Raw genomic sequence first — 72,089 nt, 5'->3', positions numbered from 1 at the left:
CCAATCTTGCCTTGAACAGCTCCAGGGACGGCGACTCCACCACCTCCCCGGGCAGCCCATTCCAGTGTCCAATGACTCTCTCAGTGAAGAACTTTCTCCTCACCTCCAGCCTAAATCTCCCCTGGCGAAGCCTGAGGCTGTGTCCTCTTGTTCTGTCAAATGATGCAGTGGAACACTGGAACAATTTGCACAGAGACATGGTTGGGGATATTCAAAGTGAGGCTCGGCAGAACTCTGGGCAACCTGATCCAGTTGAGGATGTCCCTGCTGACTGCAGAGGAGGCTGCATCTTTGGAGGTCCCTTCCAACCCAGGCCATTCTATGATTCTATGAAAAGTGATGTGAGTTGGCAGCTGGAGAAAGACTTAAAACACACTATGTTACTGAAGGTTAAGAGCTTATAAAACAGACTTGTTTTCAACATCCCTGCGGACTGTCTGGAATGCTAGGGGTCACAGCTAAATCTAGATTATACCTATTCAGAAGACTGTCCTGGATCTTTGTTTCTTGTTCACATCACAGTCTAGCAAAATCTCAGAAGAGATGAGGCCTGTATCCTCTGCTCAGTATGCAGATGGTTTGGTTAGCAGCCATGTCACAGCAAGCCTAGCTTCCCATTGATGGCATATGTTGCATACAGATTCTTCAATGAGCATCTGAGCCAAGGAATGTGCCATCTCGTCTAGACAAGACAGATCATATTTATTAACTTTCTCAGAAGTGGAATATGAGATATCTTTTCCTCTTTTCCCCCTCATACTTCTTCTGTCTAACAGCAACCCTGGCTGTCAGCTTTGTGGAGAGTCTGAATGCTTGGTGCTTTCTGGATAGGCTTCACATCTGGCAATGCCTCTTCACCACAGATTGTGAGGGAACCTCCCAGGCACATGATCCATGAGCCAGCTTGAATCACAGAATCACAGAAACACTCAGGTTGGAAAAGACCTTCAGGATCACCAAGTCCAACCCACAACCCTACACAACAAGCTGCAGCCTGAACCATATCCCCAAGTACCACATCCAAACAACCCTTAAGCACATCCAGGGTTGGTGACTCAACTACCTCCCTGGGCAGCCAATTCTAATGCTTGGCCACTCTTGCCATGGAAAAATGTTTCCTAATGTTGAGTCTAAATCTACCCAGTCACAGCTTGAGGGCATTCCTTCTTGTTCTATCACTAATTACTGTCAGAGAAGACCACAGCCAACCTCTCCACAATGTCCTTTCAGGTAGCTGTAGACAGCAATGAGGTCTCCCCTCAGCCTTGTCTTTTTCAAACCAAACAGCCCCAGCTCCTTCAGCTGCTCTTCACAAGATACGTTCTCCAGGCCCTTCCCCAGCTTTGTTGCCCTCCTCTGCATTCACTCCAGCACCTCAACATCTCTCTGGTAATGAGGTGCCCAAAACTGACCACAATAATCAAGGTGTGGCCTCATCAGAGCTGAGTTCCAGGGGATAATGATCTCCCTACTCCTGCTGGACACAGCATTTCTAATCCTAGCCAGGATGCCATTGTCTTTCTTGGCCATCTGGGCACACTGCTTGCTTATACTGAGTTGCCTGTCAATTATGACCCCCAGGTCCCCCATGTCCACACTGGTTTAGTAATTAGCATGGAGTGGGCCATCCTCAACTGGATCCTCCACAAAGAATTGAGGCATCCTATGCAGAAACAGCTTGAAGATCTTACCACAAAGCACTCTGAAGCAATCCAGCAGTCTGAGTTTATGCTTATCTAGGTCTGAGAAATCAGAGGCAAAACAACAGAAGTAGATTTGCCAGGATTTCAGAGGCCTAGACAGCTTCCCAGAACGCATGGTGATTGCATTTAGATTTGTGGGTGCTTTAAAGATTAGGTGTAATTAATTGCATATTATTCCTGTGCACACACGTTATTTATATGCATATGATTTGTTTACATGGATTACTTATATGCAATAATAGGCCTATTTCTCTCTGGCATTCACTGTTATGAGACATTCACACTGTGGTTACTGCAGAGTCTGAAGGAAATCCAGAATACAACGCCCATATCATTTTTAACTGGGCACCTGAAAGAGGAGCCTTCAGTCTCTAATGAAGAAAACAGACATTGTTTCTCACTAGTAATTCCACAGTGAACTCCACTAATCTGACAAAACTTGCACATGTCTCATCTTTAGCTTTATCAACATGATTTTTAACAGGCTATCTCTACTCTTCCTTCAGACATTTCCTCCTTCCACTTCAACTAACGGTTAACTAGATAAGGCTTAAAAGACCTTTTCAAGAATTAAAGAAACCACAACTCTTTGCTCTGTATACCTTAGCAACAAGGTAACTGTTTTGATCCAGCTCGTAAAGGCCCCTTTATGGTATAACAGATGAAGATTTCTGATGTGATTTGTGCCAAGATGTGTCTGGTGGATCAGAGGAGAGGATGATTTTTATATGGCACAGTTTTTACTATGTTTTGTTTGCATTTAAACCAGTCCAACTATTTCATTTAAGGAAACAGCAGAAGATTTTAGGGACACCTTTAGACCCATAGAGCTAGCACTGATTCAGGGTGGGCAGCCCAGAATTGCAAGGCAGTAACACAGGAACTGCACATGTTTTGAGCTGGAGGTGAAGACACTAGTGTTGAAAATACGGTTTACAAAAGAAGACGAGTTCACCTGCCATAGATGTATGCTGCTACATGACAAGCCTTCAAAGCAAAGGATCTGAATTTGATGTGCAAGACACTGGGGAGATGGTAGGGATTCAAAATGAAGGGCAGAAAGGTGAGTTTAGTGGGGAAAAAAGGAAAAAAAAAAGGCTTAACATGAATGTCTGCAGAACATATCCCCTCAGCAGGATTAGGATAGCTAAATAAACCCCCAGTATAATTGCAGGACCTGGACCCTTTTCAGTGATGATTTTACAAGAACAGAAACAGGCTTCTGATGATGCATAAGCTAGCTTGGATGATGTAGTCTATTACTGCAAGTCACTTTCATTAATATTTGAATTATTCCTTTAAACCTGACTGTATCATCAGTTGATGAGGTGTTAGGGATTTGCCTTAAAATCCCAAGGGAGATGTGCATGTTCTTAGCTGGCTGTAGAGATTACAAATGGCTACATATATAGCATCCATTTTGTGCTGCATTGTGTCTCCCTCTCTGGAGATATTCAAAACCCACCTGGGTGCAGTATCCTGTGTGATCTCCTATAGGTGATGCTGCTTTGGCAGGGCTTGATAATCTTTCAAGGTCCCTTCCAACTCCTAACATTCTGTGATTCTGTGACAAGAGATGGCCTCTGCAGCTGTAGGTACTCTCTCACTTGGAAAGCCCATGCTTCTAAGCTCTTCAGATCTGCACAACACTGACACCAAGGCACAAGTGGTATGAAGTGGAGACTGGAGGCTCTAATTAGGTGCAGTACTGATGCAGAAAAATATTTGACCTGGTACGCTCCATTTTTCCCATTTCGAAAGCTGTTGTTTGTGTGGAAAATTGCAGCCTTCTATTTACATAGTGCAAATGGCTTTCCATAAAAGCAAAAGGCAAACAAGGATCTCTTGGGGATAGCTGTGTGTCTTCACAGCAGAACTCTGAGTAGTGACACAGGCAAAAAAGCAGGGAATGAAAAGACCCAGTCAGGTAGCAGAGCCTCTCGCAGGATCACAGGATATTAGGGGTTGGAGGGGACCCAAGGAGATCATCGAGTCCAACCCCTTCTCATTGATCAGAAAGAGTAGGATGAGAACAATGATGCTTTTCCAAACTCTAAAATGAGCTCATCAAAGCTGCTCCTGGAATTATTTCATTTGAGCAGACACTGCCATAAGAATTGCCTGTCTTCTTCCTCTCGGCATGTCTTTGCTCTTCACACATTGGGAATGCACCGGAGATACGAGGGCAAGTCAGAAGGAAACTTAAGAGTGTAAATGCACAAACTCCACATTTTAGAGGACTCAATAAATTTTATGCTGTAAAATGCTGTAAAATGCTGGACAGTGAAACCTGATTAATTCAATAACCCAGAACTGATCAAACCTGCTGCTACATCTGCAGAATAAGCAATGTGGCATTGGCATTGCAGAACTCCATTGTTTTAGCACGTCCAGTTCAGTGCACAATCCTCTTTCTGAAGGACTTTCTTTGTCAAACCCTAAATTCTTCCACCTAAGATAGTTATAATGACTTTAGTGTACAGGTAGAAGTAAAAAGCTTTTAAGCCTCACTTATGGTGAAATATCTTGTGGAGAAGAGTTGTCCTGGAGCTGATTCTGACAAGCCATATAAAGAGCTTCAGTTAGAGGTAGAGAATGCAGGGGTATTCAAGAGAGAGTTTTCATTTCCATTTTGGTAGAGAGAAAGCAAGTAGGAATGTGTTTGTTGAGAATGGAACATCTGAGATCAGCTGGGAATGTCTAGTGCTTGTGAAGATGGAAATAGAAACTAGAAGATAATTTAGCTAGTAAAGAACTATTTTGCTGCACAGAAGTTAGGATTTTTTCTTAAGAGAAGCAACAAATCATTTCTCAGAAATTGGTAGAAAAAGGACACAGGAGCAAGACACCCTGGAGCCTCAAAAATATCACTTCATGTGCCTCAGCCAAAAGCTTTTTGTTAAAATTAATTAGCAGGTTTGGAGTATAGGCAAAGATTTTGCAGAGGTTAGGCAACTACATGTCATTGAACATTTCTCTCTTTAAAACTCACTCAATAACCAGAAGTCTGGCTTGTCCTCCAGCATCATCCAGGAAAATCTGCTCATCAGAACACCCACAAAAGCATTCCAATAGGTCAGGAATACCTCTCTCCTTGTAATCTCATTCTCACAGAATCACAGAAACATTCAGGTTGGAAAAGACTCTCAAGATCACCAAGTCCAACCCACAACCCTACTCTACAAGGTTCACCCTAAACCATATGCCCAAGCACCATATCCAAATGACCTTCAAACACATCCAGGGTTGGTGACTCAACCACCTCCCTGGGCAGCCCATTCCAACACCTGACCACTCTTGCCCTGAAAAAAAAATTCCTAATATCTAGTCTAAACCTACCCACTCACAGCTTGAGGCCATTCCCTCTTGTTCTATCATTAATTACCTATGAGAAGAGACCAGCACCAACCTCTCCACCTCTATACAACAGCTTTCAGGTAGCTGTAGAGATCAATGAGGTCTCTCCTCAGTCTCCTCTTCAAATAAAACAGCCCCAGCCCCTCCTCTCATCTTCTTCCACCTGAGAGTTTGTGAAATGGTCTTGCAAGAAAAAAAAATCTTTTATTTCAGTTTCTATGACTGTATTTAATGTGGCAACCATAATTACATCCAAACATCTACTGTTCTGAAAAGATGTAGGAAGTGAGGATAAAAGAAGAATGAGTCAGACAGAAAAAAAGTGATGTTTCATACAGCTCAAGTTAAGACAATTATCTAATAGATCAGGACCTCTAGGCACTTAAATATTAATGAAGGATATAATGTTTCCAAGTTTCTGGAGTCAATAAGGCTTTGAGAAATACCATCACTTGCAGTGATTTCTGTTTACAAAGATTATTACCCAAGAATATTTGGTGGCCCCCCCCGACATGAGCTTAAAAGCATGTGCAGAGACCTTGCTCCAGAAAAAAACAGATGCTGAAAGAACTCTGCTGTGAAAGAACTCTGCTGAAAATGTTAATGATGGGCTCCACCAAATCAGTTAAAACCAGTTTAAAACTGTCATGAAGATTACATGAAAGTGATATATAAGCAGTATACTGTTACAGACTTTAAAAAGTTCTGTACTGTGATGTTTTTAAAGGGTTGAGAACCATCAGATGTTCAGAATAAATGTCACCCAAACTTCAGATGACAAGTCACAAGGAAGAAAGAGTTTTTCTGTACAGGTAGGCTGGGACCTGAGCACAGAATGGTTTTCAAGGCAGAGCCCTTCTGACAAAATGCAATTGCTAATGAGGAAGAATATACAGCAAGAGATGTATTTAACTTTATTTCATACTCTGAGAAGACTAGAATGAATGTTTAGCCTAATTCTTAGTACCTGAACCAGTACCATCTTTTGCAGTCATTTCTAGAAGTTAAAGTGCCAAGTTCATTGCCTCTAATACCTGTCATCCATCAACTCTTTTTGTAGTATCATCTTTCACATCTTTCGCATCCAAGTTACACTAAAAATTCTAACTCATAAAGCACAAACCTTTCTAGCATTATTTGTCTACACTTCCTCTTTGGTTTCTACATGAGGAGCAATATGTCATCTCTGCAAAGCACTAGGTGTGCTGCAGCCAGGGCATATGGCTGGGGTGTCCTGCAGGATTCCAAAGGCCCTGCTGCTGGCTGTAGGAGTCACACTCTTTAAGATGCTCTTTGGTGTTCAGTTTTCATGGCTTGCTCCTTCTGTGCTGTGTGATATGTTTCTGCACATACATCCTTTCACATATAAATGCACTGACACTGTAATGACTGTCCTTGCCTGCTCAAAGTGTAGGAATTAATACTAAGTCTTCTTTTGACACCCAACATTTCAGTGAGTAGAGCGGACATGATTTGATCATCTTCTGTACAGGAGGTTTGTTTTCTGATGTGGATCTAAAAGCTGATAAACTGGCACAGTGGACCTGTCACCAAAGCTGTAAGAGGTCTTCTCTGGTAAGCAAGCTTCATTGCCTGCTTTACCTCCCAGCTTCATTACCCAAACCTATGTCAGAGACAAATCCTGTTTCTTCCCAGGAAATATTACTGACTTCTCAAACCTATTGCTGAGCCTCTGTGCTAGGACCAGATGTATTGCCACAAGGTTGATAGACCTCAACACCCTGTAGGCTTTGGTTCTCCATGGAGAAGGAGAAGCATGAAGGACACTGATAGCCACAAAGTGATGGACTTGTATGTCTGACTCTTCACTCCTGAGGGACAGTCCTAGCCAGCATTTATGGCCACCTACTCCCCATCAAAAAATGGACTTTTTGGCCCCAGGTAGCACATATGGATGAACAACAGAGGATGAACAACAGAGGGATCAGAACCTGTGGATGTAAAGGGCCTGAACTGCTCGGCTGGGAAGTGTTCCTGCTGTCCTACAGCATCATTACAGTATCACAGTATCACAGTATCACAGTATTATTAGGATTGGAAGAGACCTCACAGATCATCAAGTCCAACCCTTTACCACAGAGCTCAAGGCTAGACCATGGCACCAAGTGCCACGTCCAATCCTGCCTTGAACAGCCCCAGGGACGGCGACTCCACCACCTCCCCGGGCAGCCCATTCCAGTGTCCAATGACTCTCTCAGTGAAGAACTTTCTCCTCACCTCCAGCCTAAATCTCCCCTGGCGCGGCCTGAGGCTGTGTCCTCTCGTTCTGGTGCTGGCCACCTGAGAGAAGAGAGCAACCTCCTCCTGGCCACAACCACCCCTCAGGTAGTTGTAGACAGCAATAAGGTCACCCCTGAGCCTCCTCTTCTCCAGGCTAAACAATCCCAGCTCCCTCAGCCTCTCCTCGTAGGGCTGTGCTCAAGGCCTCTCACCAGCCTCGTCGCCCTTCTCTGGACACGCTCAAGCATCTCAATGTCCCTCCTAAACTGGGGGGCCCAGAACTGAACACAGTACTCAAGGTGTGGTCTAACCAGTGCAGAGTACAGGGGCAGAATGACCTCCCTGCTCCTGCTGACCACACCATTCCTGATGCAGGCCAGGATGCCACTGGCTCTCCTGGCCACCTGGGCACACTGCTGGCTCATGTTCAGGTGGGTATCAATCAGCACCCCCATGGCCTGTGCCAGAGGAGAGGAGGCTAATCATACACCCTGGAGCCTCACCACCTTGATGCTACAAAAGACTTGCTGTGATGGAAAAGGCTTCAGAGGCCACCAGCTGTAGCAACCGTGGAAAGGAGGCCTGCATTTGGCAGCACTGCTGAGGCTGTACGGCTAGCTCTGCCTACTGTGGGGTGCTGATCCAGGGCAGGTATCTGTGGGCAAATCTGAATGACCTCCACTGGTAGCGCCTGTACTATGTGACAGCAAAGTGCATGTGTGATGTGCCCAAAGGCATGTCATGGGGCATGGAGCATGGGAATAGGCAGAGACTCCCAGGATCATTTTGAAGCCCTGTATTTGGTGACAGAAGCCAAACTGCTGTTATCTTGACTGTGCTGTCTATAGAGAACAATTCCCAAAAGACCTCTCAACTGGTTTGCTATGAAAGGACCCAGATACAACAACTTGTCCTCACACCTGAAGGTTGCTCTCTGGTGCTTAGACACCTTGTGGTATCACATCCTGATATGGATACAATCTTTTTGTCTAGCTAATAAATCTTAGGTCACTGCCATTACTCTCTCAGGATGTCTGAGCACATCCAACATTTCTTGTATGCTCTTCTAAATTACAGAATCACAGAAACATTCTGGTTTGAAATGACCCTCAGAATCACTAAGTCCAACCAACATCCCTACTTTACAAGGTTCACCCTAAACCGTATCCCCAAGCACCACATCCAAATGACTTTTAAGCACATCCAAAGGATGTGAAAGTTTGGGAAAACCAACTGAAATAAATACTGTGCTGTCTCCTAGCAGGTGAGAATGTTGCTTTGCTAGCCAAATGCCACTCATGTTTGTTTGTCTAATAAATGCTTATTTCACTGGGTGAAACGTCCTCTTGCACATCCTCAGTAACAAAGCACACCCACTGTCAAGCTCCTCTGACTCCTCTGCACATCAACAAGCATCATAAGGCTTAAGAGTAGTCCTTACACAAGTCGATTGCCAAATCAGCCCTTCTGGATGTAACTCAATTAGCTGCCAAAGTCTCTCCCTTACTTCTCTTCTGAGGATGCTGTAAAAGACACTAAGGTAATAACAGAAAATTGCAGATTTAATTAACAAGACAATTTCTTTCTTTTTGGCCATTTCCCCACTTAATAGGGGCTCTTATAAACAGAAGACACGAAATCAGATGTATCATCTCAATCAGTTTATATTTCTGTATCAGGGGCAATATATGCCATAAAATGGCCCAGGATCCTACACCTGCTCTGATCTTTATAGTATTGCCTCTTCAAAGGGTCAGTGGCCACTCTGTGTTGTCAGTGCATTCCAAGTGACTAAGAGCAGCTTGAAGATGATCAATGTTGTAGGATCAGATGTTCTTACTGTGCAGGAAAGATGTTAAATTATTACAGTTTGGAAGAAGATGGCACCAGCTGGGTCCCAGAGACCCATAGGAACTCTTTGCCCAAGGAACTGACCTTGCTCTGCTATCTCTTCTCTGCCACTCTATCTGATTAGTCAGTATGCAGCTCCTTAGGCATCTTTATCTTCATTAAGAGAGGAGAGCTCTGCTATGAATAGATGGGAGACTTGGGTGACTTTATGTGTACACTTGGATCAATTTGATGTGACCACCTCCGTCTCTGATGGCTGGGGAGGGGTCACTGAGAGATATAACAGATGCTATAGTTTAGATTCAGATATAGGCTGAATAGAGGAAAGGTACAGAGCAGAGGTCAGGCATGAGGGGCAGAAGACCCTTGAAAGGCAGAAGAATGGATGGGAGCTACTTGCAGAAGTAGAGAGAATAAAATGGACTGATGAAGAGGCAGGGAAGTGGAGAGGAGCTGGGGAGAATGAGGTGTCGTATGAAAGCCACGTGTGGGGTTGCTTTGAGCAAGATGCCCCTGGTCCATACAGCTGAAGTGGTGATGTGGTGGTGGGCAGCATGAGCCAAATGATGAGTGAGGCCCCTCTGTGTGCTGGAGCAAATGTGTCTGGCCACACTGAGGTGGTGGCAATGGTAAGGCTTTGCGAATTCAGATGTGCTGCTGCTTTCTGGAGTGGCAAGAGAGACCCCAGCTGCAGCAGTGTCCCACCCCCCACTTCTGGTGTGCAGACACCAGCTCCTCCTTCCTTCCTGCCTGGTGTGGTCCTCTTGCAGCCATCACGCTCTTCTCCATGGCCATGAGGACAATTCTGCATGCTGCTGAACATACATCTGATATGGCCTGGCATGATGGAGTAGTATAACTGGGGTTTTGTGCTCCAATGCACAGACTGTTGCTGTTTTACTCAACTCAAACGTTCCTGCATGCAAGATGTCCGTGCAAGATGTAGCTGAGAAGGCACAAGTATTGAGTGTTTGTCTTGTGGGAGGTCAGAACTGCTCTGTCTGGCTTCTAGATATTGATTTGGACATTGCCTACCTCCAGGAAAGCTCTTTTGTAGTATAAGCTGCAAGGTTTATTCTGAAACTCTAGACCACGGGGAAGTGGATAGAGCACTCTTAGCTAGCAGCACATGATGGAGCTGGGGACATGAGATGAGAGGCCAGCAGCCTAACTAGCATGGGGGAGCCAGGGAGCTTCCAACCTGAGCCAGGACCCTGCTCCTCAGGGCAGTGAGCGTGTCGAGCATTTAACATTGCTTCTGCAGAGTGCTGGCTGCAGCCCTGAACTCCCTAGCAAGGTCAACTGTCTGCTTTTAGATGGTATTTCTTGATGAGTCATCCTCCCAAATAGAAGGAAGCAAAGATGGCAAATCAAGGAGACAGGTTAAGGCAGACTTTCCAGGGCCCTGTCCTGCTCCTTCCTAAGCCTGGGACAAACACAGCTATTTGTCTCAGAGCTGCATGGGGGAACTGCTCCTGCTAGAAAATTGCTTCCTGGGTCTTGCTGTTGCCCCATTAAGCACTATGGTAGGCTAGGGAATTGTGGCTGTGTTTTCATTTGGGGACCAACTAATGCATAATGCCACTACTGTTCCTGTGCTGCTGTTGTTTCCCCTAATGGCATACTGATTGGATAACACTAATGGCCCTCTACTTAGAATAGGATTTGCTGGGATTAGTCAGTTTCTGCTCAGAATAAATAGCTTAATGTTTCGGCCACTATACAGAAATACATTGTGGCTGCCCTCAACAATGTTCTTAGAAGAAGTGTTCAGACTGCCTCTACAAATGAACTACATCCTATCAGAATAAGATAGAAAAGGGTACACAGTTAAAGCAGCATGTTTGGAAAGTTAGTGACTGAAAAATGGAAGACCACAGTTCCTTCAAAGCATTTTACACTGTCGGCTGTGCTTACGAAACATCCTTGCAGTGTAAATGAACCAAAAGAGATATTCCTATGCCTCAATTACAAGCCAGGAAGACAATCATTTATTTACCTGTTTTGTTAACTTGCTCCTTGTCTGGTAATATGAAGTTTCTTAACCAACTTGCAAAGCCCATTAATGATGTATTTTGATCACAAGATACAAGAAATTAGTTTTACATCGAGGTGTAATTGTGCAGTTATGTACAGAAAGCTACTAAATCCGAAACCTCAGTAGTGCTGAGATTCACCTAAGTAGAAATTACTCTGGAGGACTCTACTGCCAAGGCACAGCATAAAATTCAATACACAGAGTTTAAAAAAAAAATATTCAATTCTATGTGAGCTGAAATGTTTATTAATTACTCCCCTTCCTTCAATATGTACGTTTAGTAACATCACAATTTAATGCTCTGCTTTTCAGAGTAAGGCAAATGGTTTAATGTGACCACTTTTGCTGTTTGTTTTCTGGTTTTCCCCAGAGCTTTCACTTGACACTGTTGTGAAGCAGATATCTAGTAGCATTTTGGTTGCCAGTGACAACTGACAGGCTTCTAATCCTGTATTTTGCTGGCCTAACTTTTCCTTCTACAAAGCTACAATCAGCTATAGACTCTGTTTCCAGACAATGAAGTCTGCTGCACTTCAGTTTTGCTCTACTAGCCTGTCCCTCCTACAGGCTTGCCTGGCAGAAGGTCTCTGTAGAAGGCTCTAGCCAATTCTCCAGTGCAGATAACCTGACACTCAGCTGGGACACTTGAATGCTGTGTGCCAGAAATCAGAAGGCTGAAGGGTTGTTGAGGGTGAGGTGATCAGTGGGTGAGGTGAGCATTGTTTGGGTCCAAGAACTTTGTATTGGTGGTGGTCACTATTCTTACAGGTCCTTCCATGGTGAAGCTTAAGATGTGGACAGGAGAACTGATGTCGTTATATGTACAAAGGATAACTCACAGTGGAGCTAAAGCCTACATATACAGAAGTCAGTTTAGGAACCTTCCTGAAGCTACTGTGCTGGATGAGCCCATTCCTGTAACCAAAAGCATAGCAACCTTGCAAACTAAAACTGCTATCCCTGAGGCAACAAATTCATTTTGAGCTAGAGAAAGTCGCAATGACTGCAACCACAGCAGAAGTATTTTACAGTGGCTCTACTGGCAATGAAATAATTGCTGAACTTCAACACACTGTAAAGAAAATGTCAAGATTTCTCAGTCTTACATTTGTAAGCTTTCATTTCAAATGTAAGATGAATTTATTTTTCCAAGAGGAAAAAAAAAGAAAGAAGAAAAAATCAGCCTTATTTTGTGTGGACTTTCATGCAGCTGTGACCTGTTAAATGATACAAACAAGACAGCTTAGTACAGCCTTTGCAATGCAGCAGCCTTTTGCAGACAGTATTTCTATATTAAAAGTCATGATTATAACTCTTATAGTTGCAAACCCTGGAATTATTGGACCAGATTATCTACATCTTACTTAAGAAACGTAGCCATGGAAAGAGTGGATTTTTGAATGGGAAGTCTGATGGAGTGAAAAAGTGGAGAAATAAAATTTTTGTAAGTTGCTTTGTGTTTGTTTCATTTCCTTTGCCTTTTAACAACTAATAATTGTTTTGTTTTATTTTTTTTAGAGGGCATTAGTCCACAACAAATGCTATCAGAGTAGCTCAGTACAAAGATAGAGTCATCTTTGACTTCCCCTTGCCTACCTGGTTCTGGAAGCTATTTCAGGTTGCTCATCAGAAGACATTTAGTGCACATATAGGTGCTTTTTGTTCTAATTACCAGTGCTTTGAATCAAGCTACTTCTAAGTAGGATTCATACAGTGTGATACTGTGCCTGTTGTGTGGACTAGATACCTGATGTCACCAATGCACACTCCTGCCTGATGCTAAGGATCCCATCTGAGAGAGGCTGTTTGGTTTAGAGAAGCTTGGTGAGCACTGTCATGGGAATCATAGAATTGTTTTGATTGGAAAACACCTTTAAGACTGACTCCAACCATCATCTAACTCTACCAGGTCTTGTGCTAAACCATGCCCCTTAGCACCACATCTATGAGTCTCTTAAACACCTCCAGGGATGATGACTCAACCAAGTCCACGGGGAGCCTACTCCAGTGTTTGATAACCCTTTAGTGAAGGAATTTCTTCTAATATCCAATTTAAACCTCCCATGGTGCAACTTGAGGCCATTTCCTCTCATTCTCTCACTTGATATCAGGGAGAAGAAACCAACACCCATCTCTCTATCACCTTTTTTTCAGGCAGACACAGAGAGTAATAAAGTCTCCCTTCAGCCTCCTCTTCTCCAAACTAAACAATCAGAGTTCCCTCAGCTGCTTCTCATAAAACCTCTTCTCCAGACCCCTCACAAGCTCCATTGACCTTCTCTGGACCCACTCCTCAATGTCTTTCTTGTAGTAAGGGCTCCCAAACTGAACAGAATATATGAAATGTGGCCTCACCAGTCCTGAGTACAGGGGAACAACCATATATGTGGTCCTGCTTGCTGCAGGAACATTACCAGTAAGCAGTTCAAAAGCATTTGAATTCAAAAAGTGGGAAAGCAACACTAGTAGGAAATTACACACTTAAATGCCTTGATTGTAACTGAATGCCCACTTGCTACTTATATGTCTCAATCTGAGCAGTGTTTTACAAGCCTTTGGACATCAAGAAGTATCTGGCTGAAGTGTCCCAAGTTGCAAGCAATGGTATGCAAGGGAATGGCTCACTCTTAGTGTCAGGACAGATACTTTTCCCCTGTGCTTGCATTTAAAATAGGGGTTTAATTTTTTTTTTTTTTTTTTTTTTTTTTTTTTTAGTGCTGTGTGATCTTCCTGCACAGTTCAATAAAACTTAAAAGTTGGGTTGTTTTTTTTTTTTTCATTCCCCACAACAGCTTATGATCAGAGATATTACTGTTGTTGTTTTAATCTTTAGTTATAAAAACAATGGCACTCTTTATCTGCTGTAATAAGGAATGGGAAGGAAATATTTTTGGCATGAAGATGTAGGGAAGGAAGGAACAAAGGAAAGGGAGAGACTTTTTTAATGTGGAATTTTTTTTTTCAAATGGAGCACACTGTGGCAACCTGAAGCACACAAGTGTGATGCAGGGCAGATGAAGCATAGAATCATAGAATCAACCAGCTTGGAAGAGACCTCCAAGATCATCCAGACCAACCTAGCACCCAGCCCTAGCCAGTCAACTAGACCATGGCACCAAGTGCCTCCTGAACGCCTCCAGGAACTCCACCACCTCCCTGGGCAGCCCATTCCAATGCCAATCACTCTCTCTGACAACAACTTCCTCCTAACATCCAGCCTAGACCTCCTCTGGCACAACTTGAGACTGTGTCCCCTTGTTCTGTTGCTGGTTGCCTGGGAGAAGAGACCAACCCCACCTGGTTTCAACCTCCCTTCAGGTAGTTGTAGACAGCAGTGAGGTCACCCCTGAGCCTCCTCTTCTCCAGGCTAAACAACCCCAGGAGGCTCCCTCAGCCTCTCCTCATAGGGTTTGTGTTCCAGGCCCCTCACCAGCTTCATCACCCTTCTCTGGACACGTTCCAGCACCTCAACAACTCTCTTGAATTGAGGAGCCCAGAACTGGACACAGCACTCAAGGTGTGGCCTGACCAGTGCTGAGTACAGGGGAAGAAGAACCTCCCTTGTCCTGCTGGCCACACTGGTCCTGATGCAGGCCAGGATGCCATTGGCTCTATTTGCCACCTGGGCACACTGCTGCCTCATCTTCAGCCTACTATCTATCAGTACCCCCAGGTCCCTTTCCTTCTGGCTGCTCTCCAGCCACTCTGTCCCCAGCCTGTAGTGCTGCTTGGGGTTGTTGTGGCCAAAGTGCAGAACCCTGCACTTGGCCTTCTTAAATCTCATCCCATTGGCCTCTGCCCATCCATCCAGCCTGTCCAGGTCCCTCTGCAGGGCTCTCCTACCTTCCAACAGATCAACACCTGCTCCTAGCTTGGTGTCATCTGCAAACTTACTGATGCTGGACTCAATCCCCTGGTCCAGATCATCAATAAAGATATTGAACAGGACTGGGCCCAGCACTGATCCTTGGGGAGCACCACTAGTGACAGCTGCCAACTGGATGTGGCACCATTCACCACCACTCTCTGGGCTCTGCCATCCAGCCAGTTCTTGACCCAGCACAGAGTGAATCTGTCCAAGCCAGGAGCTGCCAGCTTGGCTAGGAGCTTGTTGTGGCAGACAGTGTCAAAGGCTTTGCTGAAGTCCAGGTAGACTACACCCACAGCCTGCCCCACATTCACCGGGCAGGGAACCTGATCATAAAAGGAGATCAGGTTGGTGAGGCAGGACCTGCCCTTCCTAAACCCATGCTGGCTGGGCCTGATCTCTTGGCCATCCTGTAGGTGCTCTGTGATGGCACTCAGGATGACCTGTTCCTTGAGTGCCATCAGAAAGCACTGTGCATATTCAGCATGGGACTGTAACACCTTAATTTGCCATCTATAAGAGACATTTTTAAAGCCTTTCTGAAGTCTGTAACAGGGCTCCATACAGATATGAAGTAGGTGTTACCTGCTGCAGGAAAATAACTGAAAGCTGGTGATGAGGACTGCAGAAACATTCAAGTCAGTTACAGCTGAGGTGTAGCAAAACACATTTCATGCTAATCTTTATTTAGCCTTGCGTGTTTGACAAGTAGAGCATCTGTGTTTAGATAATGCAGGCCTGTGATGGACTTACAGGCATCCTATTGAACATGGTTGAGATTCCTGTCCTGGGAAAGATGGTTACAGTGGTTAACCTCTCCTGAGTGAAGCCCTGATACACAGGCAAAAAGAGAAGGTCTGGTGATCTTTTAGTGTGTACCCTGTGGTGCCTGTGTCCCTGCTTCTGTGCCTCCACCTGGGTGCTTCTTTAGGAATTCCCTAGTTGGTGAGGTAATGAAAATAATTTTACTCTTTTCAGTTAATTTGGATTTGTGGTTGTTCCTGACTCCTACTTAGCTCACACACCTGTGAAACTAGATGATGATTTCTGGCTCTTAACACAGTCTGTAGTTTGATAAAAAAATGCCTAATTCAGTATTGATATATTTGGGGATAATAGTAAAAAATAGATTTGTGCAGGGTTCTGCATCTGGGGAGGAGTAACAACAGGCACCAGTACACGTTAGGGGATGCCATGGTGGAAAACAGCTCCGTGGAGAAAGACCTGGGAGCCAGTGAGGCAGAAAGCTTCCCACTGGACAGCACTGTGCCCTTGTGGGCAAGAGGGCCAATGGTATCCAGCAGATCTAGGGAGGTTCTTCTCCCCCTCTACTCTGCCCTAGTGAGGCCACACCTGGAATACTCTGTCAAATTTTGGGCTCCCCAGTTCAACAGATGGGGACCTGCTGGAGAGAGTCCAACAGAGAGCCATGAGGATGATTAGGGACCTTGAGTATCTCCCCTACCGAGAGAGACTGAAAACCCTGGGGCTGTTTAGCCTGGAGAAGAGAAGACTGAGAGGGGATCTGATCAATGCCTACAAATACCTGAGGGGTGGATGTCAAGTGGAGCAGGGCCAATCTCTTTTCAGTGGCACACAGTAACAAGACAATGAGCAACAGGCACAAAGTTGAACGTAGAAGGTTTCACCTCCACATGAGGAGAAACTTCTTCATAGTGGCAGTGATAGAGCATTGGAACAGGCTGCCCAGAGAGGTTGTAGAGTCTCCTTCTCTGGAGATTTTGAAGCACACCTGGATGCATTTCTGTGTGGACCACCATAGAGGGACCTGCTTTTGGCAGGGATGTTGGATTCAATGATCTCTGGAGGTCCCTTCCAACTTCTGATGTTCTGTGATTCTGTATCTCCACGGTCTGACATCTGCCAAAGTCGAGACAAACTTCTATGTTGGCTGGAACTGGATGCTTATAGTGCATGAATTTTAAGGTACTTGTATCCTGTCAGATCTCAGTTGTATTTCCTTACTTGGTAGCCTCTTGTAATATAAATACTATCACTTTTTGTTGCTTCTAATAAAACCTTAAACTTCCACTTTTTAATGGTTCTGATTATCTGTTTTAGTCTGGGCTGAGGAAAGCAAGATGCCTGGGAGTACACTGAGAAAGCTTTGGTTCTGATTATCTGTTTCAGTCTGGGCTGAGGAAAGCAAGATGCCTGGGAGTACACTGAGAAAGCTTTGGTTCTGATTATCTGTTTCAGTCTGGGCTGAGGAAAGCAAGATGCCTGGGAGTACACTGAGAAAGCTTTGGTTCTGATTACCTGTTTCAGTCTGGGCTGAGGAAAGCAAGATGCCTGGGAGTACACTGAGAAAGCTTTGGATTTTAGTAATTCCTCAGTCTTGGAACAGGAAAAAGGTAGCCCTGAAGTGGTTCATATCTACTACCAGAGCTGTACCATAGTGAGGAGGAGATGGGACCAAAGGACCAGTTCTTCCATTCCCAGGTGGCATGGAAGGCTAATGGCATCTTGGCTTGTATCAGAAGTAGTGTGGCCAGCAGCACTAGGGATGTTATTCTGCCCCTGTACTGGCACTGGTGAGGACTCACCTCGAGCACTGTGTGCAGCTCTGGGCCTCTCACTGCAAGAGAGATATTGAGGTGCTGGAGTGGGTCCAGAGGAGAGTAAAGAGACTGGAGAAAGGACTGGAGGGAAAGGCTGATGAGGCAAGCCTGAGGGAGCTGGGGTTGCTTGGCCTGGGGAAGAGAAGACTCAGGAGGGATCTCATCACGCTCTACAACTGCCTGAAGGGAAGATGTAGTAAGGTGGAGGCCAAAATTTGTTGGAAATGCTAAATAATTACATCCTGCTAGTTGAGAAGCACGTGCATATCGGCATACTCCTGCCTTTCTTCCTCATGGATCCCAGGAAGCACCCCTCAAAGGGATCATCGCTTCAGTCACACAACCACAGTACAAGTTCCGAGTCCTGACAAACCTAACAGCTAATTCATAAGGCTACTCATTTGTTTCCAGCTGAGATTCTTCTGCCCTAACTTAGGCACTCAGGTGGCCTCCTTATGCTGGTCCTCTGCATTTCTCTGCTGTGTGTCCTGGGACCAACAGCAATCTCTCCACATATTCACAGGACCTGTTCCAGCTCTGCACGCTTTTAATACAAGTCCCTTCGGTTTTGTCTGGCTCTAGGTAACCTGTAAAGCCTGCAAAGTGATGTTATACACAGCTGATGATAGTGTAGGCCAGGAAATCCTGCTTTTCATCCAGACTAAAGATATTGCCTCTGCAAAAAAACTGGGAGGCGATGAATTCTCAGAGGTGCCAGGCAGCCTAGATTGTGTCACAGAATCACAGAACTCTCAGGGTTGGAGGGGGCCTCAAGGATCATCTAGTTCCCAGCATTTTATGTGTCAAATAGATTTAAGTCCTTTTTTGTTTTAATATACCAATATTTTGCACTCCAGAATTAAAAATTTTGGAGCCATACCTTTGCAGCAAAACAGAGCAACCGAAATAGAGCAGTCCAAACTTTCTGTTTGCAAATGTCTATTTTGGGATTAATAGAGGCAAGAGTACTTAATGCTTGTTTACACTGCTTACAGACGAATGCTTACACAATTGCCTTTTTTTACTTAAGAAAGTTATTCTTGTAAATGTATTTTTGTACACTGATTTTGTACACTGTTTATTTTCCCCCCAAATCTGTCAATTTCCCATAGTTTTCCCAAAATAACTGATCAGAGCTGCAGTTAGTGTGGAAGAGGAGAGCAAAGTTACGTTGCCTATTACAGAAACTTGATTTCAAGTGGAAAGGTTTTATATTTTGATTGAATTTCTGGTGACTCATTTTCAGCCTGAAACTTTTTTAACCAAACTGATGTGAAGTCTGACTGGATGCCTTCAGTCTTTGTCTTTGTAAGATAAAACAGCATCTCAAACAAATGGGATATGAGTCATCTGAAGCCATTGTGTTGTGCCATCACAGAACACCCTCTGTTGCTTTTATTGCATTATTCCAAGCTAAAGCATTGCTATAAGGGCAAAGCTCAATTACAATTAATTCCCTACTTAGTAGAAAGGTAGGATTGGGGCGGGGGAGAATTAATTTTTACTAATATTTTTTCCATGGAGGAAATGTAACTCAAATTATTTCTATAAAATGAGCATTAAAAGAAGTTGTTGCCTGCAAGCTGGTGTACTGTGTACACAAAGACACAACACATATGGACCTGAAAGACCGAAGTGAAGAGCATATTCCTACTAATTTAGATTTTTCCTGCTAATGAAGGACTGGGAAATTCCCACACATGAATTTTTTCAACCTACATGCCTGATTATCCACTGTAATCCCAAGAATCTAACAAATCATGAAAACAGGGAGTGTTTATGTTCTGTTTCCAGTTATGGCCCAGTTAGGCCTTAACTTAGAGAATCACAGAATCATTGAGGCTAGAAAAGACCTCTGAGATCATCAAGTCCAGCCTATGACCTAACACCACGACATCAGCTAAAGCGTGCCACCAAGTGCCTCCCTCTCTCACAATGGTGACTGTAGCCTGCAATGTCTTTCTTGCCGCTGCCTGCACGTCCCACCCATTCTGAGGATCTGAGGTCTTGCCAGACCTCTTTGCTCAGCTCCTTATCCTCTTGGGTTCCTTGGACCAATCTGGAAGGGTCTAAGTTTCCACATGAAGAATGAGAGATCTCAAGCACCTCCCTGACCTGTGTCCAGTTCTGGGCCACTCAATTTAAGAAAGATGTTGAGATGCTTGAATGTGTCCAGAGAAGGGCAATAAGGGTGGTGAGGGGGCACAGACCTACAAGGAGCAGCTGATGGAGCTGGGGGTGTTTAGGCTGGAGAAGAGGAGGCTAAGAGGAGACCTTACTGCTCTCTACAACTACCTGAAAGGAGGTTGTAGCCAGTTAGGGGTTGGTCTCTTCTCTCAGGCAACTTGTGACAGAATGAGAGGACACAGTCTCAAGCTGTGCCAGGAAAGGTTTAGTCTGGGTGTCAGGAAGAAGCTCTTCACAGAAAGAGTGACTGGCATTGGAACGGGCTGCCCTGGGAGGTGGTGGAGTCTCCATCCTGAAAGTGTTTAAAAAGAGACTGGATGTGGCTCTTGGTGCCATGGTTTAGTTGATTAGATGGTGTTGGGTAATAGGTTGGACTTGATGATCTTGAAGATCTTTTCCAATCTGATTGATTCTGTGATTCTGTGACCTTGTCATTTGGCCTTCAGCAAGCTGCTGTCAACCTGCTGCTGGCAGTAGTTAGATTCAGAGGTCCTCATCAGAGATGGGGGGCACTTGGTGATACTGTAGCATTGCTTATTCCACACTGGCTGTGTTTGCATATAATGAATTTGCTATCTATTATTCTGAACACATTATTCCCTTACTAGTCATGAAGTTTATCCATAGTTCTGTCCAATTTAATATTTTCTAATATAAATGTCTGTGGATTTTAGAGTCATTTCAAAGCAGCACAGGGAAGGTACTGTTCCTGACCTGGCTGCATGTGCCCAGCACACACTGCCACCAGCACTCATGAAAACACACACAGTCAACATGCAATCGTTTGGGCTAAAGTCAAATCCAGGGCAAAACATATCCTTTGCTTTTTGTATTGAATGACCCTATCATCTTCTGGAAGCTGGCTTAGACTGAGTGACAAGTTGTGTTTCCAAGAGGATTTAAAACTAAGACTCTGAGAAACAAAAGGGGAAATTATCACATGAGCAAGTGGCTGATCAAAAATAAGAAGCAGAGTTGGAATAGGTGGTTAATTTTCACAGTAGGTTATTACTGCAGGTCCACTGGTGCCTTTATTTTCCTAGGTATTCACAGTGATCTGGGAAAAAGCGTAAATAGTGAGGTGTCAAGTGCCTCTGGAGGCATTATACAAGACAATCATTACACAGAGATGGGCTAAATGTGAGGAATTACAGAAGACCATTGTGACTTTGAATAACTGAGTGATAAAAAAGGCAGATGAAATTCAATATAGACACACAGAGGAAAAATAGCTGCGAACTTACATACATAGTGGTGGGCCACAAAATGGAACAAGATTTTGGCCTTAAAATGATCCCAGAAAAACATTACCTTAAGTATCAGAATCAGTCAAAAGGCTTTTGAGCCTTTTAAATGTTAAGGGTGATTAGAAAAGGAACAGAAGAAAACGTCTAATCCACTGTCAATTGATGTGCTTTTGTCTGAAGCTTTATGCTACGTTTTGGTTCTTTCATTTCAAAATGGATTAGTCAATTATGGGAAAGTTGTAGAAAATGGCCATAAAAATTGTCAAACTATAGAATATATTCTGTACAAAGTATGATCAAATTGACATGCTGGAGAGCTGTTTGAAGGCAAATCTCATGAAGTTAAATAAGGACAAGTGCAAGGTCCTGCATGTGGGCAGGTGTAACAACAGGCGCCAGTACAGGTTGGGGGTTGTCCTGCTGGAAAGCAGCTCCTTGGAGTCGTGGTGGACAGCAAGTTCTGCATGGGACAGCAATGTGCCTTTGTGGCCAAGAGAGCCAATGGCATCCTGAGGTGCATCAAGCAAAGTGTATCCAGCAGGTCTAGGGAGGTTGTTTTCTCCCCCTCTACTCTGCCCCAGTGAGACCATACCTGGAATGCTCTGTCAAATTTTGGGCTCCCCAGTTCGAGAGACAGGGACCTGCTGGAGAGAGTCTAACAGAGAGCCATGAGGATGACTGGGGGGACTTGAACATCTTTGCTATGAAGAGAGACCGAAAGCATGGGGCTGTTTAGTCTGGAGAATAGAAGACTGAGAAGGGATCTGAACAGTGTCCATAAATATCTGGAGGGGGATGTCAAGTGGACGAGAGCAATCTCTTTTTGGTGGTGCACAGTAATAAGACAGGGAATAATGGATACAAACCGGAACGTAGAAGGTTTCATCTCACCATGAGCAGAAACTTCTTCACAGTGAGGGTGACAGAGCATCAGAACAGGCTGTCCAGAGAGGTTGTGGAGTCTCCTCTGGAGACTTTTAAAACCTGCCTGGATGCATTCCTGTGCATACCCTAAGGGATCCTGCTTTGGCAGGGGGGTTGGATTTGATGATCTCTGAAGGGACCTTCCAACATCTAATGTCCTGTGACTCTCTGAAATATTACATCAGTTTCTGAAATCATGAGCATTGTGGAAACATTTCTTCAGTGTCTTTTTCAGTACAAAAAGGAAAGGCACTGCAAGAAACTAGTTGGTGGTAGGTTCAATATAAAAAGAGTCCTAGGTCTTGATTCATCCAACATAATGAAGCAGCAGATGCCTGGCCAACCTAGAACTTTATGGAGTTCAGATAGCAACTGGACAAAACTTATGGAAAAACCACTGGCAGCCACAAAGTATTTCCATCCTCTCTGAGTGAGCAAGTCCTTATTTCTCAAACTGCTGGAGGATGGGAAAGTGTTTGAATAGTAAAATTACCTGCTTCTGCTCTTCTTTGGGTGCTGGCAATCAGCAGCAATAGGGTTCAGCCTGCGATGATCCAATGCTCTGACCAGTGGAGCCATCCTGACATTAGCTTTTTGTAAATGGGTGCTTTGAGAGAAGCAGACAGAGAGGACCTCCTCCACTGAGGTGCAGGGCAGTCTGCCAAAACTGGTCAGCTAACTTAGAGAAATGACTTCTTCTGAGGAATCAGCAGAGGCTCTTTGGATATCCAGTGTAGGAGATATTTATTTTGAACTAAAATGGGGAGATAACAGCCATCTTTCAAAGAAATAATCACACATGTAAAAGTGAAAAAAAGTAAATCAGAGCAAGCTACCACTGATTTTCTCCTTTAACTAGAATGAGTTTTTGTTCTCTTTCTAAGCTATATTAAAAGTGTTTTCAGTCATGGCAGTAACCTTTTTTTTTTTGGTATGATAGATGTATCTACTTCTCTGCTTGTGCAGAGGACAAGGTATTTAGTGAATATTAGGTCATTTACCATTGCAAGTGGTAATGAAGAAGAACTAAAAATACCCCAACACTTAGAATTTTAAATGAAGAGCAGAATGTGTGGACAGATGAATGTTCAGAGTGCATCATGGATTCACAGAGCAACAAGTTATTTTACATAGTTTCTGTCTAAGATGCTTGCAAGCTTTGGTTAAATGCCTTTGAGGTCTGAGTCATGTCCAATGCAAATGACAATTAGTTACTACAGAAAACATTACAACAGAATATGCTTCTAGCCGAATGCTATACAGCCTTGTAAGTAATGAAAGGAACCTGAAAACAAGAGCAAAGGCCAGCAAATCTTCAAGAGCTGAGCCAATCTCTCTGTCACTAAACTACAGTCAGAAAAATCTGATATCAGAATTATAGTTGAAGCTTCCAGAAGTGGGTAGATTTAGATTGGATGTTAGGAAAAAGTTCTTCACCATGAGGGTGGTAAGACACTGGAACAAGTTGTCCAGGGAGGTGGTGGAGGACCCATCCTTGGAAGTTTTTAAGGCCAGGATGGATGGGGCTCTGAGCAACCTGATGTAGTGTGAGGTGTCCCTGCCCATGGCAATGGGGTTGGAACTGGATGATCTTTGAGGTTCCTTCCAACCATAACAATTCTGTGATTCTGTGAGATCATCTGGTCCAACCCACCTGGTCAAGTAGAGTCACCTAGTGCCTGGTCCTGGTTGCCCACAGCTGCGTCTAATCAGATGGTGAGCCTCTGGAATGATGATGGCTCCACAACATCTCTCATTAACCTCTTTGACCACACTCCCATTAAAAAGCATTTTTTCGTGTTCCAAGCACCACAAGATTGCAGCTTGTGGTGCTGTGTCACGGGTTTCTCTGTTTTGTGTGTGTTTTGCTGGAGTGCATTTGTTTTGTATCCAATTGTGCAGGTGTTTCAAACACAAACACTTATAACTGAGCTATATTTAGCTTTCACGTGAGTCCTGAAGTAAGTGGACAGGTAAATGCTCTGCTGGGAGACTGCACAGGGAGCAGGTGGTCTGAAGAAAAGTGTCACCAAGTTTTGATGCTGGGTAGAAAGCTTATCACCTAAATTCCAAACTTCTCTTGAGTCATTAGTTTGTCTGGGAACTGATTTATATATGTATAGCTTACTCACAGTGTGAAATGTCTTGCCCCTGGAGAAATGTCAAGTTTGTAAATCATGCCTGACTTTGCTTTCCTTCCCTGCTGAAAGCAACGCACAGAGAAGTGATGACTGTGTCAGAAGTGAGTAGTCACACAAACACCCTGCTCGTTTGGTTTCCCTGTGTTCGTAAGAGAAGGCCACATGTGTAATTGCACCCACAGCAAAGTAAAGGCAGTACTGCCTGGCACAATAATGAGCTCACACTATGTCATATGATTGCCCTGAGTGGAGAAATCTGTTGTAACTTATGATGTGCTGTGCACATTCACAGTGAGGGAAAAGTGCTGTCTTGTGAACTCGACATTTTTAACCACTCACAGACAGACAGACACATACTCACAGACACAGAGACATGCATAGGCATTGAGAAATTCAGCTGTGAGATGCTGGCTTTGCTTCTCACACTACCAGCTTAGTATAGGCACATATTTGGTCAGGTCAGTTTCCTTGGAATGCCAGGTCAAATTCAAGCAGGAAAGTGTCTCAGGAGTAAGATACAATTGTTTAACCCAGTGACTGTGTCTCAGAATTTTCTCAGCCACCTTTCTGAATTCCCACTTGAGCATCACCAGCCCTGGGACAACATCTTGCGTTTCTTTACACAGAATCATAGAATCACAGGGAAGGGACCCTGAAAGATCATCCAGTCCAACCACACTGCCAGAGCAGGATCACCTATACCACATCAGACAGGAATGCGTCCAGGCAAGTCTTGAATATCTCCAGAGAGGGAGACTCCACAACACTCCTGGGCAGCCTGTTCCAGTGTTCTGTCACGCTCACAGTGAAAAGGTTTCCCCTTGTGTATACCTGAAACTTCCTATGCCTCAACTTCCACCCATTGCCCCTTGTCCTGTCATCAGGCATCACCAAGCAGAGCCTGGCTCCAGTCTCTTGGCACTGGCTGAGGGAGCTGGGGTTGTTTAGCCTGGAGAAGAGGAGGCTCAGGGCTGACCTCATTGCTGTCTACAACTACCTGAAGGGAGGTTGTAGCCAGGTGGGGGTTGGTCTCCTCCCAGGCAGCCAGCAACAGAACAAGGGGATACAGTCTCAAGTTGTGCTGGGGGAGGTATAGGCTGGATGTTAGGAGGAAGTTGTTGGCAGAGAGAGTGATTGGCATTGGAATGGGCTGCCCAGGGAGGTGGTGGAGTCGCTGTCCCTGGAGGTGTTCAAGCAAAGCCTGGCTGAGGCACTTGGTGCCATGGTCTATTTGACTGGCTAGGGCTGGGTGCTAGGTTGGACTGGATGATCTTGGAGGTCTCTTCCAATCTGACTGATTCTATGATTCTATGAATAAACACTGATGAGGTCACCTCTCAGTCTCCTCCCCTCCAAGCTAAAGAGCCCCAGCTCCCTCAGTCTCTCCTCTTAAGGGGGATGTTACACTTCCCTCATCATTTTTGTGGCCTTGCACTGGACTCTCTCAAGCAGTTCCCTGGGGTCCTTCTTGAATTGAGGAACCCAGAACTGGACACAACATTTGAAATGCCAGTCATTATGCACTGGCAAAATTTAGAGCATTCAGCTATATTTTACTTTAGACACAAAAACTGTTCTTCCTTTCAGAAGTGTGATATCAAATTTACAATCTACCAAGAAAGTGTTGAGAGTATTGACTGCCTTTTGGTTTGAAGGTTATGGGGAAGCAAAGTGGATTTAGTACCTCATTTATTTGTCAAAAGCTGCACGTACCCTATTCTCAAACATTCCCATGCATACTTGCATTCTCATGGTGCATACTTGCTGAAGAGTATGAGAGATCTTTTCCTGATTGTGGTGTCATGAAGTGGAGAGCACATAAAATTCAAACAGGTGAAAGGAAACTGTTCTGCTATCTGGATAAAGAAGCAGAACCTTCTGGTTTAACAGGCACCAATAATGAACACAGTTTGAAGTGGATATTTTAACAAAATCCTGAATGAATGAGGACAGGAATGATTCTGTGATTTCTAAAATGTCTTAAAGAGTTTGGGAAACTTGCTTTTATCATCTTTGATCACACAGAAAAAGTTCAGTGTGAGCTCCCTGAAAGCAGATGAGGTGTGCAAGGCAGAAGAAAAGAATACACCCTAACTCACTGGGCTAGGTTGGGTTTGGAGGTACAGGTGATTGCTCTGCATGTAAAGCCTGGATTTCACCAAAGGAAGAGAGTAAGAATGTGAGAGTCACAAGCAAGAGTATAACCCTCAGCTCCTGATGTTTTGTGAGAGGCTGTTGATTGAGATCTCCAGCAGATTCTCTGTGCTCTGTGATTTAAACATGTCTTGTGCCTAAAATAAGAACTGAGTGGCTGGAGAGTAGCCAGGAGGAAAGGGACCTGGGGGTACTGATAGATAGTAAGCTGAAGATGAGCCAGCAGTGTGCCCAGGTGGCCAAGAGAGCCAATGACATCCTGACCTGCATCAGGAACAGTGTGGCCAGTAGGACAAGGGAGGTTATTCTTCCCCTGTACTCAGCACTGGTCAGGCCACACCTTGGGTGCTGTGCCCAGTTCTGGGCCCCTCAATTCAAGAGAGATGTTGAGGTGCTGGAACATGTCCAGAGAAGGGCAACAAAGCTGGTGAGGGGCCTGGAGCACAAATCCTATGAGGAGAGGCTGAGGGAGCTGGGGTTGTTTAGCCTGGAGAAGAGGAGGCTCAGGGGTGATCTTATTATTGTCTACAACTACCTGGAGGGGCATTGTAGCCAGGTGGGGGGTGGCCTCTTCTCCCAGGCAACCAGCAATAGAACAAGGGGACACAGTCTCAAGTTGTGCCAGGGTAGGTATAGGCTGGATGTTAGGAAGAAGTTCTTCACAGAGAGAGTGATTGGCATTGGAATGGGCTGCCCAGGGAGGTGGTGGAGGCACCGTCCCTGAGGGTCTTCAAGAAAAGACTGGCTGAGGCACTTAATGCCATGGTCTAGTTGACTGGATAGGGCTGGCTGCTAGGTTGGACTGGATGATCTTGGAGGTCTCTTCCAACCTGGTTGATTCTATGATTCTAAGAAGCTTAGAGATCGTTTTTTTCTAGCAATGGTGCTAGTCACAGCTGAAGCCTTGTTTTCCTTTGGGACAAGAATGAGAGCCAGACCTTGTGCATGCTCTCTCCAAATACATAAGTGATAGATTTAAGCTTCTGTTTACCATTTGTTTCCTAGGTGCCAGCAAACAGTTCAGGAAAATTGTTATTACTACCTGACAGCAGAAGAACAGGCAGAAGACAATAAAAAATGTTTCCATAAATACATTATCAACAAAAGGAGGGCTAAGGAGATTCTCCATTCTTTATTGGATGCAGGTGGAAGCATAGGGATGGAGGTTGAGGAAATGCTTTCTTTGCCTCAATGTTTAACAGTAAGACCAGTTTTAATTCGGATACCTAGACCTCTAAGCTGGAAGACAGAGATGAAGAGCAGAATGATGGCCTCATAATCCAAAGAGAAATGATCAGTGATCCGCCACACCACTAAGACATACCCATGTCTATGGAGCTGGATAGCATACACCCAAGAATACTGCTGAGAGAGCTGATGCAAGTGCTCACCAAGCCAATCTCTATCATTTTCCATCAGTCCAGGCTAACTGGGGAGATCTCAACTGACTGGAATTTAGCAAATGTGATGTCCATCTACAAAAAGTGCTGTAAGAAAGATCCAGGAAATTGTAGGCCAGTCAGTTTGGCCTCAGTGCCACGGAAGGTCACAGAGCAGATCATCTTGAGTGACACTCCATGGCACACACACAAAAACCAGGTGTTCTTGCTTGGTCAGCATGGGTTTAAGTGGGGCAGGTCCTGTCTGATCAAAATGATCTCATTCTATGACAAGGTTACTCTCACAGCATTCTCCTGGAGGAACTGGCTGCTTTGGCTTGGATGGGTGCATGCTTTGCTGGACTAAAAACCAGACAGTTGGCCAGGCCCAAAGACTAGTAGTAAATGGAGTTAATTCCAGTTGGTGGCTGGTCACAAGTGGTGTTCCACAGGGCTTAGCACTGGGCCCAGATCAATCTGATATCTCTATCAGTGATCTGGATGATGGGATCAAGGGTACCCTCAGTAAGTTTGCAGATGACATTGAGATGGGAGGGCATGTTGATCTGTTTGAGGGTAAGAATGCTCTATAGAGGTACCTGGACAGGCTGGAACTATGGGCTGAGGTCACTTGTATGAGATTTAACAAGGCCAAGTGTCAGGTCCTGCACTTGGATCACAACAGCCTCTTGCAACACTACAGGCTTGGGGCAAAGTGGCTGGAAAGTTGCCTGGCATAAAAGCAGCTGTGGGTGCTGGTTGACAGTCAGCTAAATATGAATCAGCATTATGCTCAGCATTATGCTGAGGTGGCCAAAAAGGCCAATGACATCTTAGCTTGTATCAGAAGCAGTGTGACCAGGAGGGCTAGGGAAGTGATTGTCCCCCTTTACTCTACAACATCAGTGAGGCTGCATTCAGTTTTGGGGCTCTCATAATAAGAAAGACATTGAGGTCCTGAAGTGGGGTCCAGAGAAAGGCAATGAAGGTGGTGAAGGATCTAGAGCATGAGTTTTAATGAAGAGCAATTGAGGGCACTGATGTTCTTTAGCTTGGAGAAAAGGAGATTCTGGGGAGACCTTATTGATTTTTACAACTACCCAAAAGGAGGCTGCAGAAAAGTAAGTGTTGGTCTGTTCAAAGTACTAAGTGATATGACAAGAGGAAATGGCCTCAACTTGCACCAGGGGAGATTTAGACTGAATATTGGGAAAACTTATTCACTGAGAGGGTTGTGAGGCACTAGAATAAGCTGTTCCAGTAAGTAGTTATCATCCCTGGAGATATAAAGGGTGTGCTTAGGGACATGGTTGAGTGATGGAATTGGCAGTGCTAAGTAAATGGTTTCAAAAAATTATCTTAAAGATCATTTAGACAATTCAAGAGGGGAATGGTTGGTTTAGCCAGAAATGCTGAGCCACAGGAATATGAGGAGGGAGATTTAATTTTTCCAGTAGGTACTATCACAGTATCACCAAGGTTGGAAGAGACCTCATAGATCATCAAGTCCAACCCTCTACCACAGAGCTCAAGGCTAGACCATGGCACCAAGTGCCACGTCCAATCCTGCCTTGAACAGCTCCAGGGACGGCGACTCCACCACCTCCCTGGGCAGCCCATTCCAGTGTCCAATGACTCTCTCAGTGAAGAACTTTCTCCTCACCTCCAGCCTAAATCTCCCCTGACGTAGCCTGAGGCTGTGTCCTCTTGTTCTGGTGCTGGCCACCTGAGAGAAGAGAGCAACCTCCTCCTGGCCACAACCACCCCTCAGGTAGTTGTAGACAGCAATAAGGTCACCCCTGAGCCTCCTCTTCTCCAGGCTAAACAATCCCAGCTCCCTCAGCCTCTCCTCATAGGGCTGTGCTCAAGGCCTCTCACCAGCCTCGTTGCCCTTCTCTGGACACGCTCAAGCATCTCAATGTCCTTCCAAAACTGGGGGGCCCAGAACTGAACACAGTACTCAAGGTGAGGTCTAACCAGTGCAGAGTACAGGGGCAGAATGACCTCCCTTCTCCTGCTGACCACACCATTCCTGATGCAGGCCAGGATACCACTGGCTCTCTTGGCCACCTGGGCACACTGCTGGCTCATGTTCAGGCGGGCATCAATCAGCACCCCCAGATACCTCTCTGTCTGGCTGCTCTCCAGCCACTCCGACCCCAGCCTGTATCTCTGCATGGGGTTGTTGTGGCCAAAGAGCAGCACCCTGCACTTGGAGCTATTGAACCCCATCCCATTGGACTCTGCCCATCTGTCCAGGTGGTCAAGGTCCTGCTGCAAAGCCCTTCTGCCCTCCAACCCAGCCACATCTGCCCCCAGCTTAGTGTCATCTGCAAACTTGCTGATGACTGACTCGATGATACTTCTTTTCTGATGGTTAAGAAGAAGTGAGGAAATCTGGTTTGGTGGAAGAAAACGTAAGAATTTTTATGTGTGAAACAAACTGCATTTCAGTCACAAACCATTTTGTTTCTGGTATAATTAATAGGGAGTTTTACACAGAATCTTGTACATCATGCATGTATGCGTTAGTAGTCTGGAATCCGCAGGTGAATCTCAAACCCCAGGCAGTGTTCATGCAGAACTGGAAGATGACTGGGAATACTGCTAAGGGAATTAAAACTCCATTCTTGTCTGGAAGCCAATGGATGTGGTGGTTACCAGTCTTCAAAGAATCACAGGATCAGAATCACAAAATTAATCAGGTTGGAAAAGGCCTTTGAGATCATCAAGTCCAACCTATCACCCAACACCATCTAACCAACTAAACCATGGCACCAAGTGCCACATCCAATCTCTTTTAGAACACTTCCAGGGATGGTGACTCCACGACCTCCCAGGGCAGCCCATTCCAACAGCCAATCACTCAGTTGAAGAACTTCTTCCTAACATCCAGCCTAAACCTCACCTGGTGCAGCTTGAAGCTGTGTCCCCTTGTTCTGCAAGTGGTTGCCTGGGAGAAGAGACCAACCACCATCTGGCTACAACTTCCTTTTACTAACAAAGCATTTGATGCCAGTCAATCTGTTGAAGCTGACTGAAAGAAGAAACCTATGTAAGAATCTGGGACATAGCAAGAATTAACTTTGTTATATGTATTGATGTTGACAGGGGTTCTACATATAAAGGGCATATTTGATCTCAGCTCTTCTCTACCTAAAGCACTAATAAATACTTTTTTTGTTGTTCCATAGAGCAGGAGGATAACATTAGTGTTAATTTAAATAGCACTGGCTTGAAATATTTCATCTTATTGTAATGCTGAGTAGCTATCATAATCCTACTCAATCAGTAAAGGAATGAGTTGAAATGTATTCTTGGCAAAAGCACTTCCTCTCTGATTCCGTGGACTTTCTCCTTTAGAGACAAGTCCCACACACTGCCATGATCAATGTGTCAAGCAGAAGAGAAGAAACAAAAGCATGAAAGAAAGTGTATGGGTGTGTGTTGTGTGCATTTGTACTTGACCTTCACCTGCCATTCACTGCAAAGTATCTCATTTTTCCCTTCCTTGCTATTCATAGGATCTGAAAGGTTGATCTGGAGTAAGGCAATGCTGTCTGCACTGTGTCTATATACATTGTTCTCACTTTGTCTCCAAGACCTACTCTGACATAACTGGGATACAGAGCAGAACTCAGTCACTAAGATATTTTAAGCCCTTTAAACCTCCTGAAGGTTCAAAAAGGAACAAAAGTAGTGAGAAGTTATAGGCAACACTTCTTTATAAGCGATGACAGAAGTTATGAACCACCAGAATGAGGTTGGAGGCCCATATACAAGTAAATCAATGCAGAAATCTGCTAAAAGGAGCTAAACCCAGCCAGATGGTGGAATAGAAGATGATCCTTTCTCAGATAAACTTAGTTGCCTCCAAGGAGTCCATGTCTATAACCACAGGAGTCACTAGGAGCCTGATGGTGATTTGTGACACTGCTGGCCCCAAAGGAAGGTGACTGCTTCTAAACTGTATGTGTACTTGGCACTGACCCTGATAAAGTCCTACAAACTTCTGAGCCCACGTCACTCACCCATTAGCACTGGACCCTGTGTCCCTGCGGGGTTTCAGTGGAACAGATATTTAGGCAGCTGGACACAGACACTGGGAAACAGACATGCCGTGGTCACTGCCAATGCCCTAGCAAACGGTGGAAGTACGTCATAGCAGAAGCACCACTAATGCCTTCCAGGCTCTGTGCACCTACACTGGCCTCACTTTTCTCCCTTGTCTCAGCAACAAACACCACCAAGAAGTACATGAAGCCAGCCGTTGCCATCACAGCCCTAGCAAACACTGCAACAGAAGCCACAATGTCCTTTATGCCTTAAGAAAGTCAGGAAACCGATCTATTTTCACTCCCTTGGTCTCTATTCCTGATGTGTGCCACCTCAAACACTCTTCACCCTTCTGTGTTCTACTTCTGTTGTTCTTTGACAGGCAGTTTCTTGTTGCCCACCACAATCCCTCCTTTCCCCCCTGACTCTTCTAACTCCTCACTTACTTCCAGCAGTTTCTCGCCCCTGCTATTTGCTCTTTTCTTGCACTTTCTCTCACGTTTCTCTGAACTACACAGCAAAAGCAAACTCACCAAATATTTGCTTCCTGCCCCCTTTCTGCAAGATATGATTTTCTTGGCCTACCATCATCACCAGCTTGCTGAGTTACTTTGTGCCTCAACGCTTCCCATCATGATCCTTCGAACTCTGCACCACTGCAGTCCCTGCATGGCACATCCTGATTGCTTTTACAGCCACCTCTGCATCTTGTCCTGCCTCAAAGGCTCTACCACAGCAAACAATGATTGCACAGGATAATTTATTTACCTATAATATCCTAAAGCAAAAGGGGGCCAGAATGTCCCAGTGTAACTTGAGTGGTTCAGGAAAACCTGCTTCTGAGCCCTGTGTCCTCTGGACCCTGAGCCTACCACATAATCCACGCAGCGCCACATCTTGCCACACGATGACAGATCATGTGCAAATGATCCTCCTTTAGTATACCAGAGCATCATAAGCTCCACAAAGGCCAAATAAAGTTGACTTTGACCCTGAGTAGCATTGGAGGATGACTGTGGCGTAGAAGATCCCCAGCCCTGACTTGAGAAGAGATGCTAAATTACTGCTGTGGAGTAGCCCTGACCGCTGAGGGGTGACCTTATGAGTATCTGTAAATATGTAAAGGGTGAGTGTCGAGAGGATGGAAGTCAGGCTCTGCTTGGTGATGCCCAATGACCGGACAAGGAGCAATAGGATGGAGGCACAGGAACTTTCATGTAAGCATGAGGAGGAATTTTTTTCACTGTGAGGGTGAGGGAACACTGGAACAGGCTGCCCAGGGTGGCTGTGGAGTCACGCTCTCTGGAGACATTCAAAACCTGTCTGATCTGCTCTAGGTGATCCTACTCTGGTAGACAACTTGGACTGGATGATCTTTGGAGGTGCCTTCCAACTCCTAATATTCTCTGATTCTGTGATATCTGCTTGTTCCACTGCAATGTCCAATATGCACGACAGTTCCTTGGGGATTGCCTTATTGTTTGGTTCCAGAAAGTCTGAAAAGATCTGTATGGTTCAACATAATTTTAATCTATCTTTATCTTATTGAGAAGAAATAGCCTCCTTCTGCAGATAAACCAAATCCTTTCAGATAAAACAAAACTAAACAAAAACTCAGCTTTTTTTATTGGGTGAATCTGGCAACAGGAACCTGAGAGACCTTTCCTCTTCATGCAAGGCAATTGACAATGTTTTTGCATGATGCACCTCAAAACATAACTTCTTGCATATTGATGAAACAATCTGCATAAAAGAATAGTGCACAATAATGCTGTGGAGGATTGTACTGCTTGACTCATCTAAAAGGCAATACTAATTTGGCTATCTGTCATCTTGAAAAACATATGCAGTACAATCAAGGAAGTAAAATTTATGAAGAATAGAGCAGTCCTTACTGTACATTCTGAATTTATCTGGATTTTTTCTCGGCTGATTTGAATAGGCATGGGAGTATGTTAACACCCTGCAGAGTAATTCTATTCAAGCCCATGGAACAGCATCATCCAGAGAAGCAAGAAAGCAGACCAAATCCTAATGACATCTCTGAATGCCTATTGAGGCACATGTCTGTCCATTTGCTATTTCCAAGTAGTGTTCTCCAAAGCATCCATGGAACTGTGTAAGGCAGTCACTCTGAAGGAGGCATTCAGAGAACTAACTCAGCAAATTAAGTTCATCGAATCATAGAATCAACCAGGTTGGAAGAGACCTCCAAGATCATCCAGTCCAACCTAGCACCCAGCCCTAGCCAGTCAACTAGACCATGGCACTAAGTGCCTCATCCAGGCTTTTCCTGAACACCTCCAGGAACTCCACCACCTCTCTGGGCAGCCCATTCCAATGTCAATCACTCTCTCTGCCAACAACTTCCTCCTAACATCCAGCCTAGACTTCCCCCAGCACAACTTGAGACTGTGTCCCCTTGTTCTGCTGCTGGTTGTCTGGGAGAAGAGACCAACCCCCACCTGGCTACAACCTCCCTTCAGGTAGTTGTAGACAGCAATGAGGTCATCCCTGAGCCTCCTCCAGGCTAAACAACCCCAGCTCCCTCAGCCTCTCCTCATAGGGTTTGTGTTCCAGGCCTTTCACCAGCTTTGTTGCCCTTCTCTGGACATGTTCCAGCTTCCAAAAGGTAGTTTTGTCAATAATGATCAAAGTGGCATCTTTTATATCATACTACAGTTATTAAAGGGAGTTTCTTAACTCCTGTACTGTGCTTTGGCAAACTCTTCTGGGATCTCACAACCTAACTGACACCTCTCATCTGAAGAAATAATGCCAGCTTGGATATTTGGCTCATTTTGACACTCTGTGATTGTCCTCTCTTCCTGCCTTCCTTGCAAAAACAAGTTGAGTAAAGAGAAGTAACGAAGACCACCTTTTTTTTTCAGCTCTGGAGTTATCTTCACCTTTTCTTCTCACAGTATTTTAGGAATTGAAAGCTTATCTTGATCTTATAGCTTGGACTGATTTTAAAAAGCCTCTTTTCATCCTATTTTTCTTTGTTTTGGTATTTGAGTATCCCCTTGGGAAGCTCATTGACATGTAGCTGGTTACCATACATTCACTAGACTTGCCTTTTTACCTCAAGTTAATGGTTATACTGTCTTCATCCTTGTGACAGGAAATTATTAGGCTAGTTTAAGCTTTGCATATTCCCTATTTCTGTCATTTGCAAGAAATCATTAAAGCATAGAAGTCTGATTTAAGTGATTCCAAACACTTCAAGATTCTTCAGAAAGTTTAGTAGATTCAGAACACTCTCCCATTAGTCATCAAGGCCTGGGAGTTTTAAACTTGAGTAGTTGCTCCAAATTTGTAAAGCCCTTGAAAATGTGTCTCTGGCTTTCATCTCTCTGAGTCTGGCAAAGAACATTGCTCCTGTAGTCTTTCTAAAAGATTATGCTTTTCAAAAAGTCTTCCCCTTTGCCTATCACATTTTCTTGACATAAGAAGCTGACATTATCTTAAAAACCACAAGAAGTCTGAGATAAGGCTCATGTAGAAGACCCTAAGTAATAAATGATTTACAACCTGCTGTTTGCAGGTTGCATTCCATTTGCAGATGAAGATCTCTCTTACATACTTTTATGAAGCCAATGTTCTCTACTAATGTATTTCTCTAAACAAATCATAAAAGAATATGATATGGAAAGTAGCTATATAATGTGTCATAAAGGCAAAATTCTCAAGTTTGTGTACATCAGTGAGTTTTATGGGCAAATGAAATGTTGCCTTCCCCATCATTAGCCTGTGTTAGTACACAACAAAGCTAAAAACTTTTGCAATTAGTTGGAATAAAGTAAGTAATCAAAAGTCATGTAAATGCAAGTTCTTATAATGTCCAAGGATTGGAATATTTCAGTACAGGACCACAGCAAAACCTGAAGGAACTTCTTTAATTTAAAGGTGAGGGAGCAGTGGAACAGACTGCCCAGAAAGGTGGTGGAGCTTCCATCTCTGGAGATATTCACACCTGACCTGGACATGTTCCTGCATGACTTCCTCTGGGCGATCCTGCTTTGGCAGGGGGTTGGACTGGATGATCTCCAAGGGTCCCTTCCAACAGCAACCATCCTGTGACTCTGTGATAGGAATCTAGAGCTGGGAGAATGTCAGATAATATCACACAGTATCACAGTATTATTAGGATTGGAAGAGACCTCACAGATCATCAAGTCCAACCCTTTACCACAGAGCTCAAGGCTAGACCATGGCACCAAGTGTCACGTCCAGTCTTGCCTGGAACAGCCCTAAGTGGCCCACAGTTTGATATCAAACTGCAGCAAGCTGTAACTTCTGTAGCTGCTCCAGAAGTTTTTCTACTGAGTGGGCCAGAACACTTCTCTGTAAAGCTTCAGATTCCTGCTGGCAAGGTGCCTGCTAGTTCCACAACTGACAAATGTTTGTTATGCATAAGGTAACAAAGCAGCAGAAGAGGAGGCTCTGTTAAAAGGGCACTACATTCAATCACACTCCAGCATGGGCTGTGTTGAAGACACTGTATCATGCCCAGGAACTGAAAATGTCAGTGTACTCACCTGAATCAATTCAAGGAATCAATTAAGTAAGTAATATTACCACAAATTACCATGAATATTAACTAGAACTGCTCTAGAAATATAAATTGAAAGCACTAATTTAATAGTTTAATGACTTCACCTGCAATAGTCAAGAGAACAGGTGCATTCTGTGGCAGCTCTACGGATACATTTGCCCCTCAAAACAACAGACTCAGCTTCCTGGGGAAGATCTGATAATCTCTTTTTAACTGGGTATCCTCATGTTGGTGGTGGTGGCAGCAGAAGCAGAATAAAGATGCTGACTTGTTAAAAACATGGACAAGAATTTCCTTGAACTCACTTGAGATAATAAGATAATAATGACCTTATTATTCAGGGTGAAACAAGTAGAGGAAATCAGGATTCTCACAAGTAGGGGCCTGAGTTTTAACACTCTGTAAGACTCTGTTGCAATATTTTAAACTCAAGACAAGAAGGATTGAATTACAGCAGCAGCAGCTAATTTAAAGATGAAGTCCATAGTGTTAAAGATTTTTCTTTCATATGAAATATGAAATTATTCAAGCTTTGGCCTCTCTAAGAACTTAAGTACAACTATGGTTTTAGATCGCAGATTATCACAGAACCACAGAATGCTGGGGGCTGGAAGAGACCTTGAAAGGTCATCCAGTCCAAGCACGCTGCCAGAGCAGGACCACCTATACCGCATCACACAGGAACACATCCAAGCAGGTCTTGAACATCTCCAGAGAAGGAGACTCCATAACCTCCCTGGGCAGCCTTTTCCAGTGTTCTCTCACCCTCATAGTGGAAAAAAAAAAAGTCTTCATGTTTCCATGAACTTTCTATGCCTCAACTTCTACCCATTGCCCCTTGTCCTGTCATGGGGCATCACCGAGCAGAGCCTGACTCTTGGCACTCACCCTTTACTTATTTATAAACACTCATGAGGTCACCCCTCAGTCTCCTCTTCAAGCCACAGAGCCCCAGCTCCCTCAGTCTTTCCTTGTAAGGAAGATGTTCTGCTCCCTTCATCGTTTTTGTGGCCCTGCACTGGACTCTTTCAAGCAGTTCCTTGAGGTCCTTCTAGAACTCAGGAAGCCAGAACTGGACATAATATTCCAGATGTGGACTCTCCAGGGCAGAACAGAGTGGGAGGAGAACCTCTCTCAGCCTACTCACCACAGCCCTTCTAATACACCCCAGAATGGCACTGGCCTTCTTGGCCACCAGAGCACATTGCTGGCTCATGGTCAACCATCTATCTGGCAGGATCCCCAGGTGCTTGTCCCTTTCAGTGCTCTCCAACAGGTTGGTCCCCAACCTATACTGATCTATGGGGTTGTTCTATCCCAGGTAAATATAACACCATTCACATGGTTGTAATGTCTCGAAAGTAACAAGTGCAATGTTTGAAGGCTTGTTCTGGATGACATTGCTATTCCATTGGTAGATGAACTACACTCTTATCAGCAACTTCCTGGGAATTCCCAGGACTTCCCTAGATGAAATATGTAACATAGTGCTTTCCATACCAGTTGGCAACGAATTAGAGAAAATAACAACCAGTATAAAACAATACAATTTACTCTTCAGTAAATGATACAGGCATTCATGAGAAGCCACTGGGGGCAAACACAGATAGAAGCCTTCCCAAAGGATTAGTTTTAGGGGGATTATGTTTTCAATTTTGGAAAAAAGCAACTAACTGGTTGTAAAGGTTCAGACATAAATCCTTCTAGAAGACTCAGAAAATATAAGGAAATTTCCATGAGCTAGCTTCTAAGTCCTGAATTCTGCTTCAGGTTCCCTTGTCTTATCTGTATGTGATCTGAATCTCGCTACACTATTACCACGGGGGGAGGTCATGAGGCAGGTCATCTTGAGTACCACTGTGCAGCATGTGCAGGGCAATAAGGTGATCAGGCCTAGCTGGCACAGGCTCATGAAGCACAGGTCCTGCTTCGCAAACCTGCTCTCCTTCTACAAGAAGGTGACTTGTTTAGTGGATGAAGGAAAAGGCTGTGGATGTTATCTGGACTTTTATTACTTTTTTGTTCTTCTTTATCCTAAGAGCACAGGAATTTTCTTCTGGTCACAAGAGGAACAAGTGAAATGATATAGAGTCACTAAATATGATGATGAGGGACGTGCAAAGACAAACTGCTTAAAACTGTCAGACACACAACTTGTTTGGAGTGAAAATGATAAACAGAACTAGTTTAAAGTGACAGTACACTCAAAGGGCCCTGAAGCTGCAGTGATTAACACCAGACAATTCTCCCACCTGCCACATTACTAATTTATCTTACAGCAGTTTGCATACCTACACAAAAGTCTTGTCATATTTGACCCAGAGCTTCTAAGTAACATTCTCCACCCACATGTATTAAAAATTACATCAGTAGCCAAGGTACACAATGCACTATCTAAATACCATTAATCATTCCCTCCTTTACTCTCTGCTTCTTCCAGCCTTAACTCCCAAATCTATCTTATCTGTGTGAGAAACTGATGTTGAGGTAATAGAGCATCTCTGCTGTGCCCATGCCTGAGACGTGGGGCTGTCTTCATTGCCCTGCCTGTATTTTCTTTTCACATTCTCATGCTACCCAAGAGACTCTGCTCCAAAATCCATCTTCCTCCCTGCCCCGCATTTCACCTTTCTTCTCTCTGACTTTCAATGCCTCATCTTTCTTTGCCCTCCGCAGTACCATTATTTATTTTATCTTTGTAGTAGAGGAGAATCTGTGCAGTCTGCAGTGCCAGCTTGTTGCTGGCTCAGATAGGACCAGGGGATGTGATGAGAGAAGATGCACTTTAAGAATAATGTGCTCTTTGCTTCTTCTGCATGCTGGACATGCTTCATGCCGTAATTCACGTTAAAGTAAGGAATACATCTGCAGCCTTCAAGATCTTACACTTGGGTGTTAAGGAAATGATACTGTGTCTGGCTAGGTCTCCTCCATCCAAGGATTGAAGAGATGACTGTGTCAGTCTGTACAATAATCAAACTTCTGTGTAGAGATATGGCAATCTTAGATTGGAGTTCTTTTCTTTTAGAGAACCACTAGGAGGGAGAATGATCACCATGAGAAAACTTGAAGAACATCAAGTGTGAATTCTACTAAGCCAGCTGGACTGCATGTCCTGTTCATCTCTAGAGGTTTCCTGAAGCAGCAACACAAAGCATGACAGTAGAGCAGCATCAGAAAATTCCAGCAACAATATGGACATGGTAAAAAATTACCCTTGGTATATCAATACTTCTTCTCATCTCCCTCAACTTTATTTAAATTATGACCAGCAGTACTTGTTGGAATGCAGAAAAGGTTTTCCCCAAAGCCATTACATAGATGGCTACAAAAAATGGCAGTTTTTACAAAGCAACACTCCAAGGAAAAAAGCATTCTGATGAAAAGATTTTTAGCCAGTTTCGTGGCAGGGAGAATCGGACTTTATATGGAGAGGATAGTCTCACAGAAGATAATCCCATAGAAGGTGGGACAATTAATGTCTCATAAGCATCCATAAAAGTAGCTCACATTTGGACCTCCTCAGGTCTGTTAGAAAGACTGGATCCTATCTCTCAGTAACACAGTGATAGAAGGAGTGTCATTTTTACACTGCAAAATAAAATTCACAGCAAGAGTGTCAGGCATTGGAATGGGCTGGCCAGGGAGGTGGCTGAGTCACCAACCTTGAATGAGTTTAAAAGTCAAATGGATGTCGTGCTTTGGGATGTGGTTTAGGGTGAATGTTGTAGAGTACTGTTGTGGTTGGACTTGGTGATCCTGAGGGTCTTTTTCAACCTGAATGTTTCTGTGATTCTGTGATGGTAGCACTGTGGACTCTCAAGCTTGTGAGAATGCAGCTGTGACAACACTTTCAGTGTAGATTATTTGAGTGGTGTTTTCTTTACATTAATGGCTGCATCATTATTCTGCATCCATCACCTGTATCAGCACTCTTCAAAATGATCACCACAAGAATACTGATATACACACTTTCAAAACCAGGTAACTTTTCAATGCTCTAGAATGTATTTCATAAGGATATATACTGAAACAGATTTTACCATCATCAGAGTTGGTTTTTTTTCTGTGAAACTTACGTGTTCTGGTCTTTCAATTAGAGCTATGAAGCAGTTAACACTCTGCCAGTGTATTCTCAAATACAGCATGCTTTCAATTCCTGGCATAGTTCCAGGACAAATAAGGTAATTTTGTTCAGTGTCTAGCTTTTACACAAATGGACAATTTCCTAGAACCAGTTGATAATGTCATTGCAAGATGCAGTTAAATCCCTCACATAAGTTATGTTGTGTCTAGATTGTATTCCTTCCTACTACTTTAAATGTCTGAAGGGAACTTTTATTACTACTAAATATTTTTGTAATAGAGTTGCATCTCAGAGTGTCAAGTGTTGACATAAATAACTATAAATGTTCACTTCACTTTGCTTCTACTGCTTTCTCTTACCACCAAACCATAAACTATTTTCCTTTGGTTTGACTTAGGTCATGCTAACTAGGGACGACATAAAAGTAGTTATTCAATTGCCCTTAGATCAATCAGAACTTGTAAAGGGCATAAGAAAGTTCTGGGCCACTCAAGAAAGATGTTGAGATGCTCAAACAGATTCAAAGAAGGGCAGCAAGGCTGTTGAAGGACCTGGAGCACATCCCCATGAGAAGGGGCTGAGGGGAGCTGGTGGTGTTTAGCCTGGAGGAGGCTCAGGGGAGACCTTATTGCTCTCTACAACTACCTAAAAGGAGTTTGTCGCCAGGTAGGAGTTGGTTTCTTCTCCCAGGCAACTTGTGACAGAACAAGAGGACACAGTCTCAAGCTATGACAGGGTAGGTGTTAGGATGTTAGGAAGAAGTTCTTTGCAGAAAGAGTGATTGGCCTTTGGAATGGGCTGCTGAGGGAGGTGGTGGAGTTGCCAATCCCTGGAATTGTTTAAAAAGAGACTGGATGTGGTGCTTAGTGACATGGTTTAGTTGATTACATGATGTGGGGTAACAGGTTGGACTTGATCTCAAAGGTCTGTTTCAACCTGGTTAATTCTGTCATTCTGTGATTTTGTGAAGCTTAAGACAGCCATCAACACAATGATAGAAGCAGTAGGTTACACATGGGCTAAAACTCCAGATAGGATTAATTTAAAAACTGACTCAAGGCATACCAAAACTCATCATCAAGAGCCTCTAACAACTCTGAAATAAGAGAACTGAAAGGTGAAACCATCAATTACGTGATTAAAGCAAAACACTGTAAAAGTGCAAAAATAGTCTCTTTCAAGTCTGGGAAGTCTGAGGTTACAACATTTCATAAGGTAGATACCACATGAGGAAGCTCAGCTCTTACTGTTTTTCTGTTTTCTGACAATGACAGCACTGAAAGAGTCTCTGACTTTATGCCCCAATGATTTTAATCCTTCAGATTAAATAAGAGATTGCTGTCTGACACTCAAACTGTTTCAGATTCCATTGTGACTTGGATGTGCTAAAGGTCTGAGTAATATGACATAATGGGGAGTGGCAGGAGCTTTCACCATGGTTTTTGATACCTCCCATTCACAAGGTTCTGAGCACACAAAGGCCTATCATGCCTCCAAATATCCTTTTCTTTCACTGCTCTAAAGTCTGAACATGCTGGGCTGCTGCTGTGTTAACATTTCTGCAAAGGAATCACTGAACTGACTCCCAAAGGCACTGATTACCATCAGCCAGGTCAGCAAGGCTGCAAACAAGGAGGCAAAGGGAAAAGAAAGACAATGTGCCACTTCTTATGGTGACATTTAGCTGTGTAGGTTGCTTTGCCATGCTGCTTTGAATGTCACAGTCAACCTCCATCATGGAAAGAAGCACAGTGTGACAGGGACGGTCAGACACAGCTTCCTGTGTGTGCAAATACTAGAATCTGGAACTGGCTTCAGTTAACAAGCAAAGGAAAACTTGGGGTATAACATTAAAGCTCTGTGTTTCATAGCTACTTTTAGACATTACTGGGCAATGAAGTGGGATTTTGCAAACCAAAACCTGAAGGCTAATCCTGCAGGTCTGTCTCTTATGACAGGTTTCTTGATTTCATGTTTTTCAGAGTGGGACTTTTCCTTCAGATTTATGTGCTCCTTGGTTTTGTAACACAGCCATTTCAGAACCCTGGATTCAGATGTGCAATCTGTTTTGAACTCTTCAAGGAGTTAGTCAATATAGAGGCTCCAGGAAACTGTATCGACACAGGCTGTTGGATGAAGGGCTTGAGAGCAGCGCTGCAGAGAAGGATTTAGGTGTGCTGGTGAATAAAAGGCTGGACATGAGACAGCAACTGGAACTCACAGCTGAGAAGACCAATTGTATCTTGGGCTGCATCAAATACAGCACGGCCAGCAGGCTGAGGGAAGTGATTCTCCCCCTCTGCTCCACTCTGATGAGACCCCACCTATAGTACTGTGACCAGTCTTCAACACAGGAAAGACCTGAATCTGGAGTGGGTCCATAGTTGGACCACAAAAGACACCAGAGTGATGCAAAACTTTTACTGCGAGGAAAGGCTAGGAGGGTTGAGGTTGTTCAGCCTGGAGGAGAGGCACACTGCCAGTGACTCTAGGAAATGAGGAGATTTTGATTGTACTTTCAGAAACATGTGGTTTAGCTTTACATACCGTCTGAATGATGTCTGATGTCCTAGATGAAATCTTGAAACCTTTGGAGCGCTAGGTTCAGTGGGTTGCTTTCAAACCTTGCTGGAGTTATCCCAGTGTGACCGTAAAATACCAAAGACCCTAATGTGGTCTCTCTTGGAGCCAAACCAGCACTTACCAACTGGACCCTTTGCCTCAGGCAGAAGCAGGCTCTGGGGCGTGTAGACTGACACAGACCTTCCACCCACTCTGCATGGTTACAGCAGTATCTTCATTCTCTATTAAACTCTTAAGTGCTGCTTAAGTTGGCTCTCCGAGTGCTGTTTCAGATCGAGCAGCTCTCCCCGCTGCCCCTTGTCACATCGCCTCCCTGTTCAGTCAGGGATAGCGGCGAACCCCGTTCGTCTCCTAGCGAACACTTTTTGGGCGGGGCGAGCCCGTCCCTTCTCCGGAGCGTTCTCCTCCCTAGAAGCGGCCGAACGAGCCTCCGGCGGCGGGGGGAGAGCGCGGGGGGCACGGACGGGGCGGTGGCAACGGGGGGGAAGACGAGGATGGCGTCAAGCGCTGGGCAGCCACTGGCACGGGAGCTCCCCGCTCGCCTCGCCTCCCGCCGTGGGGCATAAAGGCACCTGAGCCGGAGCTCAGCGCCGCCAGAGCGGGGAGGCGACGGGAATCGGCGACGGCCGAGCGGGCGTACGGGGGCCTCGCCGGGCCTCGCAGCGCAGCCCCCTCCATGCGCCTCGCTGGCGGAGCCGGCTCTCCCCGGGCGGCAGTCTCGCCCGGGAACGGCAGCCGGTGGCGGCTGACGGAACCCGACGGCAGCAGCCCCAGCCCTGAGGCGTGGTCGGGGTCACCCAACGGTAGCCTGGGGGGCTGGGACCCCTTCGGGCGCGACGAGGAGTTGGCAAAGCTGGAGATCGCCGTGCTGGCCGTCACCTTCGCCGTGGCGGTGGTGGGCAACGGCAGCGTGCTGCTGGCCCTGCGGCGCACGCCGCGCAAGGCGTCCCGCATGCACCTCTTCATCCGCCATCTCAGCCTGGCCGACCTGGTGGTGGCCTTCTTCCAGGTGCTGCCCCAGCTCTGCTGGGAGGTGACCCACCGCTTCCACGGCCCCGACGGGCTTTGCCGCGTCGTCAAGCACCTGCAGGTCTTCGGCATGTTCGCCTCGGCGTACATGCTGGTGGCCATGACCGCCGATCGCTACATCGCCGTCTGTCACCCACTGAAGACTCTGCAGCAGCCCACCAAACGCTCCTATGGGATGATCGCGGCGGCCTGGGCGCTCAGCCTGCTGCTCAGCACCCCGCAGTACTTCATCTTCTCCCTCAGCGAGGTGGAACTGGGCTCACAGGTCTACGACTGCTGGGCGCACTTTATTATGCCCTGGGGGCCCCGCGCTTACATTACTTGGATCACCGGCGGCATCTTCGTCGCGCCCGTCCTCATCCTCGTCACCTGCTACAGCTTCATCTGCTACCACATCTGGCGCAACGTCAGAGGCAAGACGCGCCCGGGGGAGGAGGCAGGCGGCGGGCGGCGGGCGGGAGGCGGCGGCGCGCAGCATGGACTGCTTCTTGCCCCCTGTGTTGTCAGCAGCGTGAAGACCATCTCCCGAGCCAAGATCCGCACCGTCAAGATGACCTTCGTCATCGTTTCGGCGTACGTCGTCTGCTGGGCACCTTTCTTCACCATCCAGATGTGGTCTGTCTGGGATCAGCGCTTCTCTTGGGTCGGTAGGTGCCAGGGAGAGATCTCCGCCGCTTTCCCCTCGGCCGCACGGGCTCCTCTGGTGGCGCAGCCCGCTCTCCCAGGGCGAGAGTGGGTGAGATGGGACGCGGGAGCCGAGAGCGTGACCGAGGCAAGCCCTCACTTGAACGGGCCCCTTTCTTCCCGGGACATAGCAGCTGAACGTCCCTCGCCTCGCAGGCGCCGGTGCGCGGCGCGGTGAGCAAGCCCTCGGGGCCGCCCCGCTGGCACAATCCGCACTCCCGGACGAGGCGGCCCCAGGCAGCTGCGGGCAGTGGAGCTCAGCTCGGACTGTCCCGGGAGCAGCCGGAGCGAAGCGGCTGCTGGTGGCCCCCGGGTTCCCTGGGAAGCAGCAGCAGCCGCCGCGTTCTCTTCCAGAGCAAAATTAGCGCATGAGAACTGAAGTGTTTGCTCCGGTAATTTCAACCAGCAGCATTTTCTTCCTTTTGAAGTTGCCGATTAATAAAACTTTAGACGCGGGCCGTGTTATTTTAAAGCACACACATGTGTATGTCAAGAGTATTATACCGGCAGGGAGCTTTATCCTAAGCCTTCTCTCCTGTAACTGCCTTGCATGTACGTCCTTTGCAGCCTAATAAAGGAACTGAGCGCAGTCTCAACCCACTGCCTTTCTCAATACAGCACTTGCCTATGAGTAGCTCCGTTAGTCAGCCACCAGTTCTCGTGAAACAGTGGCAGTTTATTGTTTTGAAGACACCTGTCTCACTGTTTAATCTGGCTGAAAATAACTGGTGAGTTTATAAGGTACTACATAGGGAATGGCAGGCAAGATAGAATCATTTGCCATTTCCTCATAATGTGAAGGCAGCAAGCCAAATGTTGAAATTTGGGGTTGGGGTTTTGTTTGTTTCTTGGGGTTTGTGTGTGTGTTTTAGTTTTTTAGGGAGTTTCTTTGTTTTTTAATATCCTCAAAATACCACTTACTGTATAGAGAAAGCAGTAATTGCCCCTAATATGGGAATGAAACCAAGCCTAAAATGCAGGTCTCAATAGAGAAATAAATGCTTGAAGTACACAGATACATATATTTTTTTTCCCTCACTTTAAAAGAAATGGAAACTCACTTGAACAGACAGGTATTTGGTGGATTTGTTTGAAGAGATTCTTGAAATCTACAGAACTGCACAACACAGCAGTTACACTTCCATGGAGATTTGATATTTACAAAGAAAGATCACTAATAGTTGATTAGACTAAATATATATTTAGAATATTTGATAATTTAACTAGCTTCTAAGACAGAAGACCATAACAGGTTTACAGCATAGGGCTAACTTCTGTTTTTCCCTGAAGTGAAATTTCTTCAACCTCTGAAACCCAGATCTGACTCACAAGCCAGTAGTTACTTGATCATTCAACACTTTCCAGAGTGCAAATGTAAAGAGCAAAATTCAGCATTATTGAAGGCAGTGGGAAATCAGTGGGAATTTTGCCACTGCCACCTCAGGGTAACCAGTTTTTAAACCATAAGTCTGAATACAAACTGTTCAGTATTTAAAGCATGAGCTTATCAACACATGGATAAACATCAGTGGAAATGGGACTAAAGTATTATTTTGGATTAATTGCCCCATAATCTCTGTCACAGCTTTTTGAAGTTCAGACAAACTCCCGTTGACTTCAGTGGCAGCCTTACATAAATAAGAACTTTTTTGATGATGTCTTTAGGACTCATTTCAAATCTTGCTGTTTGACTTTTTAGACCTGTGATTATTCATGAAAATAAACCCAACAGTTAATGAATTGACTGAATAATGCAAATGTCCTTTTGCTGATTAAACTGCTTTCTCCCCCCTCCTCAGATTCTGAAAACACCGCGACTACTGTCACAGCTCTGTTGGCCAGTCTGAACAGTTGCTGCAATCCCTGGATCTACATGTTCTTCAGTGGGCACCTCCTGCAAGACTGCATACAGAGCTTTCCTTGCTGCCAAAAAATAAGGCAGACGCTGAGTAAAGAAGATTCAAACAGCAACAGCAGGCGACAGACTTCTTTCACCAATCACAGAAGCCCAACCCACAGCCTGAGCACCTGGAGAGAGTCACCCCACTCCAAATCAACCAGCTTTATCCCTATTCCAACCTGAGATAAACCCAGGGCAGGCAGGGCTTGCTGCCCAAAACCAGCACTTGGGAAGGTTAAGGAGCAGAACTTCATGCTGGTCAAAGGCACCAGGCATGGTAACAAGAAATGACTAAGTTCTCCGTATGACAAAATGTGCTACATTGCTCAATAAAGTATTCTACAGTGTGTAAATTATTTTCTGAAAGGTATTAGGACTTGGGCCACTGATCAGGGAGGTGTGACAACAATAAAGCAAATATTTTTCTAAGTAGAATTTATTATTTTAAGTTTCTTCATTTCTGAAATACTATGTGCATTGATTGCTTGCTGTTTATAGCTGTGAAAGTAGTTGAGCTGTCGTGTGTTGGGTAACTCCACTCTGTAGTCTTAATGCCTAAAATTTCCCATGACTGTCCAATGAATTCACAGGAAAAAATGAGATTATATGAGCAAGATCACAAAATAAAAATACACAGATAGACTCTGAGTTATTGGGAATTTAATTGATTATGCTGCTTTATCTTGTAAAGGTTTAGCAGTTCTCAGCTACTGAAATGTAACAGCCCACTTGAATACAAATCCTTCAGTGCTGTGATGTTTGTATGCGTATTGGGAGGTTTCACTTTCAGGGTAACATTTCCTTTCATGCTCATGGAAGTTATACAGCAATTTTATTAATTTTTTTTTTCTTTTCATATTGTCACACCTACCTCGATTTTTTTTAAACTAATTGAAAATTAAGCCATTGGTAAATAATTATGTTAAGCTATGAGTAGCTCAGCACTGTTACAAACACATACTAAGAAAATTTGTGGATACCAGAACTACTTGCTTTATGGATGAGAATTGCTTCTTTTTGTGTTTTTCCCCCTTAATTAAGACAGCTAAATTCAAACCACATTTGATTCTCAAGCAAATAGCCCCAAAAATTTGGAAGAAGGTGGCTGTTGGATAAGAACTGAAGAATCAGTGTGTTCCAAGGCACAGATCAGACTCAGATTTACAAGTCTTCTGGGAGCATATAAAAATCGTCGGTGTTGTCAGCTTGTTTCTTCTTTTTTTTTTTGACAAATCACAGCAATACAGTCCTCAAAATTCACAGTAAACTGCAGTAAAAAATTAATCAGAAGACATTTACTAAAGTATTCAAGTTGTGCTGGTTTTCACAACAGTGTCCCCCAAGTCAAATATAGTTCTTGCAGCCTGTAAATAATCCCTTTACATCTTTCCATGGAATCTGGTTTTAACCTGGAGATTGGATTTTGAAGTTCCTTGAATGAGTTTTGCTGTGGTTTTAAAGTCATGAGGATCTCTTTGAGAAGTAAAACTACGTGTTTGCTCCATCTTCCTGATCTCTCTTGCTCCTGAAATCCAGGCATTCCCTTTATACATGCACAGGGTTTCTGATGGGAGTCCCAGCTGGCACATGTGCATGACTGCATAATGTGTATGCTTATATTTGCAAGAAGGAATCACAGCAACAGCTTTCTCTCTTTCCTACCTAGGCAAACAAAATTGCTTTTCTTATTGCTTAAGGAGAGAAAAAGATGGTTTTCACCAAGGATATTGCTGGCTCTGTGCTTGTTACAATAATAGTAGCAGGAATTAACAGGGCTAGATGCGGGATATGATCATATTCAATGTGTTGTCCACTCCAGAAGCTCACAAACATATTCACAAAGAACAGGGAAGAGTATAGCTTAAAAAATCTTTCCATTTTGTTGTCACTGAAGAAAATCTAGTATATTCATAGAATGGGTAGGGTTGGAAGGGACCTCTGAAGGTCATCTAGTCTAGACACCCCTGCAGTAAACAGAGGCATCCTCAGCTAAATCAGGTTGCCCAGAGCCCTGTCGAGCCTCACCCTTGAGTATCTCCAGGGATGGGGCCTCAACCACCTCCCTGAGCACCTTGTTCCAGTGTTCCACTACCCCCAGAGTAAAGAACTTGGTCCTAACATCCAGTCTAGACCTACTCTTCTCTATTTTGAATGCTTTTCAAAATGTTATTTAAAATGATTGAATGTTATCCAAAACACTAGAACCTAGAGGACAGAACAGTGGAATGTCTCGTATTTAATGGACTGTCTTTTTTATCACCTTTAAAACACAAATGTATCTACAGCTCTCACCAGTTCTGAGTAAGTTTGTGAACCCAAACTTACATTTTAGCCTGAAAAAAATGCATGCAGTGGCATTGAGTGTGTGTATATTTGTGCACATAACATGTACTGCATATGTTTTACAACTAAGTTCTTCAGAGTTGCTGAAATTGCAAATGTTTCAAATTAAGTAGACTATCCTTTGCCTTGTTTTCTACTTGTGCTGCTAGTTTCTTTGTACATAAAATACATCTATTAAAAAGCAATTGGCTGTTCGTGTTTCCAACACTGAATTATTTTTCTATTACACTTTTTATTGAAATGGAGCAGGTGACAAGAAAACAACATGTGAAATGTTGGTAATAAAATTAAGCTGGGAAATGACCAGTATATATATAAACCAACTCAAAATGTTCAGTTTCTTCCAAGTGGGTTACAAAATCTAGGATTATAATTGGGGTGTGTCAGAACTACAGAATTATCAGGGTTGGAGGGGACCCCAAGCATCATCTAGTTCCAACCCCCCTCCCATGGGCAGGGACATCTAGCACTAGATCAGGTTGCCCAGAGTCACATCCATCTTGGCCTTAAGAACAACCAGACGTAGGGCTGTCAGCATAAACATGCCCTGTGAGTGCTCTACAGTTTCTATAGTTGTACTGACAGCACCACTTAGTGGTATTTGGATTCCAGGCTTTTTTAATTTTTCTTTAATACTGAGGATTTGGTCTTCTTTCACATAATTGTTACACGGGAAGGTAGAGCTCAATTGTTCATCTATGGAGATGGATTTTTTAACAGCTGCTTTGGGTGGGTGATCATGAAAACAGAAGCAAAGAAGGAATTGTGAAACTATGGCACACTTAAGACATGGAAACATTCCAATAAATCTGTGTTGATGAGAAGTACTTCATCTCTTTTGCATGATTAGATATTACAAGGCCAGAAATACATTTGCTGATGCTCCATCTATTTTTGGGAAACACAAGACTTCTTAATTAGTTTTAATGAGTTGTTTCCAGTAAAAGCTTTAGGGAGTGAATAAAATGAAAATATTTTTCTATTGGACATAGTGCCTGAAGGACACATGTAAAGAAGGAACCTGGAATCTGCTTGCCAATATATGCTGCTAGCATTGTTAAAACATCTAACATACCAGTTAGTCATTTTCTAAATGGACCCTTTTAATATTTTTTTTTTACTTTTGGGAAGCAAAATATTTAGCTTCTCATATAGAACATGATGGAACGTATGAGCCTGTGCTGTGTTGTTTGTGCTGACACTGCACAGAAACCTGACATTTTTAAAGACCATTAAATGGCAGAAATGATACAGAGGAGGAAAATTATTTATTTATTTTAAATCAAAGAGGTAAGCTGTCAAAAAGCTGATATTTTTTTTTCCTTAAAAATTTGTAGGTAAATATATTATTGGTTAAAAAAAAAAAAAAAAAAGGTTTGGGGTTTGTTTTGGTTTTCCTATGTAAGCACATCATGTCCACAGGAAGACAAACTTCATGTCTGCAATCCTGCAAGGGCATGCAGCAAACCTTATGGCCCAAACTGTCCAGACTGGAGGACTTTATTCAAGTGCACACACATGCATTTCCAATTTGTGCACATGGAAAACAGCAACAGAACAAGGGGACACAGTCTCAAGTTGTGCCGGGGGAAGTATAGGCTGGATGTTAGGAGGAAGTTCTTCACAGAGAGAGTGATTGGCATTGGAATGGGCTGCCCAGGGAGGTGGTGGAGGCACCATACCTGGAGGTCTTCAAGAAAAGACTGGATGAGGCACTTAGTGCCGTGGTCTAGTTGACTGGATAGGGCTGGGGGATAGGTTGGACTGGATGATCTTGGAGGTCTCTTCCAACCTGGCTGATTCTATGATTCTATGACAGAAAAAGGACAGAAATTGCAGCACTGGATGGTGTCTGAGAACATGTACCAGTGACCCAGCACTGGGAAGTGAACCCAGATCTTCTAGTACATCTACTGCTGAAATACAAAGTTAGTTGCTATGTGGTGGAAGCTCTTAGACAGTTTTCCTAGACTGAATTCCTCATCTACGGAAACAACTAATGAAATGCAATGTCCTCTTCTAAAACATGCCTGCACATTTCAATTGCACAATCCTTCTTGTACAGGATGGGGAAGTCCCTTCTGTATTGCAGAAGCAGAAAAGAATTCACATACTTAAACACTAGTTTGAAGCTTTAGTTACAGTTACAAGGTAGTTCTCTGTGTGCTTTCTTTAGGAATGGACTTTCCTGGGAAGTGCAGCACTTGCTACGTTGGTAAAGAAATTACCAGGAATATGAATGAACAGCTTTCAATGTCCAGGAACATCACAGCTGCTTCACAGGGAGCAGTCCCTGGCTGGTTCAGGCAACAGCTCCTCACACAAGAGTAAACCCAGCTAGTTTTGAGAAAGGCAGGGAACTGTCGAAAATAATCTAAGCCATGCAGAATGCTTTGTGCAGGCATGTAAAAGCAAACTAACAACAATCACAACTAGTCCCTGCTGAGCTTTGTTAGAGCCAGCCAGCATGGGTCTGCTTCTCCCAGTACAAGTCCTGCACAAACTCCTGGATTAGAACGGTGTTAATGAATTAATACTGCATTGCTGTTTTGGTACAACTGCTCAGTAATTTGTCATGTCTTAGTATAAACTTGCTTGGGGTAACAGTTTACATGCAAATAAGCCTGAGGTCTTCATAAGGACATCCATTTTTAGCTGAATTCCTGACACAGTCCACTGGGTAACTCCATGTTTGAAAAGCAAGGCTGTGAAGCAGCATTGGGATTGCAAAGCTCTCTTCTCAGCTCTATGTTGAGGAGATCAGCAAATCTCTACCTTTCTAAGTGGACCAAGATGTTGCCAGGTACGGGCAGACTTTCCTCTAATCAGAGAAGAATCTTCTGCACATTTCCAATATAGTGCACATTTCAAACCCATTGCCCAGCTCCAACGTTTTTTTTTTCCCCCAGAGTGGTGGGTGGGAGAGGAGAAGTAGAGTTTTTGCACTGTATTCAGTGCTCTGCAAGGAAAGGATGGTCTTCAGAAAATACTCTGAGGACTAGTGGAAGGACATCTACAAATTTGCCACCTCTTGAATGGAGTTTGTTTGGTTTTCCTTTTACTGAGGAATTAAATACAAAGCATCTTTCTTTGCATTTCATACCAAACGAAGTCAATTCCAAGAACAGTTTTGAACTGCTGTGATTTATTATGGGTTTCTATAACACAGAATCACAGAATATATCTAGCTGGAAGACTTCAAAGACCACCTAGTCCTGTTTAAACATATTCATAAAGCTTTACTTCTGCCACTGGTTCAAAAAATGCAGCCTTAACAGGACTGAATTAAAATATTCCCCATGATTTGGATCCCATTTTGACTTATGAATGATTCGCTAGGATATATTTCTTATACTTTGTCTCATTTAACAGGAATCATTACAGGCTGTGGCCTGCGAATCAAGGAGTTGTCTTACTCAGAAAAACAAACAAATAAACAAACAAAACCAAAAAACGCAAACCAAAACCAACACCAATTGCAGAGCCTTAGAAACAAGATAGAAAATACTGCTCCTGTAGGGCACAAATACCCTGAGCAATAGCATCATCAAGACAAAAGCTTACTGCAGAAGCAGAAGCCATCCAGCCATTGGTGTTCCTCTTTGTGTTCATCTGTGTCATTCCAGCTTGTAAGCACAGGTAGGAAATCACTGCAGACCCATTTTTACCTTTGTCTATTCCCTCTTACAAAGGCACAGGTACTGGCAGAACACTGGATTGTACCTCCAAGTGACAATGGCCACATATCCAGTACTGGTCAAGTGAATTTAGTGGTGCTTGAATTATCTATCTGCAGTTCAGCAGACAAGATTGTCATTAAAACACATTCATATCAAAGTCCTTTTGGAGGAAGGAATGTGGATCCTATAAAAAAAATAACCCTACAGTGAATACTGGGAAAGAGATGAACTGGTGACTCAGAGTAAATAAACCACGTCCTAGCCCAAAGATAATTTGAAAGTATCAAGATGTTTTCCATTTTGTAATTGTAACATACAAATTATATACTTAGAGAAGGATCCTCCTTTCCAGTGAATATCGAGTAAGTATCTCCTCCAATAGGGCTAGCTACAAGGCTACCTTTAAAAAAGGACAACGATCCCTTCAACTTAACCATTTAACAGGCAGCTTGTAAGGTTTTGGCCCCCACAATACACAGATATTCTTCAGGGAATGTGGGCAGCCACAGAGGTTTCAGGCAGAAGAAAGGAGGAAACCTAAATATCAATCTCCTTTCTGGAAAGAGGTGATCAAGGCAGTCTAAATGTCATAACAGATGCCTGAATCTTCAAGCTACAAGGCAACAGTCTTCCTAGTATTCTAGAATGTTTTTGGCTGAAGATGTTGTGGATGTGAAAAACCCAAAGGATTATGAGGCATTTAATGTTGCAGCATTCTTACCAAAAGGACCAACTTGCTTTGGAGGCACTCGAATGTTTTCTTAAGTAAAAGTAATAACTGAAAAATCTTGGCTGGAGAAACAAAATTGGGATAGTAAATGCTGTCTCCTGGCTTAGTGCAAAGCAGGAAGATTTATGCAGTAAACATCTGCAGACTAGGGTAGGCACAGACAAATGCATCCTCTGAAATACCTGTAAGTATCTGTCACCTCAGAGGAAGACACAGGTAACAATTCACTCTATTGTTGGCAGAGATCTGAAACAGTGATATCAAATCATGAGACTAATTTTGCCACATTAATCTGAAAACTTCTCTTCCAGATACATTTTTAAATAGCCAATATTGTATTTTCTAAACATGAGACATTTCAGCATGTCCACGGGAGCACAGGAGGGCTTCCAGGTGTTACACAAGACACTAGAACTAAGGACCGAGTCCAGTAAGACACTTGGACATTGTACACCTTTTGCTTACATAAAGCAGGAAGTAGTTCATGCAATGGATTTGGGACCTGTTCAAACTGGTCCAGACATTAAGAACATTCTGTACACAGCTGCAAGTGATAATGGTCCAACCTGGTGCGTATGGCAAAGAGCCCCAGGAGAAACATGCAGCCGACCACTTGGTTTCTGGAGTAGAGGATATAGGGGGTCAGAAGCAAACTATACACCAACAGAGAAAGAGATTCTTACTGCTTATGAAGGAGTAAAAGCTACTTCTGAAGTTATCGGAACAGACTCTCAACTTCTTTTGGCTCGCAGATGACCAGTTTTGAACTGGATGTTTAAAGAAAGAGGTCATCGCCACATTACGCAGCCGGTGCTACCTGGTCTAAGTGGATGACTCTCATAACACCGCGAGCACGCATGGGGAGTTTTGAATGACCTGGCATAGTGGAGATGATCACCAACTGGCCAGAAGGCACAAACTGAATAAATCCTCCAGAGGAGCCAGTTACTCGGGCTGAGGAAGCTCCTCCTTATGGTGATTTGTCAAATGACAAAAGGAATTATGCTTTATTTACAGGCGGTTCCTGTTGCCTTGTTGGAAACAAGTGAAAATGGAGAGAGCTGCAGTTTGGAGCCCTGTGTGAGCAGTGGCTGAAGCAAAAGCTGGAGAAGGTGAATCAAGCCAGTTTGCAGAGGTAAAAGCTATCCAACTTGCTCTTGATGTGGCTGAGAGTGAGAATTGGCCCATGTTTTACTTCTATACTGACTTGTGGATGGGGGCCAATGCCTTATGGGGTTGGCTAAAGGACTGGAAAAGAAATAATTGGCCATGGAAAGGAAAGCCAATTTGAGCTGCTGACTTATGGCAGGACATTGCTACCCATCTAGAGAAAGTTCCTGTAAGAGTACAACACATAGATGCTCACATGCCCAAGAGTAAACTGGGAGGAACATCAGCACAACCATCAGGCAGAATTGGCTGCCAAGGTGTTTCAAACAGATGCAAACTGTAGCTTGGATTTAGACTGGAAACACTGAGGTGAGCTGTTCTTAGCTTGGTGGGCCCACGATTCATGGGACACCAAGGTAGAGATGCTACCTACCAATGGACACAGGATAGAGCAACTGACATATCCATGGACACTATAATGCAAGTTATACATGACTGTGATATTTGTGCTGCTATTAAGCCAAGCATCTGAAGCCCTTGTGGTATGGTGAGTGATGGGCAGATTGATTACATCACTCTACCTCGTTCTCAGACTGGAAAGCAGTATGTGCTGACCATGGTAGAAGCAAGCACCGAATGGGTGGAAACCTATCCAGTTTCTCATGCTACTGCATATAACACCATCCTTGGCTTGGAAAGACAAATCATGAGGTGACATGGAACTCCAGAGCGAATTGAATCAGATAATGGCACTCATTTTAAGAATAACCTCATAAAAACTTGTGCCAAAGAGCACAGCAGTGAATGGATACACCACATTCCCTATTATGCACCCACCTCAGGCAAAATTGAACGTTGCAATGGTTTGCTGCAAAAAATTTTAAAAGCAATGGGGGGAGGAACCTTAAAGAACTGGGTAAAACGTCTAGCCCAAGCTACCTGGGTAGTAAACAGTAGAGGTTAAGTGCACTGAGCAGGTCCAGCTCATCCAGATGTGTTACAAAAGGTAGAAGGTGACAGGGTTCCTGCCACTCATCAAAAGAATTTGTTGGGAAAGTCTGTTTGGGTATTTTCCCCTTCAGGGAAGACTACACCTGTCCAAGAGGTGGATTCTGCCAAAGGACCTGGTCACACGTACTGGATTATGCAAAAGAATGGTGAAGTACAATGTATTTCACAAAGGAACTTGACATTAGCAGATCATCCAGTCCAACCTCGCACCCAGCCCTAGCCAGTCAACTAGACCATGGCAATAAGTGCCTCATCCAGTCTCTTCTTGAACACCTCCAGGGACGGTGACTCCACCACCTCCCTGGGCAGCCCATTCCAATGCCAATCACTCTCTCTGACAACAACTTCCTCCTAACATCCAGCCTACACCTACCCCGGCACAACTTGAGACTGTGTCCCCTTGTTCTGTTGCTGGTTGCCTGGGAGAAGAGACCAACCCCCACCTGGCTACAGCCTCCCTTCAGGTAGTTGCAGACAGTAATGAGGTCAACCCTGAGCCTCCTCTTCTCTAGGCTAAACAACCCCAGCTCCCTCAACCTCTCCTCATAGCGTTTGTGTTCCAGGCCTTTCAAACCCTAATTAGACAGGACTCTGGAGATACTCAGATGATACAATCCTAAGGGTCAATCTGCAATACAGAAAAATATATCTTATTTCACAAAGTGCTAGGACCAGCAAAAAGCTAGCAATGTGTGGAGAATACAAAGCAGTAATAAAGAAAGTAAGAGTGGTATGTTAGGTATCTCTGCCATCTATAGCACGTGAAGGCTTTCCTGCTTTGGCAAGGGAGCTGGACTCAATGAGCTCTGGAGGTCCACTCCAACCTCTAATGTTCTGTGATTCTTTCCCTAGAAACACCACAATTATTATAACATTGAGACTATAACCAGTGTGAAATTATTTCCACCTGATGTGATCAGTGACTGTTTTCAACACGAGCAGAAGCGCTCTAAGAAAAAAGGAAGCAATGAATCTGGTTAACAACATTCCCTCCCAAATTTTTAAATCAAAAGTGAAAGCATGTAGTAGCTTAATGGAAAACAACTCAGATTTGACCTCTTTGATCAGAAGTGTTGTTTTTTCCACAGAAGATACCGGGTTCATGTAAAATGAAAAAGCAAACTCTATGTGCCTCCAAGTTCATGCATGCTATGGTCTGTGTGAGGAGGCCAGGAGTGTCACCGGCTTCCCAGTTGCATTTGCCCAGCATAGGGAGAACAGGGAACATTAACTGGACACCCCAAGAGCCTTCTCAGCACACTCCAGCTCCTGCTGGGAAGATACTCTGGTTGGACTCTGCATGTACCAAGGTGTTGAGTTTCTGAATGCATCTTTCTGTTAAATTTTTTAAGCCCTCTTGCAAGCAAGGATACAAAGGAGCCCAGAGACTCACCTGGACACTTGCATCTGTTGTCCTTCTCCATGAAACCAGGAGCAGGGCAGAAGTAGGGGTTACTTGCACTGCTGCTGGGCTGGCAGCAGGGCACAAGACCCACACTCCTCCAGACCCAAATTAACAGGCTCCAAGTTATGCAGCAGGCAGGCTGTGTACCTGCCCTGGAGAGTGTGTTGCAGTACCTTCATGTAAGGTCTTCCAGACAACCAATGTAGGTACTCATCTCCTTTGCCACTGTATGGACATGTAGGGATCATGAATTTCTTTCAGGAGATAAGTGGCTAAGATCCTTTTCTACACACTTCTAGTTGGGATGGGAACATGTTTTAAAATGAGGTCTTAAGTTCCTCAGCACTGAGAGGACAGTTCATGGAGGAACAGGTATAAAGAGCAGAAAAAGGTTTTGGGGATGAAATAAGAGCTAAGAGCAGTTCTTTCTGGCTGCATGTGGGTTTGGGTTTCTGTTTTGTTTTTTTTGTTGTTGTTGGTTTTTTTAATACCACATGTGGTAGCTTGTTTGGGAGAATTTGTTAACAGGAGCTGGGAAATACAGCTGCAGTAGGTTCTGTCTCTTGATATCTGGTCTTTTATGGGAGAATAACAAATTTTCTGGTTCAAAAGAACACTAACATTATTTCAGTGCTGCTGAGTTCTGTGCTTGACCTGATGCTATGATACCACCACCACCACTTTCTCACATGAAGTGCTGACAAAAAATTAGTAACCGTGTCTACACACATTTTGACTTCAAGCTTCCTTGTTTACCAGCTCTAGTCATGAGAATTTCAATACAAGATTTTAAAGCATCATTTTCTGCTGATAGTTTATCACAGAATAATTCCCCCATGCAAAGCTACAGGCTTGGGGCAGTGTGGCTGTAAAGCTGTCTAGCAGAAAGGGACCTGCGGGTTCTAATCAACGAGCAGCTGAATATGAGCAAGTAGTGTGCACAAGTGGCTAAGAAAGCCAATGGCATCCTGGCTGGGATTAGAAATTATGTGTCCAGCAGGAGTAGGGAGATGATTGTCCTCTTGTGCTTGGCTCTGGTGAGGCCACACTTCGAGTATTGTGGTCAGTTTTGGGCTCCTCAATACAAGAGAGATGTGGAGGTGCTGGAGTGAGTGCAGAGGAGGGCAACAAAGTTGGAGAAGAACCTGAAGAATAAATCTTATGAGGAGCAACTGAAGGAGCTGAGGCTGTTTAGTTTGAAAAAGAGGAGGAGGCTGAGGGGAGACCTCATTGCTGTCTACAGCTACCTGAAAAGATGTTGTGGAGAGGTTGGTGCTGGTCTCTTCTCACAGGTAGAGACAGAACAAAACAGAATGGCCTCAAGCTGCAACTGGGTAGCTTTAGAATGGACATTAGGAAACATTTTTTCAGGGCAAGTGTGGTCAGGCATTGGAATGGGCTGCCCAGGAAGACGCTTAAGTCACCAGCCCTGGATGTGTTTGAAAGTCATTTGGATGTGGTGTTTGGAAATATGGTTTAAGGTGAACCCTGATGAGTAGGGATATCAGTGGGACTCAGTAATTCTGCGGGTCTTTTCCAATCTGAATATTTCTGTGATTCTGTGATTTATTAAGACAAGAATATAAACCACTTATCTATTAATATTGTCCTTTAGCATTTGTGGTTTATGAGTAATCACATCTTAGCAGTCTGGTTGTTTTTTCCTTTATTTCCATCTCTCCAGCTTGACATGGGAGTACAGTTTCCAACAGGTTTGGAAATGTTCCTATAAGAAAACTGCAAGATAAATTAGCTGGTGTTCTAGCTCCTCTCCTATGAGGACAGGCTGAGAGAGTTTGGATTGTTCAGTCTAGGGAGAAGGCTCCCAGAGGAGCCTATTGTGGCCTTCCAGTATCTGAAGGGGGCCTACAAGAGAGCTGGTGAGGGACTTTTTAAGATATCAGGTAATGATAGGACATAGGAGAATAGAGGAAAACTAGAAATGGGTAGATCCAGATTGGATGTTAGAAAGATATTCTTCACCATAAGGGTGGTGAGACACTGGAACAGGTTGCCTAGGGAGGTAGTGGAAGCCCCATCCCTGGAATTTTTTAAAGCCAGCCTGGATGTGGCTCTGGACAACCTGATCTAGTGGAAAGTGTCCCTGGAACTGTATGACCCTTGGGGTCCCCTCCAACCCTGACAGTCCTGTAATTTCTTTGAAATCCTCAGTATCAGATGCTTTTTTTTTTCCAGTGAAAAAGCCAGAACAAACCAACATGTTGCTAATAAACAACAAACCAACATGTTGCTAATAGTGTCATGGTCTAGTTGACTGGATAGGGCTGGGTGATAGGTTGGACTGGATGATCTTGGTGGTTTCTTCCAACCTGGTTGATTCTATGATTCTAATTAGCAGAAATACAGATATTTTATGCCAAACATTTGGATTGATCATTTATAAAACACAGATATTTTTAAATGCACTTTCTTAAGACTCTGTGATTTGTAGGCATTATGTGACAGATAGTACTCATTTCTCAAAACTGAATTAATCTGAAATGAAGAGCATTGAAAGTCATTGTTTGCTGTTACTAATCTTCTTAATCTGAAGTTCTTTCCTGTCCTGCAGTTGTGTACAATTCATGACAGAATACTTCCTTCACATTACAGAAAAATTTTCCATGCATAACACTATTATCTTATCTATCCTGTAAATTACAGACTCCTCTACGTATTACAGATACCAGCATTAATAATCAAGCTGAGCAAGCATGCCTTCAATTAATCTGACTTTGATCTTTTGTGTAGCTAAGTCATCAGAAAGGATTCGTCTCTTCATTTCAGCACTTTTCAGTGAAGGCATTGCAACAAAGAAGGGAGCTTGCTAAGGAGACAGCCTCAGGTTTGCCATCTCTTGCAGGCAGCCTTGTCTGCTTTCCCTGCACATTCCAGTGTTATATGCAGTGAGGTAGTAGCAGTGAAAGAATGATAAATCACAAACTTACTCTGTCACAAAAGGAAATGGCTGCACTTCTGCGGCTTTAATAATGGGACAATAAACATGTCAAACAGAAATAACACCAGTTTTGACTCTTCTACATGGTCCCAAGGACTAGAGAAGACCAACACACATCTTCTCCCTGTAGCAGGCTGTGTTCAAGGAGCCCGTCCTAGTCGTCCTGGCTTCTCAGACTATGCTATTTCAGTTTCAAGCAGCTTGTGTGTCTCTGGACAGTAATGCTAACCCCCATAGCACTGTCTTAGGCTTCCAGGATGGGCATCCACCACATTTCTGAGCAACATGTCCCACTGCAGTTTGTAGCTATTCCATTCTGCTGGGAGTGTGGCAATCCCAAGACAATCTGAGTTTCATCTTTTCTGAAACCACCCTTTGAAGGATGGCAGGTTGCTACTGGAGCATCCTGTGGCTTCTCTTCGCCAGAAGAAACAACCTCACTCCCTCACACCATTGAGTACCCTGGCAGCTGCCACTGGACCTTCTCTAGTTCCTCCACACACCTTTTCAGTAGGGGGTCCAAGCAGGACACTGTTCCACCTGTGGCCCTACCTGCAGCAAGCAGAGCCTGAGCTGCACATCACTCTTCTTAATGTAGCCTAGTTTCCTATTTGTGCTTGTTCCCAGCCAGAGTGGCTATTTGCTCATTTGCTCTTGTTGGCTCAGCTATTCCTTGTATGCACAAGTCCTTTGGGCAGGGCTGACCATTCCAGGAAGCACTCTGCACCTCTCCCTCTTGAATTTGCCTTCTCCCTGTCAGGCTTACGGCAGCCCCATTCCCCAGCAGGTTTACACAGCTATGGTGGTACTTCCCAGAGACTGGACCACAGCCACAGTTGAGGGTGTCCTCATCAACACTGATCTCCCACCAAGGACTTTTTTTCTGCTCCACAGTCACTCTGGGGCACAACCCACAGCCAGCTGAGGCTTTATTGAGGAACAGAGCTTCCTCAGCCCACCTTTGTCCTGGGTGGGAGTTTAAGTCCTTGCCAGAGATGTGCAGGCAGTCGATGGCTGTGCTGGATACTAAACCAAAGCATCCAATTCCCAGTGCTTTAAACCATTAGATGATCAGAGAACTGACCTCTTGGGAGTAAAACATCCAAGAAAGTACAAATAAGCACTGAAGGGAATTCTTGGTTCTCCTCAGAGTTCAGCAATTTTTTTAATAAAATACTGTAATTGTAAGGACAAAATTGTCTCTCTTCTCTGGTGTGCACGCTCAGATGTATGCAAAACATTTGTTTTGACAACCTGACAAAGAATTAAAGGGATGTGACAGATGTGTTACTTTCATTCACTCTCACAGCTCTTCTCAAATGAGTATCATCTGAAGTGCTGCAGGAGGTAAATATATAACCAGCAGGCCAAAGGGCTTCCCTGTCTATTGTGTATGTACAGCAAGGACAGCATGAAAATTCATGTTTACCCACTGACCCCTGACACTTGTGATGAAGCTATGGCAATGGAACAAAGCACAGCCTTGCTGAGGCAGACATTGTTTCCAATTCAGTTGCATCGGTGTTATCTTTTAAATAATGCTCTTCATACTTTATTTTTTCTTGTACTTGCTCTTTTAGCCAGGCTTGGCTTAAGATCCAAGTAAGCATATATGGCCAAATTCAACATTTTCCTTACTGGATCTTGGGATCATGTGTTTTTATGAGCCTTTGCTTAGCTGTAGCTGTGTATTAATCACTGTACCTCCACACTTTTCTCAGCCATCTGAATCCAGGTGTGGTTTTGTAGGATCCTTTGTTTACCTTACATTTAACAGGGAGTCATTTCCCTACCTAAATTCTGTATGCCAGACCTAAGTTCTGTATGCCAGACCTATATCCTGTACAAAGGCCTCTACATGTGCCAGAAAAAGACAAAACAATCTCACACAGTCCTATATTAAATGAATTGGGGGTTAAAGAAAAGAGATCATATGAGATATTCAAGGACCACGAACATGCTCCTTACTTCCTACTGCTAAGTGTCTGGAAGTTTGCTAAGAATGGCTCCTCTAGAGTGAAACTTGTGTGTTGTGGCCACAAAGAGCTGTATTGCATGGTCCCCTCAGCAGCCAGGGTCCACCAGGATATGCTGGCATGAAGCAACCAGCAGCTGGCTGCCCTCCTGCATGAGACAGAGCAGCATTAATGCAGTATTACAATCAAGTGAATTTGTAGAGGTTTGTAACAGAAATATTAAGATTGATATGAGCTAATTATTGACTGAAAAATCTGTGTGAAAACTGCAGACAAAACAGCAGAAAAAAAAGTTTAGAAGCAGAGTTAAGATCTATGTGTGTGATTTAATTCAAAGGAAGAGGAGGAACAAACTGACCTTAAGATAAGGTGACAAGAAGATGAAGAGCAGAGCTGGAGCCATAAAATAGCCAGATAAGGAAAGACTTATAAGGGCTTAGCTGATATACTGAGGCAAAAGATCCCAAAGAGCATCCACTGATGAAGGGTACTAAGACAAAGCGACTCTCATGCCTCATTGCTAGTCCTGGATGTACACATCAGTGCTTCTAAGCACATATGTGTGAATTGGTGATTTGGTAAAAGGCAGATTGGGAATTTCATAGACAAAATTCACCTTTCTCTCCCATTTTCTTCAAAAAGAACTTGCTAAGGTACAGGAGGAAAAAGCACAGTAAAACACTCAATGTGAGATAATTCTGCTTTCCTAAGGATCTCTCTCTGGTCCTATGTCACACATGAATGTGAAGCAAGTCTGTTAAGTGCCACCTCAAGGTTCTGGATAATACACTCCACTGATTTTGGAGTTTGTGAGCTGAAATACTTCAAGTAAGGTTTAAGGACTTTTGGGCAGCATCTGAATTTTGCCCTTAATATTCAGTGAGCCAGCACAATGAAAGCATATTAATGTCAAATTAGTATCAGGATCAGACACACCATATGCAATCTACACAAAAATCAGGAACAAAACCATTTTAGACCTGAGAAATAAAGACAACATGTTGTCATCAGCCTTTGCAGTACCTTGTGCTGTTCTGTGTCAAATTTAATTCAATCTGACTGAGGCACAGACCAAATACCAATTTTAGCAGTGCATGATCTAATTTTGCTGAAACCTCAAATGACTTCGGTCCCTTGGTTTTGAATTCTAGGCTTCCCTTAATTTAAATTCAAACTGGAAACATTAGCAAGCATTCTTAAAGTCACCAGATTAATGCAGGGTTAGTTACCAAAATAGGAATAATGTGGCCACAAGGAAGAGGCAAGGGAAGGAAGACTTTGGGCCATGTGACTGACCAATAAAATCCTGCAATGGAACAAGATGGTCAAAGGTGATATACTCATAAAGCTCAGGTAAGAAATAATGTGACTGACCACAGCTGTTGCAAAGAAGTTGACTTTAACTTATATATTCCTGGTGACTGGGGATGCCCAGGGTCATCACAACACATGTATTATAGAGAGTGATAATGGGGATCACGTTGGTATTGTGACTAAACTGTTTATTGCAGTTGCTGCTTAAATTATGTGAGTTCAACACAGTAGTGTATCACTCTGCTAAACCACAAACCACATGTAATATCAACAATGTTTCTATAAGTAGATTTAATATTAAACACTACACCCTCCACATGTGGAATTTCTAAAAGAACCCATCAGGGAGTAGTGAATTCTCATGTGCCATTCTTGTCTTTCCCTAGCGCTGGTTTGCCCTGGGGATGCTGCTGAACTCTGAGAAAGTAAAAAGCAGAGTCAGCTTGCCAAAGCTGCAGTAAATTTGCTGTAAATGCAGCCTCGCACCCTCCTCAATAACCCTTGCTTGGACTAAGTCAGAGAAAGCATCATATGCTTGCTAATGCATATGAAATTACTTGTAAATGGATTTTTTTGTTGGCCATTGTATTCTATCTTTACAGTACAGTAATAATGACAACAATCACAGGATGTTAGGAGTTGGAAGGGACCCCCAGAGATCACTGAGTCCAATGTCCTGGCTAGAGCAGGGATAATAATAATTATTATTATCATCATTATCATAATCTAATAAAATATTTAGGGGGGGAGGGTATTTGTTGTTTTGTTGGTTTTTTTTTTCAAATTCATGACATTTAATGTTTGGGCTTCTGGAAAATCCTGGAACAACATATTTAGAGATGTCTACTGCCTAAATTTTCTTGGTTGCTTTGCAAATGCTCTCTCCTGAGTATATTAAAAGCAATTCTTCTGTTAAAAGTTTGCTGGAATACAATCAAAACCTTACTCCCAGGTATTTCTCCAAATCCAGAGATTAGCATCTCTTTTAAATTGACAACAGAGATGGAGCTCTGCATAACTATATCTGATATTAGCTATAGCACAGCTCATTGCATATGGTTCATTGCAGTATTCCTTAGGCAAAGAGACAGTTTGGTGTATATGTTCCTGCACATTTCAGAACAGGATATTGACTTCAAAGATTGTAGAAGTTTATTTTTTCTATCCTTAGTATATAATACAGTAAACATAATGCACCAAAGTCTTATGAGCAAGTCTTTCAGCTTCTATGAGGAGGAGAATCTCATAACCTCATGCAGTATTAAAAGGATCTCCCAGCAGAAGGCATAGGAATGTTTTCCCCTGGCTGTGGCTCCTTTATAACCAGTTCCCTTTTCAGCAAGGATAAATCAGAGAAATAAGACTATTTTGAACACTCTTTTCATAAAACCTCTCAGTCCATCCACCTCTGGGCCAAAGTGAGACTCTGAGTTACACTCTATCTTTGTAGTAACAACAAATCCAGTGGTCTCTTCTTTTCCATTTTTCTCTTTGTGATGGTTTGGGTGTTCCCCGCCCCTCCCCCCCCACACTTTAGCAATCACCCAGACTAGTCTCAGCCAGCTCTGGAAATATGAATGAAGCTATTTATTTACAGCTAGCACAATATACAAGCAGATATTTACAGTATATACAGTTATAGACAGAAATAGACAAGGTAAAAGGTAATACAGAAACACAACTCCCCTCCCAGAAACCTGAGTCCCCAGGAGGGGCTCTCAACCACCCCTGCACCTTCCCCCTGCCCCTCTCAACCTTACCCCAGTCCCAAAGAAGAATGGAGGTTCGGCCAGGGGGTTAGGAAGCAAAGTGGATTAGTCCAAAATGGAGGGTGAGGTTTGAGAGATGCAGCTCAGCCAGCAGCCCAAGTGAGAGTGGTGCCAAGTGTCTCATCTAGGTTTTGACTTATATTTGTATACATCTCAGTAAGCCTATGAGGGAAGTAGACATCACCATTGTTTTCCTTTTACAGCCTATAATCTAGTTCTTCTCACCAAAACAATCCAGCCTGCTTCAAACTAGCAGGCTAAAACTATGCTAAAACTGGAGCAAAACCGGCTGAATTTTATATCTTTTTTGCATTCATAAACATAATGGTGGATTTTCTTTCCTTGCATTTCCAAAGAGTGAGCTGCCTTTAGAAACAGCAATACAATAGTCTCAGCTGAACAGGCACCACTTGACAAATTACAAATGCCACGAAAGCAAGTCACAATCCACTAGGGAACAACCCTCTCCTCCCTGCTGTAAAGATATTTATAGCTAGGGATAAAAAAAATGCAAACACCAAAAGAAGATATAAATGGCAAATGATAAACAAGTGCACGAGAATTCAAAGTCAGTAGAAATTTCTAGATGACCCCAAATGATTTCCCATTTCTCCCAAGAACGCTCTGTCCACTTCCATCGCTTGACCAAGGTAAGGCAAAATAAAGAATGAGGCAAGCGCTCTTACGGCACTTGTCAAAGGCAAGGGAGGGAATGTTTGTGAACTTTTAGGGAGTTTTGCTATTAAGAATTAAGAAGTCAGTCGTAGAGGGGTGGGGGGTGGGTGGAAATTTATGGACTGCAGATATCTGCCTGGGAAGGATGGAAGTGGGAAAAAGGGCTGCAACTCACTTAACTGCTGGTACAGAAAACACTGTGAAACACTGAATTTAGTGAGATCTATGATCTCAGGCTGGTTCTGCTTAGTCCACAAGGAATGAAACAGGGGCTGTCTCTGTGGAGGGACTGCTCTCAGAGATACAGCCAGCAGGACATGTGGCAGTGCACATGGCAGCATGATCTGTGATCCACAGAGCAAGAGTGGGCAAGCAGGGCATGGCACAGCATCTGGACTTGGTGCAGCTGTTGAGCAGAAGACTGAGTGGGCAGAGTGCTGAAAGCTCTGCCAGTACATGAGGTAAGTTTCACTGGTGTTAACTGGTCCTCCTCCTGGTAAATTCAATGTCCTCCTAGAGAAGGACCTAGATATGGTTACCACTCAGCCAAAAGCCATTGCCAAAAGGAATGTGGCAACCCAGAGAGAGCTCTCACACAAACAAGCAGCTGTCCATGTCTCTGGCTGCAGGCAGTGCCTAAACTTGGCACTGAACTGGAAGACAGCAGTGACAACATCTGTGTGCAGTGGAACAGGTGAGTGATCTGCTCAGCCTCGTGGCAGATTTGAAAGAGGAAGTGGAAAGGTTAAGGAGTATCAGAGATTGTGAGAGAGAGATTGATGGAGCCACACCTGGAGGCAAGAAGCAGAGGATTCCAGCCCCTTTTGCCACCAGGCAGATGGATTCAAGAGATGCAGAGAACTGGAGAGAGGTCCCTGGTCAGTGAGGACAGTGAATCCCCTCCAGGCTTCCCTCACCCTCGCAGTTGCCCTTACACAACAGGTATGGAGCTCTGGAATTTGAGGGCCTGAAGAATGACAGAGATGAGGGTCTATCCGTGGGGTTGCCTAGAGTGAGTCAGTCAGTCCTACACATTAGGACTGCTTCTAATAAAAAAATAAAGGAGGGTAATTGTAGTAGGCAGGTTCTTTCTGAGGGAAACAGACAGCCCCATGTGCTGATCATACCCATCCCACAGGGAAGCTTGCTGCCTTCCCAGGGCCTGGGTATAGGAACATCACTAGGGAACTCACTGCTCTGGTTCAACCCTCTGATTATTACTCACTACTGGTTGTGCAGGTTGGCAACAATGAGGCAGCTAAGTCCAAAAGCAGTTTAAAAAGTCTAGAGGGCACTAGGGTGACTAGTTGGATGTTCAGGAGCACACAGAGTGTTCTTCTTAATCCCTTCAGTGGCAGAGAGGAATACTAAAATGAGGCACTTAGTGCCATGGTTTAGTTAATTAGAAGGTGTTAGGTGATAGGCTGGACTCAATGATCTCAAGGGTCTTTTCCAACCTGGTTAATTCTGTGATTCTTTAAGAGGAATAGGAAAACACAGCTGATTAGCATGTGGCTCAAAGGCTGATGCCACCAGTGGAATTTTGTTTCATTTGATCACAAGAAAGTTTACATGATTCTGGGTCTGCTGGTGACTGATGGGGTCCAGCTGTCTCAAAGAGGGAGAAGAATTCTCACCCATGAATTGGCAGGGCTCATTGAGGAGACTTTAAACTAGGTTCAAAGGGACAAGGGAATAAACCCAAGATTAACAGTGATGAGCCTAGGGCCAGCATGCCAGTGTTGGGGGGCAGAAATTGATAGCACAGACGAAGTGCATCTGTACCAATGCATGCTGCACGGACAACAAACAAGAAGCACTGTAAGCCATCATGCAGCAAGATAGCTATGACAGTTGCCATCACAGAAACATGATGGGATGACTCTCATGACTCCAGTGCTGCAATGGATGGCTATAAGCTCACTGAAGGGACAGGCAAGACAAGACAAGAGGTGAGGTAGTTCTGTATGTTAGGGAGTGTTTTCATTGTATAGAGCTCAGCGAATGTGCAAGCGAGGTTGAGTGCTTAGTGCAAAGGATAAGGAGGAAGGCCAACAAAGTTGATATCCTGTTGGAAGTCTGTGTAGACCACTCAACCAGGATGAAGAAGCAGATGAAGCATTCTACAAGCAGCTGACAGAAGTCTCACAATCCTCAGTCCTTGTTTAGTGAGGTACTTGACAACTTACTGGACATCTGCTGGAAACACAATACAGCAGAGATAAAGCAGTCTAGGAAGACCTTGGCCTATGTAAAAGACAATTTCCTGACACAGCTAGTAAATAAGCCTACCAGGGAAGGTACATTGCTGGACCTGCTGTTTACATACAGAGAAGGCCTGGTGGGTGAAGACCACATCAGAGGCTGCCTTGGGCTTAGAGAGCTCTTGGTGAAGTGAGGAGGGTGGTCAGCAAAGCCACTACCATGTGCTTCCAGAGGGCAGCCTGTTCAGGACATTAGTTGAGAGAATCACTTGGGAGAACTCCTGAAGGGCAAAGGGGGCCAGGAAGGCTGGACAGGCTTCCAGAAGGAAGCTGTAGAGATGCAGAAGCAGACTGTCCCATGTGTTGTAAGATGAAAAGGCAGAGAAAACAGCCAGGCTGAACATGAAGCTTTTGCTGGGACTCAAGGGAAAAAAAGGAAAATTTACCACCTTTGGAAGAATGTGCAGGCAACCCAGGAAGAGTGCAGGGATCTAGTTAGCCCACGCAGACAATATCAGAGAAGCGAAAGCCCAGCTGGAACTCAACCTGGCTGCTGATAGAAGACATAATAAAGAAGGCTTTTGCAAATATATTAACAAGAAAAAGAAAGCCAAGGAGAATCTCCAGCCTTTATTGCATGCTCTCATCAAGGATAAGAAGCCTAAGGCACTTAATGCCTTCTTTGCCTTGCTCATTAATAGTCAGATCAGTTATCCTCAAGAAAACTGGAATGGAGAGCAGAATAAACCTCCCATAATGCAGGAGGAAGTAGTTAGGGTCCTGCAATACTACCCAGATACTCTGGAATCTATGGGATCAGATGAGATCCATCCAAGAGTGCTGAGGAAGCTGGCAGAGGAGCTTGCCAAACCACTCTCCATCATCTATTAGCAGTTCTGCTTAACAGGGGAGTTCCCAGACAACCAGAGGCTTGCCAGTGTGACTAAAAGGTTGTCAGCCTGACCTTAGTTAAAATAAAGTCATTATGGAATGGCTCATCCTAAGTATACTCACATGTCATGTGCAGGACAAGAAGGAGATCAGGACCAGTCAGCATGGGTTCACAGAAGGTAGATCCTGTTTGACCAACTTGATCTCCACCTGACTAGTGGATGAGGAAAATGCTGTGAATGTTGTCTACCTGCACTTTAGTAAAGCCTTTATCACTGCCTCCCACAGCATTGTCCTAGAGAAGCTGGCTGCTCATGGCTTAAGACAGGTGTACCCCTTGCTGGGATGAAAACTGCTGGGATGTCTGAGCCCAGAGAGTGGTGATGAATGGTGTTAAAGCCAACTTGGTGGCCTGTCATAAGTGATGTTCCCCAGGGCTCAGTTTTGAGGCCATCTTGTTTAGTGTATTTATCAGTGACCTAGCTGAGGGGATCAAGTGCACCCTCAGTAGGTTTGCAAATTACACTAAACTGAAAGGGCGCACAGGTAGGAAAGCTCTGCAGAGGGATCTACCTGAAGGGACATTGTAGCCAGCTAGGGGATGGCCTCTTCTCCCAGGCAACCACCAATAGAACAAGGGGACACAGTCTCAAGTTGTGCCAGGGGAAGTATAGGCTGGATGTTAGGAGTGGTCTGCCCAGGGAGGTGGTGGAGTCATTGTCCCTGGAGGTGTTCAAGAAGAGACTGGATGAGGCACTTAGTGCCATGGTCTAGTTGACTGGCTAGGTGTGCTAGTTTGAAGCAGGGTAGAATGTTTTGGTGAGAACTAGATCATAGGCTGTGAAAGGAAAACAATGGTGATGTCTACTTCCCTCAGAGTCTTGCTGAAGAAGAAAGGAAGACATTAAATAACACTCTCGCCATTTTTTGTCTCACTTTTTGGCTGGGCTCTGACTGAGCTGCATCTCCCTAGTCTCACCTTCCACTCACCTTTGCTTCTTAACTGCTTGGCTGAACCTCTATTCTTCTTTAGGACTGGGGTAAGGTTGAGAGGGGCAGGGGGAAGGTGCAGGGGTGGTTGAGAGCCCCTCCTGGGCACTCAGGTTTCTGGGAGGGCTGTTGTGTTTCTGTATTACCTTTTACCTTGTCTATTTCTGTCTATAACTGTATATACTGTAAATATCTGCTTGTATATTGTGCTAGCTGTAAATAAATAGCTTCATTTGTAATCCCAGAGCCAGCTGAGACTAGTCTCGGTGACTTCTAAAGTGTGGGGGGGCAGGTAACACCCAAACCATCACACTAGGGCTGGGTGCTAGGTTGGACTGGATGATCTTCGAGGTCTCTTCCAACCTGGTTGATTCTATGATCTGGGCAGACTGGATCAATGGGCTGAGGCCAATTGCATGAGATTTAACAAAGCCAAGGGCCAGGTCCTCCACTTGGGTCACACCAACCCCATGCAACACTACAGGTTTGGGGCAGAGTGGCTGTGAAGCTGCCCAGCAGAAAAGACTCTAGGGATGCTGGCTGACAGCCATCTGAACATGAGCCAGAAGTGTGCTCAGGCAGCCAAGAAGGCTGACAGCATCAGAGCAAGCTGCCAGGGAAGTGGTGGAGTCACTATCTCTGAAGGTGTTAAAAAAACACATAGACATGGCACTTCAGGATGCAGTCATGGTAGCGTTGGGTTGACAGTTGCACTTGATCCTAGAGATCTTTTCCAACCTAATGATTCCATTATTTTATGATTCTATAAATAGATACTCCCTGTGTTTGCAGTGTCTAGTAGCAATTTAAATCAGAACCCCACCCACCTTACAATATCTGACAAGTTTTAGACCCCCTGGGAAGGTGCAGAGGTAGATCTTTGTGCACGTGGGAAAACTGCAATAGAATCATAGAATCAACCAAGTTGGAAGAGACCTCCAAGATCATCCAGTCCAACCTATCCCCCCACCCTATCCAATCAACTAGACCATGGCACTAAGTGCCTCATCCAGTCTTCTCTTGAACACCTCCAGGGACAGTGACTCCACCACCTCCCTGGTGTAAAATCTTTAGACTTCCAATGATTTAAATATTTAACAGCTAAGTGCTTGATTCAGAGGTCAACCCCTTTCTGTAAGACATGCAGTGCAGGAGGAAAGAAAAGCTCAATGGTCAGGTTGCCTTCTGTCTTTTGTAGCTAGTGACATGGAAATGGAAAGCAGAAGGAAGGGAAGGAAGGACATTTGTAACTGCAGTAGTTCAGGTAAAGGGAAAGGCAGTAGCAAAAGGATGTAGCCTTGACAGATCACTGATTCCCTCTGTGCCAGTTTTGCCAAATATTGAAGTGAGCATGAGGCATCATTTCTCCACCACCTTTTGACACCTACTGCCACCTATAATGCTGGATCCTGGTGCAGTGCCAAAACATTTGAAGCAGGGGCTGGGGCTGAGGAGCAGGGAGGGAAATGGTTGTCCTCTTTGAGTTTTCCTCAGTAGAACTGGATTTTGGGTTTTTTTTGCAAGGATGTCATTCATCAGCAAATACAAGGGTCACTGAGAAGCAGTGGTGATCTGAGAATTACCTGCTCTGTTCACTATAGGCACAATACCTGAGGGTGCATCAGATTATTAAGGGCTGAAGATATTTACAGGTGTGGAAAGAAGAAAAAATCCCACGTGTCAGTGCTCTGCAACATGGTCCCTGGTTAAGATAGGAAGCCTTTAGGCTACGAGATTACATTGTTTTCAAGGTGTTTACATGAATAAGGGAATAAGCCCATCCAAATCAGTGTGAGACTCCAAGAGAAATGCATCCACTTTTACAGCTGGAAGTCTAAACAAATCTAAAAGCCCTGCTTTCTTTAGCCCACTGCAGTATTTTTCTTTCATTTGAGTTAACCTTTTAATATAAATATTAAATTAATTGACTCTTTCTAGTTTCTTGTGTCATGACTGGTAATAGGAGGAAGACTACAGCAGGAACATGAACTTTGTAAACTCTCACCATGAGCTGTCCCTCTACTCTTCACCCCAGGGACAATTCATCTCTGACTTTATGAGTACAGTTCTCAGCAGACAACTAATCTGTTTTATAAACAAACTGATTTCTTTTCCCTTGGAAAAAACCCAAACAACAACAAACAAATGGACAATCTACAAAATCAACGTTCCAATCCAAAGAAGAAGCAAGCAGCCAACCTTGGCATCTGGGTTGATATTCTTTACTTCTATGTTTTCTTGGTGACATCTCTGCAAATTGTCAGCTGTTCAATGAAAGGCTATGCAATGGATTTTTTTCCCATGAAGTAGAGACAAAACCATTTAAATTTACTGTTTGAGAATCCAGGAGAATTACATGTTACCCAAGAATTGTATTTGTATCTATTCTAGTCGGTGGGAATGTTAGAAATGAGCAAGGAAAGTGCATGGGTGGTACTTTTCACATAAATAAACTCCATGATT

At 44.1% G+C, this 72,089-nt stretch overlaps 1 protein-coding gene across 2 annotated transcripts; it reads left to right on the top strand.

Moving 5' to 3' along the window:
- The first annotated feature begins 43,558 nt into the window (after window positions 1–43,558).
- Window positions 43,559–47,217, top strand: AVPR1A (arginine vasopressin receptor 1A). Of its 2 annotated transcripts, none has more exons than XM_064142903.1 (2): window positions 43,559–44,632; window positions 46,469–47,217. In XM_064142903.1, the coding sequence occupies exons 1-2, from the start codon at window positions 43,633–43,635 to the stop codon at window positions 46,750–46,752; spliced, it is 1,284 nt and encodes a 427-aa protein (XP_063998973.1). In that variant the 5' UTR covers window positions 43,559–43,632; the 3' UTR covers window positions 46,753–47,217. The 2 variants fall into 2 exon arrangements, with proteins under 2 accessions (XP_063998973.1, XP_063998972.1); XM_064142902.1 differs by having other exon boundaries at window positions 43,559–44,628; window positions 46,469–46,613.
- The last annotated feature ends 24,872 nt before the right edge of the window (window positions 47,218–72,089 follow it).

Source organism: Pogoniulus pusillus, chromosome 4 (genome assembly GCF_015220805.1).
Source record: "Pogoniulus pusillus isolate bPogPus1 chromosome 4, bPogPus1.pri, whole genome shotgun sequence".
NCBI lineage: Eukaryota > Metazoa > Chordata > Aves > Piciformes > Lybiidae > Pogoniulus > Pogoniulus pusillus.
The sequence above is the reverse complement of the archived record's forward strand: the minus strand, read 5'-3'. Positions and strand labels throughout refer to the sequence as shown.

Excerpts from the sequence above, each read along its gene's own strand:
- AVPR1A (XM_064142903.1), top strand. The coding sequence starts at position 43,633 with ATGCGCCTCGCTGGCGGAGCCGGCTCTCCCCGGGCGGCAGTCTCGCCC. Across the intron at positions 44,633-46,468 it reads TCAGCGCTTCTCTTGGGTCG|ATTCTGAAAACACCGCGACT; the intron begins GTAGGTGCCAGG and ends CCCCCTCCTCAG.